The sequence below is a fragment of the Zalophus californianus genome, chromosome 5 (genome assembly GCF_009762305.2).
Source record: "Zalophus californianus isolate mZalCal1 chromosome 5, mZalCal1.pri.v2, whole genome shotgun sequence".
Lineage (NCBI taxonomy): Eukaryota > Metazoa > Chordata > Mammalia > Carnivora > Otariidae > Zalophus > Zalophus californianus.
This window is the reverse complement of record NC_045599.1, coordinates 7,887,862-7,959,950: the sequence shown is the minus strand read 5'-3', so window position 1 is coordinate 7,959,950 and position 72,089 is coordinate 7,887,862. Positions and strand designations below refer to the sequence as shown.

Below are 72,089 nucleotides of genomic sequence, written 5' to 3'. Positions count from 1 at the left end.
ACACTGAGGAGCAGGGCCCTGAGTTCTCAGCTCCTCCAGGTGGAGATTAGGAAGCCACCATTTTCACCCTTGTCCTCTAAAGCTGTACCAGAGCTTGCAGGGAACAAAAGCTCCTGAGAGCAGAACAGAGCAGCTTGCTTAGCCCGGACGACAAGGGTGGGGCAATTCCTCCTCAGGCAAAGACATTTGGGAACCACGGCAACAGGCCCCTCCCCCAGAAGATCAGCACGATCAACCAGCAAGCCAAGACCAAGTTTACCCATCAAGGAGAACAGGAGAACTCCAGCACTAGGGGAATACTGCACATAGAATTCATGGCTTTTTTTACCGTGATTCATCAGCTTTTCAAAGTTAATTTTTTTAAACGTTTTTTTTAATTTTTCTTTTTCCCTTTTTCAACCAACATCTTATCAATCCCTTTAAAAAAAAACATTTTTTATTTTTCATTTTTAGAGTCATATTTTATCCCTTCATAGTAGTTACCCTTATTTTTGGCATATATATATAAGTTGTTCTCTCTTTAAAATTTTGAGATACAGTTTCTTCTAACAGATCAAAATATACCCTAAATCACTAGTGTATGGCTTTGTTCTAGTCTCCTGCCTGATCACATTCTCTCCCTTTCTTTATTTTCTTTTTCTTTCTTTCATTTTCTTTTTAAATCTTCTTCTTTCTTTTTTCAAACAACTTCTTATTGTATCAATTCCTTTTATAAAACCTTTTATAATTTTCATCTTTAAACTCATCTTCAATCCCTTCATTGTATCAACCCATATTTGTACATATATAAGTCTTTCTTCCTTTAAAATTTTAGGAGGCACTTTTTTCTAACACACCAAAATATGCCCAAAATGTAGTGTGTGGCACTGATCTATGCACTAGCCTGATCATATTTGATCATATTCGTTTTTTTCGTATTGTTCTGTTTTTGTATTTATCGTTTCTTCTTTTTTCCTTTTCTTTCTTTTCTCTTTCTTTTTTCTTTCTTTCCCTTTCTTTTCCCCTGGTTTAAGGTCTTTTCTGATTTGTATAGAGTATATTTGCTGGGGACGTTGTTACCCTGTTAGCATTTTGTTCTCTCATTCATCTATTCTCCTCTGGACAAAATGACAAGATGAAAAAATTCACCTCAGCAAAAAGAACAAGAGGTAGTACCGTCAGCCAGGGACCTACTCAATACAGACATTAGTACAATGTCGGACCTAGAGTTCAGAATCATGACTTTAAAGATACTAGTTGGGCTTGAAAAAAGTGTGGAAGTTATTAGAGAAACCCTTTCTGGAGAAATAAAAGAACTAAAATCTAACCAAGTCAAAATCAAAAAGGCTATTAATGAGGTGCAATCAAAAATGGGGGTACTAACTGCTACGATAGTGCAGAAGAGAGAATCAGCGATATAGAAGACCAAATGATGGAAAATAAAGAGGCTGAGAAAAAGAGAAAAAACTACAGGGTCACGAGGGCAGAATTCGAGAGATAAGCGGATACGATAAGATGAAACAACATTAGAATAATTGGGATCCCAGAAGAAGAAAGAGAGAGGGGGGCAGAAGGTATATTGGAGCAAATAATAGAGAACTTCCATAATGTGAGGAAGGAAATAGGCATCAAAATCCAGGAGGCAGAGAGAACCCCTCTCAAAATCAATAGAAATAGGTCAACACCCCGACATCTAATAGTAAAACTTATGAGTCTCAGAGACAAAGAGAAAATCCTGAAAGCAGCTCGGGAGAAGAGATATGTAACCTACAATGGTAGAAACATTAGATTGGCAACAAACCTATCCACAGAGACCTGGCAGGCCGGAAAGGACTGGCATGATATCTTCAGAGCACTAAACAGGAAAAATATGCAGCCAAGAATACTATATCCTGCTACGCTCTCATTGAAAATTGAAGGAGAGATAAAAAGCTCCCAGGAAAAACAAAAACCAAAGGAATTTGCAAACACGAAACCAGCCCTCCAAGAAATATTGAAAGGAGTCCTCTAAGCAAAAAGAGAGCCTAAAAGCAGCATAGATCAGAAAGGAACACAGACACTATACAGTAACAGTCACCTTACTGGCAATACAATGGCACTAAATTCATACCTTTCAATAGTTACCCTGAATGTAAATGGGCTCAATGCCCCAATCAAAAGACACAGGCTATCAGATTGGATTAAAAAACAAGACCCATCCATATGCTGTCTGCAAGAGACCCATTTTAGACCCAAAGACACCCCCAGATTGAAAGTGAGGGTGTGAAAAACCATTTACCATGCTAATGGACACAAAAGGAAAGCTGGGGTGGCAATCCTTATATCAAACAAATTAGATTTTAAAACAAAGACTGTAATAAGAGATGAGGAAGGACACTATATCCTACTTAAAGGGTCTATCCAACAAGAAGATCTAACAAATGTAAATATCAATGCCCCTAACATGGAAGCAGCCAATTATATAAGGCAATTAATAACAAGAGTGAAGAAACAGATTGACAACAATACAATAATAGTGGGGGACTTTAACACTCCCTGACTGAAATGGACAGATCATCTAAGCAAAAGATCAACAAGGAAATAAAGACTTTAAATGACACACTGGACCAAATGGACTTCACAGACATATTCAGAACATTCCATCCCAAAGCAACGGAATACACATTCTTCTCTAGTGCCCATGGAACATTCTCCAGAATAGATCACATCCTACGTCACAAATCAGGTCTCAACTGGTACCAAAAGTTTGGGATTATTCCCTGCATATTTTCAGACCACAATGCTTTGAAACTAGAACTCAATCACAAGAGGAAAGTCGGGAAGAACTCAAATACATGGAGGCTAAAGAGCATCCTACTAAAGAATGAATGGGTCAACCAGGAAATTAAAGAAGAATTTTAAAAATTCATGGAAACCAATGAAAATGAAAACACAACTGTTCAAAATCATTGGGATACAGCTAAGGCAGTCCTGCGAGGAAAGTATATAGCAATACAAGCCTTTCTAAAGAAACAAGAAAGGTCTCAAATACAAAACTAACCCTACACATAAAGGAGCTAGAGAAAGAACAGCAAATAAAGCCTAAACCCAGCAGGAGAAGAGAAATAATGAAGATCGGAGCAGAAATCAATGAAATAGAAACTAAAAGAACAGTAGAACAGGTCAACGAACCTAGGAGCTGGTTCTTTGAAAGAATTTACAAGACTGATAAACCCCTGGCCAGACTTATCAAAAAGAAAAGAGAAATGACCCAAATCAACAAAATCATGAATGAAAGAGGAGAGATCACAACGAACACCAAAGAAATACAAACAATTATAAGAACATATTATGAGCAACTCTATGCCAGCAAATTAGATAACCTGGAAGAAATGGGTGCATTCCTAGAGATGTATCAACTACCAAAATTGAATCAGGAAGAAATAGAAAAGCTGAACCAACCTATAACCACTAAGGAAATTGAAGCAGTCATCCAAAATCTCCCAACAAACAAAAGCCTAGGGCCAGATGGCTTCCCAGGGGAATTCTATCAGACATTTAAAGAAGAATTCATATCTATTCTCCTGAAACTCTTCCAAAAAATAAAAATGGAAGGAAAACTTCCAAACTCATTTTATGAGGCCAGCATTACTTTGATCCCAAAACCAGACAAAGACCCCATTAAAAAGGAGAATTACAGACCAAAATCCTTGATGAACATGGATGCAAAATTCTCACCAAAATACTAGCCAATAGGATCCAACAGTACATTAAAAGGATTATTCACCATGACCAAGTGGGATTTATCCCTGGACTGCAAGGCTGGTTCAACATCCGCAAATCAATCAACGTGATACAATACATTAACAAAAGAAAGAACAAGAATCATATGATCCTCTCAATAGATGCAGAAAAAGCATTTGACAAAGTACAGCATCCTTTCTTGATCTAAACTCTTCAGAGTATAGGGATAGAGAGCACATACCTCAACATCATAAAATCCATCTATGAAAAACCTACAGCGAATATCATTCTCAATGGGGAAAAGCTGAGAGCTTTTCCCCTAAGGTTAGGAACGTGGCAGGGATGTCCACTCTCACCACTGCTATTCAACATAGTATTAGAAGTCCTAGCCACAGCAATCAGACAACAAAAAGAAATCAAAGGCATCCAAATCGGCAAAGACGAAGTCAAACTCTCACTGTTTGCAGAAGATATGTTACTGTATGTGGAAAACCCAAAATACTCCACCCCAAAACTGCTAGAACTCATACAGGAATTCAGTAAAGTAGCAGAATATAAAATCAATGCACAGAAATCAGTGTCATTCCAACAAGACAGAAGAGAGACAAATCAAGGAGTCGATCACATTTACAATTGCACCCAAAACCATAAGATACCTAGGAATAAATTTAACCAAAGAGGCAAAGGATCTGTTCTCAGAAAACTATAAAACACTCATGAAAGAAATTGAAGAAGACACAAAGAAATGGAAAAACGTTCCATGCTCATGGATTGGAAGAGCAAACATTGTGAAGATGTCAATGCTACCTAGAGCAATCTACACATTCAAAGCAATCCCCATCAAAATACCATCCACTTTTTTCAAAGAAAGGGAACAAATAATCCTAAAATTTGTATGGAACCAGAAGAGACTCCGAATAGCCAGAGGAATGTTGAAAAAGAAAAGCAGAGCTGGCGGCATCACAATTCCGGACTTCCAGCTCCATTACAAAGCTGTCATCATCAAGACAGTATGGTACTGGCACAAAAACAGACACATCGATCAATGGAACAGAATCGAGAGCCCAGAAATGGACCCTCAACTCTATGGTCAACTCATCTTTGACAAAGCAGGAAAGAATGTCCAATGGAAAAAAAGACAGTCTCTTCAACAAATGGTGTTGGGAAAATTGGACAGCCACATGCAGAAGAATGAAACTGGACCATTTCCTTACACCACACACAAAAATAGACTCCAAATGGTTGAAAGACCTAAATGTGAGACAGGAGTCCATCAAAATCCTAAAAGAGAACACACGCAGCAACCTCTTAGACCTCATCCCCAGCAACTTCTTCCTAGAAACATCACCAAAGGCAAGGGAAACAGGGCAAAAATGAACTTTTGGGACTTCACCGAGATAAAAACCTTTTGCACTGCACAAAAACAGTCAGCAAAACCAAAAGACAACCAACAGAATGGGAGAAGCTATTTGCAAATGACAAATCAGATAAAGGGCTAGTATCCAATATCTATTAAGAACTTCTTAAACTCAACTCCTAAGGAGAAATGATCCAATCAAGAAATGGGCAGAAGACATAAACAGACATTTTTCCAAAGAAGACCTCCAAATGGCCAACAGACACATGAAAAATTGCTCAACATCGCTCAGCATCAGGGAAATCCAAATCAAAACGTCAATGAGATATCACCTCATACCACTCAGAATGGCTAAAATTATCAAGTCAGGAAACTACAGATGTTGGTGGGGATGCGGAGAAAGAGGAACCCTCCTACACTATTGGTGAGACTGCAAGCTGGTGCAGCCACTCTGGAATACAGTATGGAGGTTCCTCAAAAAGTTGAATATAGAGCTCCCATATGATCCAGCAATTGCACTACTGGGTATTTGCTCCAAAGATACAAATGTAGGGATCCGAAGGGGTACGTGCACCCCCATATTTATAGCAGCAATGTGCACAATAGCCAAACTGTGGAAAGAGCCAAGATGTCCATTGACAGATGAATGGATACAGAAGATTTGTATCCAAATCTGTATTCCATTGTATATATATACAATGGAATATTATGCAGCCATCAAAAGGAATGAAACCTTGCCATTTGAAACAACGTGGATGGAACTGGAGGGTATTATGCTGAGCGAAATAAGTCAGTCAGAGAGACATGTATCATATGACCTCACTGATATGAGGAATTCTTAATCTCTGGAAACCAATTGAGGGTTGCTGGAGTGGTGGGGAGTGGGAGGGATGGGGTGGCTGGGAGATGTACATTGGGGAGGGTGTTGCTACGGTGAATTCTGTGAAATATGCAGGACTGTTGAATCACAGATCTTTACCTCTGAAGCAAATAATACATTATATGTTAAAAAAAAAGATGATAGCATGAGGGGAAGAATGAAGGTGGGGGGAAATCAGAGGGGGAGACGAACCGTGGGAGACTGTGTACTCTGAAAAGCAGACTGGGGATCCTGGAGGGGAGGGGCGTGGGAGGATGTGTCGCCTTGTTGATGGGTGTTGACTAGGGCACGTTCTGCATGGAGCACTGGATGTTATATGCAAACAATGATTTGTGGAACACTACATCAAAAACTAATGATGTAATGTATGTTGATTAACATAACATAATAAAAAAAATCTTTGGAAAAAAACTGATATAGTGTCCTTAGGTATCTCTAACTATAATCTTTAGCTTACAGTCTAAGTTGTCTAATATGAGAATTGCTATCCCAGCCAAGTCCGCTGGCATGGAAGATTGATCCTCAACCCTTCACTTTCAGTCTAGATGTATCTTTAGGTTCAAAATGAGTCTCTGTTAGACAGCATATGGATGGGTCCTGTCTTTTTATCCAATCCTCAACCCTGTGCCGTTTTACAGAGCATTTAGGCCATTCACGTTGAGAGCGATTATTGAAAGATATGGATGTATTTTCATAAGGTTGTCTGTGAAGTCCCTTTTCTATAGATTGTCTCTGTAAATTTCTGTTCTATATCACTCTTGGGGTCTTTCTCCTTTTACAGAGCCCCCCCTTAATATTTCTTGCAGTGCCGATATAATGGTCACATATTTTTTCAGTTTCTGCCAGTCTTGGAAGCTGTGCATCTCTCCCTCCATTCTAAATGACAGCCTTTCTGGATAAAGTATTCTTGGATGCATGTTCTTTTTATTTAGTACCCTGAATTTGTCTTGTCAGGCCTTTCTGGCTTGCCAGGTCTCTACGCATAGGTCTGACTTTGTTCTGATGTTCCTCCCTCTGTATGTAAGGAATGTCTTCCCCCTAACTGTCTTTAGGATGTTTTCCTTGGTTCTAAGATTTGCAAGTTTTACTATTACATGCTGGAGCATTGGTCTGTTCTTGATCTTGGGAGGGGTCCTCTCTGCCTCTAGGACATGAATGTTTGTTTCATTCCCAGATTCAGGAAGTTCTCATCTATGACTTGTTCAAAAATATCTTCTGGTCTCCACTCCCTCCAGGATTCCAATAATTCTGACATTGGAACATTTTATGGTGTCATTTATTTCTCTATTTCTGTTTTCATGGATATTAAGCTGTTTCTCCCAGGCCTCCTCGTTTTCCTTCTTTTCTATCAGTTTGTCTTCTAGATCAGTAATGAGTTCTTCTGCCTCACTTACCCTCGCTGTTAGAATACCTAGATTATATTGGATCTCATTTATAGCATTTTTAAGTTCTGCCAGTTCAACTGTCATTTCTGCCCTTACAGACTCTATGTTGCTATTAATTGATTTCTCCATTCTAGCTATAGTTTTCATAACTGTTACCTTGAAGTCTATTTCTGACATCTTGCTTATACCTATATCCATTTGTAAATCTGTGGCAAAAGTCACAGTCTCTGAGTCTTTCCTATTTTGGGGGTTCCCCCTTCTAGTCATTCTGTTGAGGGGTGGCTGAGGCAATGTACAGAGTCCAAATTTTTGACCACAACCCAAGCAGGATACATCTGTTTTGTAGGGACCTTAGGGTTACTGACCTCTTGTTTTCCCAGCCTGTCTTCTGGGGGAAGGGCCTGCCACACTGTTATTCAGGCAACCCTGTTTGGGCAGAGTTGCCCTTCCCCTTGTGGGGGGGGGGGTGGGCTCAGTGAAAACTGTTTTTTAGGAGCTTTTATTCTCTGATAGTGTTTCCTGAGTGCTTTCCTCATCTCTTCTGAGAGTCAGAGAAGAAGAGACCATTTCCCACCCTCTACCTCAGAACAGAGAGATTACAGTCTGTTCTTCAGTGAGCTCTCCAGGCCACACTTTCTCCGTTTTTGTCTGTGCTGCTACTACCACAGTGTCCTGGGTTGTGTGCCCCATAATAGCACTCCCAGCCCTCACTTCCAGGCCCAGTCACATCTCTGCCGTTTGTGCTTCTAAAACTGCCAGCTGTCCCCAATTTGCATGCATACCCCACAGCTCCTGTTTTCCATCTGGGTAGCTGCCCTAAAGTCCTTTTCCCACTGCTATGGGCCTGCGAGTCTGTGCCCTGTTCCCAGCATGAGACGCTATTATGAACCGGTGGTGCAGGATCCCCATGGCTCCCTCCCCCTTCCATTTATCTTCCAATATCTGCCCACAGAATTGCAGCTCCCCTCTTCATACCTCAAAACCAACTGCTTGTGATATTCTGTTTGTAGAGATTCAGATCTATCTTCTTACATCTGATATCTTCCTGTGGAATCATGGCTCCCCGCTTCATACCTAGAAACCAACTGTTTATGATATTCTGTTTTTAGAGATCCAGATCTTCTTACATCTCAGGCTGATTTTGTGGATGTTCAAAATGGTCTGGTAGATATCCAGCTCAATTCAGGGGACTGGTTGGAATAGGGTCCCCTACTCCTCTGCCATCTTTGCCCCATATGTGCATACATCTTACCTAACATTCCTCAGGATTTCTATATCAAACGTTTTTCAAAATAAATATTTTTCAGGAAGAAATTATTTGTTGTTTTTGTCTTTCATTTGTCTATATTCAAACTTTAATGTAAAAACATAGCATAGAGCATATAAATAATTGGATAAATGTGTAGTCTTATGAATATTATTGAACATTTTCTATTTATTTATTTTTATTTTTAAAGATTTTATTTATTTATTAGGGAGAGAGACCTCATATTAACAAAACCACAAATGAGAGAGTACAAACAACATCCAACACCACAGAAATATGAATAATTGTAAGAGAATGTTATGAAGAAAATGTATGCCAACAAATTAAACAACCTAGAGAATATTATGAAGAGTTTTATGCCAACATTGGACAACCTAGAAGAAATGGATAAATTAATAAAAACATATGACCTACCCTAATTGAAACAGGAAGAAACAGAAAATTTGAACAGAGCAATTACAAGCAATGAAATAGAAACTGTAATCAAAAAACTCCCAATAAACAAAGGTCTGGAATCAGACAGCTTCACATGTTAATTCTCCAAGCATCTAAAGAAGAATTAATACATTATCTTCTGAAACTATTCCAAATGATAGAAGACAAAGGAAAACTTCCAAATTCATTCTATGAGGTTAGCATTATCCTGATACCAAAACCAAATAAAGATATCACAAAAATGAGAACCACAGCCCCATATCACTGATGAACATACATGTAAAAATCCTTAACAAAATATTAGCAAACGACATCCAACAATACATTAAAAAATCATTCACAGGGGTGCCTAGGTGGCTCAGTTGGTTAAGTGACTGCCTTCAGCTCCAGTCATGATCCTGGAGTCCTGAGATTGAGCCCCGCATCAGGCTCCTTGCTCAGCGGGGGGGTCTGCTTCTCCCACTGACCCTCTCCCCTCTCGTGCTCACTGTCTCTCATTCTCTCTCTCTCAAATAAATAAATAAAATCTTTTAAAAAAATAAAAATATAAAAAATCATTCACAATGATCAAGTGAGGTTTATTACCAGGATACATGGTTCAATACTCACAGATAATTTAATGTGATACACCGCATCAGTAAGAGAAAGGATAAAAAAAAACATGGTCATTTCAATAGATGCAGAAAAATCATTTGACAAATTACATCAATTCATGATAAAAGCCCTCAACAAGTAGGTTTAGAGGGAACATACCTCAACATAAGAAGGCCACATATAAAAAACCCACAGTGAAAATCATACTGAATTGGAAATAACTGAGATTTTCCCCTATGGTCAGGAGCAAGACAAGGATGCCCACTCCCACCACTTTTATTCAAAACAGTACTAGAAATCCACAGCAATCAGACAACAAAAGATAAATAAAATGCATTCAAATTGCTAAGGAAGAAATAAAGCTTTCACTATTTGCAGATGACAAGATACTATATACAAAATACCTGAAAGACTCCACACAAAGAAAAAGAAGAAAGAAAGAAAGAAAGAAAGAAAGAAAGAAAGAAAGAAAGAAAGAAAGAAAGAAAGAAAGAAAGAAAGAAAGAAAGAAAGAAAGAAAGAAAGAAAGAAAGAAAAAGAAAAAGAAAGGAAAAATACTAGAACTGATAAATGGCTTCAGTAAATTTGTAGGATACAAAATCAAAGTACAGAAGTCTATTGCATCTCTATATAGTAATAACAAAGCAACACAAAGTTAAATTAAAAGACCAATCCCATTTATAATGGCACCAATAATAATAAAATACCTAGGAATAAACTTAATCAAAGAGGTTAAAGATATGTACTCTTAAAATTATAAAACACTGATGAAAGAAATTGAAAAGCACACAAAGAAATGGAAAGGACATTACCTGCTCAAGGATTGGAAGAACAAATATTGTTAAAATGTTTGTACTACCAAAAGCAATCTACATACTTAATGCAATCCCTATCAAAATACCCACAGCGTTTTTTCACAGAACTAGAACAAACAATCCTAAAATTTGTATGGAACTTCAAAGGAACGCAAATAGCTAAAGTCATCCCCCCAAAAAAGAAAAAGAAAACTGGAGGTATCACAATTCTAGTCTTCAAGTTATATTACAAAGCTATAGTAATCAAAAAACAAAAATAGATACATGGACCAATAGAACAGGATGAAAAACTCAGAAATAGACAACTATATGGGTAATTAACCTCCATCAACTAGGAAACGATATCCAATGGGGGGGAAAAAAACAGTCTTTTCAACAAATGGTGTTGGGTAAACTGGACAGCTACATTCAAAAGAATGAAACTGGACCACTTTTTTTTGTTTACTTTTTTTATTTTTTTTATTTTTTATTGTTATATTAATCACCATACATTACATCATTAGTTCTTGATGTACTGTTCCATGATTCATTGTTTGTGCATAACACCCAGTGCTCCACGCAGAATGTGCCCTCTTTAATACCCATCACCAGGCTAACCCATCCCCCCACCCTCCTCCCCTCTAGAACCCTCAGTTTGTTTTTCAGAGTCCATCGTCTCTCATGGTTCGTCTCCCCCTCCGACTTACTTCCCTTCATTCTTCCCTTCCAGCTATCTTCTTCTTTTTCTTTTTTCTTAACATATGTTACATTATTTGTTTCAGAAGTACAGATTTGTGATTCAACAGTCTTGCACAATTCACAGGGCTCACCATAGCACATACCCTACCCAATGTCTATCACCCAGCCACCCCATCCCTCCCACCCCCCACCACTCTAGCAACCCTCAGTTTGTTTCCTGAGATTAAGAGTTCCTCATATCAGTGAGGTCATATGATACCTGTCTTTCTCTGATTGACTTATTTCGCTCAGTATAACACCCTCCAGTTCCATCAACGTCGTTGCAAATGGCAAGATCTTATTCCTTTTGATGGCTGCATAATATTCCATTGTGTATATATACCACATCTTCTTTATCCATTCATCTGAAACTGGACCACTTTCTTACACCATATCCAAAAATAAGCTAAAAATATATTAAAGACCTAAATGTGAGACCTGAAAACATAAAAATCCTAGTTGAGAACACAGACAGTAATCTCTCTGACATCAGCCATAGCAACATTTTTCTACATATGTTTCCTGAGGCAAAGAAATAAAAAGAAAACAAAATATTGGGACAATAAAAAAAATGTTTCTGCACATTGAAGGAAACAGTCAATAAAACCAAGAGGCAATCTATGGAATGGGAGAAGATATTTGCAAATTACATATCCAATAAAGGATTAGTATCCAAAATATATAAAGAAATTATAAAGTTCAACACCCAGAAAACAGATAATCCAGTTTAAAAGTGGGCAGACAATATGAACAGGCATTTCTCTAAAGAAGAAACCCAGGTGGCGAATAGACACATAAGAAGATGCTGAAAATCACTCATTGTCAGAGACTTGCAAACGAAAATTACACTGACATATCACCTTGCTCCTGTCAGAATCACTACAATCAAAAACACAAGAAAAGCGTTGGTCAGGATGTGGATAAAAGAAACTTTTGTGCATTGTTGGTGGGAATGCAAACTGGTGCAGCCACTGTGGAAAACAGTATGGAGGTTCCTCAAAAAGTTAAAAATAGAACTATGTTATGATCCAGTAATTCACATTACTGGGTACACCCAAAGAATACAAAAACACTAATTCAAAGGAATATATGAACCCCTATGTTTATTACAGCATTATTTACAATAGCCAAGATATGGAAGCAGCCCAAGTGTCTACTGACAGAGGAATAGATAAAGAAGAGTGGTATATAAATACAATAGAATATTATACAGCCATAGGAAAGAATGAAATCTTTCCATTTGCAAGGACATGGATGGAGCTAAGAAGTATAATGTTAAGGGAAATAAGTCAATCAGGGGAAGACAAATACCATATGATTTCACTCATATGTGGATTTTGAGATCAAGGCAAATTATTAAAGGAAGAAAAAAAGAGAGAGAAACTGAGAAACAGACTCTTAAATATAGAAAACAAACTGATTGTTACCAGAGGGGAGATAAATGGGGGGATGGGTGAAACGTGTTAGAGATTAAGAGTACACTAATTATGATGAGCACTGAATAATATACAGAGTTGTTGAATAACTATACTGTATACATGGAACTAATATAACACTGTATGTTAACTCTACTGGAATAAAAATTTTTAAAAATGCAATGAAAAAGTAGTATAAAATTATAGAAAATTAAGGGGATTTAAGTAATGATATTATCAATACACTGAATGAAATCATATGTGATAACTGGAACACCAAAAAGCAATAGTTTATTATTATACAAAGTTAAACTGAGTGTTTTAATTTTTCACAAAAGAAATAAATTTTAACTTATTTTATAAGTCAAATAATGAGATTATATGCTGCTGTTGCTGGTGGTAGTAATATACACCCATTCCAACACATTTGTACTCAATATAAAGTTATACTTAAAGGTACCTAGATAAAATATTGATTTACCTTGCAGGGCATGACATTATAACAAAGATAAAATAGATGTGTCCTATAAATAACAGGCATATTTATTTTGAAAAACTTCAAATATCTATTACCTATTTATATTCCATGAAGTTTATGTATATCTCTATAATTGCTTGTATTAAATATTTATTCTCTTTAAGTAAAAAAATGTATGGGGTGTCTAGGATATTTATGTACTTAGATTTGGACCTTTTTGATGATAGTATAAAGGAACATGGATATATTTTTAAATTGTGTCTTCAGTAATTGTTTACTACATTATAATTAAAGATCCTATTATTCTGGGTGAATCATAGTTGGCACAATATTTCAAATTGTCTTTACTGACTTTTTATCAGTGTTTTTGAAATGATCCAACTAAGTGATTTTTCAATAACTTTCCTATACAGCTTCCATTAACCTATTTGCACAATGAAATTGTTTAAATTTTATTTAATACTGTTTAGTCACACCTCATTTCTCAAAAAAGTTTCAGTTGATATGTAACAAAATTACAAGTAACTGTGTTGAGACTTGTAGCATATCACATTATATCATGTTTTACCTAAATCATATTAAAGTCCTGGCATTCTTCTTTTTCCCCTGGGAAACAGGAGAGTGTTGAGGGACTTGGTAATATTTCACAGTTGTTCCAATTAGGCATTCCTTTTACCTGACTCATTTCTCTATGATGAAAATTCCCCTGGAGATGATTCAGAAGGACCAATGATCAGAAGGGAATAAAATCCCTATGTTACACATCCTCAGGTTTAAATTACTTTATTTAATGTTTATTTCTGGTGCCATATGAAAACAAATACACAGAACATATTTAGTTAAAAGTCTTTCTATTTATTTAGCTTAAATATTCAACCTGTGACCCAGTAACAGGTATAAGATTGAATTTGTTTAGTTTCCTAGTCTTTGTGAACAAACCATTAATCACCAAGAAGGTAAGTAGCTATAAAAATGGATATTTCTGCACACATGATTTCAAATTCATAACTATGGACATCTCAATGCTTACATTTTAGGCATATATCCTTAACTAAAATGTAAGAGGATCTTCTGCTACTTTACAAATCTTTTGTTACATGGGCAACATATCTTCCTAACTTGGCTCCATATACATAAGCCTTTGCCTACAGGGTGTTTTACCTGAATTAAAAGATAAGCTGGAAATAATAAATCAGTTAGAAAGTACAGACTAAGGTTAAAATGGAGGTAAAGTCATTTTTCACTAATATTTTTTTATTTACATTTACAGTAGTCAACTATTTATGCTTATAAGTGAAAACATTCCTGAAGAGTACAGAACATATATTATATTTCTATGATGAAAATGCTGGGGTATTTAAAATAGTGATAAACTCTACAAACTCTGCTCTTTAGAGTAAATAATATGAAATGAACAGGCTTTGGTCCCAAGAAGTAAGAAGTATTAGAAAGAAAAAGAAATATTCAGATCTATTAGTCAGCTAATCGTTTGCAAAGTGCAACCATTCACTCTTGATAATCTAGTAAATTGGCATCATAGTAGCTTTTCAGAAGGAGGAAGTACAACTACAGGGCGCCTGGATGGCTCTGTCGATTAAGTGTCTGCCTTCAGCTCAGGTCATGATGTCAGGGTCCTGGAATCAAGCCCCACATTGGGCTCCCCGCTTTATACGGAGTCTGCTTCTCCCTCTGCCTTTCACTTTCCCTGTTTGTGCTCTCTCTCTCTATTTATCTCAAAAAAAAAAAAAATCTTAAAAAAAGGTACAACTCTAGAACTTGCAAAATGTGGAGAAACCTTTCAAAGCAATTTAATTTCCCCAGTTAGATATGGAACTGATCCATTTACCTGAACATTCTAAGAAAAATTGGAATTTTAAACACGGTTTGATCAATTTAATATTTAAAAATTTTAAGAGTATTTATGATCGTTAATATTTTGTGTGAAAAAATGAGATAGATCAATTAGAATCCCAATTTTGCAAACAATGAAAGTGAAATTTAGAGTGAATTAAATATTTAATCCCAGGACATGCAGCTAATAAATATAGGAAATAAAATCTAGGTACTGAGTCATGACTCCAAATTCTGTTCTCTCTGCACAAGCACAACTACCAATATGTTTAATCATGTCAATTTACGTAAAAAGTAATATATTTTATAAGATTCTTATTTAATCATACTTTTTAAGAGAAGGAATGAAATAATGACTTGAAGGAATGTTCTTGTGAGATTAAATAATTTGGAATTTAGTAGAGGTGAGGAGCAGCTGCATAGTTGAACAAAGCCTTTCCTGTATTGATATAAAGGTGCACATGACTATGTGAGCCTTTATCAGGCAGGAGATTTCTAAAGTGATCATTTCCCATTGGAACCTGGTGCATAATTTCTTCATCAAAGGATTAAATAGCCACATGGATATTTTTTATATCCCTATTTATTCTTGAAAGTTGGATGGAAGAATGGTTCATAGAAGGAATAATAACATTTGTAGGAAAACTACATGTGAATTGCTCATTATATCTAGAAAACTCTAGGTTTCTGAAGTGAGAAAAACATCTACAAAATACCAAATATGAGATACTACCTCACATGAGTCAGAATGGCTAAATTTGCAACTCAGGAAACAAATTGGCAAGGATATAGAGAAAAGGGAACTCTCTTACATTGTTGGTGGGAATGCAAACTGGTGCAGCCACTCTGGAAAACAGTATGGAAGTTCCTTAAAAGGTGAAGAATAGAACTATCCTATGACCCAGGAACTGCACTCCTAGGTATTTATACAAAGGATACAAAATGATTTGAAGGGGTACATGCAACCCAATGTTTATAGTAGTAATGTCCACAATAGCCAAAATATGGAAAGACCCTATCAACAGATAAATGAATAAAGAAGTTATGATATATATATCACATATTATATATATTATATATATAATATATATTATATATATATCCACCCATAGATATATACACAGCCAACAAAATAATGAAATCTTGCCATTTGCAAGGATGTAGATGGAACTCAAGTGTATTATGCTAAGTCAGCCAGAGAAAGACAAATACCATGTGATTCCACTCATATGTGGAATTTAAGAAACAAAACAGATGAACATAGGGTAAGGGAAGGAAAAATGAAATAAGATGAAAATATAGAGGGAGGCAAACCATAAGATGCTTAACTCTTGGAAACGAACTGAAGGTTGCTGAGGGGAGGTGGGTGGGGCAATGGGTTAATTGGGTAGTGGGCATTAAGGAGGGCATTTGATGTAATGAACACTAGGTTTTCTATGCAACTAATGAATCACTAATCTCTAACTAATATGTTAACTAAATTGAATTTAAATAATTTTAAATAAGGAATTTTTTTAAATTTAAAAAATCAAAATAAAAGAAATTAAAAGATACCAAATATGTTTAGGAGAATTAGATTTTACTAACCAACTCAGAATCTGTATGTACTTAGTCTATTACATTTTATGCCTCTACCTGCAATGCTTATGTTTAACAGACTAGCTCACAGAACTTTGCTTTGTTCTAGGGATCCATTTTGAAACCAAGAGGAACTCCCAGAAGTGAGCAAAATCAATCTGATTAGTTGTATTCCACCAGAAATCATCAATAAAGTTGCTTGTAAACTACTAATCAAACAAACTTTTTATTCAACCTATTTTGGACTGAAAGAACCTGTATCCAAAATATGTTAAAAGGGGGAAATACCCACATAACTAACTTTTTCACATCATGTAGTGTAACTGAACCAACATGAGTTCACTTTTTGGTGAGTCACAGATAGAAACTACACCAGGTGAATTGTCACACAAAGTAAATCTTATTTGTACCAAAAGAGAACATTATTGGGGATAACTTCCAAAGCTTCAATTACCCAAACAAGTGTGAATGGGTTTCTTTTATTTAGGGTTAGGATAAATATTTAGATAGGTAAGTAGTGTCATTGTATATATGTGCAGACATAAGGCCATACATGCACACATGTCTATACATACATCGTATGCTAGGCAAATGAGGCCTGTGCTCCTCCTTGGGTGGAGATTTTAGTATTATAATGAGTTTAAGGTAGTTGTTGGTCATTCTACAGATCATTCCATGGTCTATCTGTGCACATGCAATTTGGGGGTTACACTCAAAGTGGTTTGGGTGGTCCGTTGGCTAGAGGTCTTCTCAGGGCAGTTGCTAGAGCTTGAAGGATAGTTTTGGTTTCCAGTTGCCTGAGTTAAGAGGAAAGCTTGAAAAAAGAGAGATTAAGGAAAAATGTGGGAAAAGATCAGTGGATACAAGTGGGTTAGCAAGTAAGATCTGGTCTTGGGATCTAGCTGACAGTAGCACAAATCAAATCAGACAAATATTTGAGCAATTTACATCTACTGGATTCACTATTTTTTCCAGAATTCATTAGGTAATGCAAACATTTTCTCATTGGTTAACTTGTATGTAGTACACTATTAATACTGAAATGTTTTTCCTACTATATGCTTTTCCTTTTATCTCTACAGAGATTTCAAGAATGAAACATTTGGAGAATGACAGTTTCACTGAATTTATTCTTCTGGGTCTGCTGCAATATAACCCAACTCACTTCTGCATATTTGTGCTTATCACCATGATGTTCCTTTTCACACTAACTGGAAACAGCCTCCTAATTCTGCTGATCTTGGTAGATTGTCATCTCCATACTTCTATGTATTTCTTCCTTTGGCAGCTCTCTCTCATTGACATCCTTTTCACACTTACCAGCGTCCCCAAGATGATGACAAACTACCTTCTACATAAGGAAGTCATCTCCACATCTGACTGTGGTTTCCAGATCTTCCTGGGGTTGGCCCTGGGTGGGACTGAGTGTATCCTCTTGGGACTCATGTCCTATGACCGATATGTTGCCATCTGCAAACCTTTACACTATCCACTTCTCATGAACTGGCCCCTCTGTAGGCAGATGGCTGTTAGCTCATGGACCAGTGGTATTTTCAATGCCTTGATACATACTGTCTGCACCATGAGATTGCCGTTTTGTGGATCCAAAGAAATCAATCATTTCTACTGTGAACTTCCTGTTGTCTTGCATCTCTCCTGTGAGGATACCTTGACCTATGAAACTGGGATTTTGATCAGCACCACCATTCTGCTTCTGATTCCATTTTCAGTCATCCTTGCCTCCTACACACTCATCCTGGTCACTGTCATTCAAATGTCTTCTGCTGAGGGCCGAAAAAAAGCATTCTCAACCTGCTCATCTCACCTGACAGTGGTCAGTTTATATTATGGTGCCATCATTTTCATGTATATGCGACCAATCTCTTCCCATACTTCAGGCCAAGATAAAGTTGCATCTGTCTTCTACACTATTCTGACACCCATGCTCAACCCCATGATTTATAGTCTTCGGAATAAAGATGTGATGCGAGCCCTGGAAAAAATTCTATGCAAGTGTTTACTATATTTTAAAATGTGAATATAAAGGCTCAGTGGATATTGTTTTATTGAGTATAAACATTGTTTACACTATATGATGCACTTAGGTGCATCTGATAAACAATCATGTATTAGTCTAGGAGATGAAGTGTTTCATTCAATTTCTTAACATCAACAAAAATTATTATCAAAAAAATCTAATATAAAGACATGGTATAAAATAGCTATGTCTTGCTAATTGCACTGAAAATATAACTCAAAATAATAAATTGTAAAATTAGAACAATAATTAGGGGAGAAATCTGGAAGCCATATTAACTCACCAGCCAATGATCAGAAGTATAAATCCTGGACTGTTGTGTGAAGGGGCAGAAGACAAGGTAGATAGGATAGAAGGCTAAGCCCACTGCTTTAAGCTCCAGTTTGGTATCATCTAGAATCATATTATGCCATTAAAAATGAACACTTTGGGGATTCTACATTAGAAATCAGGTGCTTCTCAGCAATTTCCCTTTGGCGGCTTAGAAATCAGCCTTTGAGTATCTAATAACAAGAATAGAATCCATAAGACTTGATGTTTCTTCCTTAAGTGAATTAGAGCCCTGTGTAACTTTCCCATTGTTGGTATCATTGATTATTGTTGTTTTCTTCCTTGTTATCAAGAGGATGAATTAATAGTATGAATTGAAAAATGGCCACCAGTTGACCTAATAATTGCTTGATTGAAAACTTTAGGAAAACCCAACACTCATCAGCTTTCTGTCCTAGTTTAATGTCATTTTAGTATGTAAAAGTAAATAAATGCTGAAGAGCCATGGTATTTAAGGGAATGAATAAACTGATATAGAATACCACATTAATTCTTTGAGCTACAAGCTGGGAATGCAAGACCTAAAATATGTATTAACTAGTCTCAGTGATTTTTTGACTGTAAAGCAGTCAGCTATTTAAATAGAAAGACTATCCTGATAGCCATGTCTTTAACCGTGCATTCCTTATCTGAGACTTTACAGTTCGTGACACGAAGCCTTCACCATAGCAAGTCAAATGGGCTAGAATACTAATGTCAATATTCTTAAATCTCTGCTGTCACTGATTATAACATCCGCTAGAGGTTCTTTTGAAATATATGGGCTATGAAGTAGCAAGTTCAAAGACTAATATGTTAGTAGTGTAAAACTTTCTGACTGGGTCATAATGGTATTAGCAAGAGTTGGTAATCAATAAAGCTGTCTATCTATGATCTATCTAGATTTGCTTAGTGATAAAGTATGCCAAGGATCAACTTGTTATTTTATCACTGTCTAATCCAATTAGATTGGACAATTTGTTTAATCTTAGTATGTTATTTTCCCTGTTTGTAGTTTGTTACAAAACAATGCTATTCTCATAGTTATGAGTATTTAAAAACAGCTTCTTCTAAAAGTGGTCATTTGTAACTTTTCTCTATCTCGTGACTCTTTTTGTGTACACAGGTTCATCTGTTCTATCACATTTATAGATATATTTTAAAATCTCACTTGGAGACAAATTATTCTATACCTATAAAAAGGAACAAAATTGAATAAAAGATATACCTAGATTTATCACCTCCATCATTTAATGAGATATAAGATCATTCTTCATTAATAGAAACTCTGTTCAGTTAATTAATTTATGTTACATTATATGCAGCAAATGTACCAAAAACAGTGCTTAACAAATATCAAGATGATCTTCCATATTTCCCAGTTTCTGTGAAATTTAAGTCATAGGCATGTGATTGCCTCTGTACAAAAGATGTTGGGCATGAGTAAAATGTATCATTTCCAGCCATCCATCTCTGACTTCTCCATGGAGACACTGGCGATCACATGATCCAGAAGGACACAGCTGTAAAAGAGAACAATCTCATTCATGTCAAAATGTCTCATTGTGACAAGAAAACTTTGCTATCTTAAAACACTGAAGTTGCTTATTGTAATAGCTAACATTGAATGCCTTAATACAGAATAACATACTATCAGGATTTCTCCTAATATTTTGCTAACTTGTGATAGGAATGATTCACTGTAATGTCAAGTTTTGTGATATGCTTAAGGAAAATACATGGGGATGTTGTTAATGATTGACATTTTTTGTCCTTGTAAAAATTATATGTGCAGCATCCTCTGTATATTTTAGAAGAATGTGAAAAAGTAGATCGAATCAAGTTATTTCAAAAATATATATAAATTATTGAGTAATAATATTTTTCATAATTAATATTTTGAGATTATTTGTCCAGATGGTCCTAAAGCAATATAAACTGGAATTTAGAGATTATATAATAATGGCTAAAATCACCCATATGTGAAGAAATACAGGATTTTTATATTTAAGTCTACTATTTGGAAATAACACAGGTAATTATAGTTTTAGTGGATGTGTTAAGATTACCCAGGTGTCAGTTTCCATTTTGATCATCCTGATTTCATCTATATCTTGCTTCCTGTATTTTACCATTCTCATATACTGAAATACTAGTTTACTTCACTGAATTGAATCCGTCTTATTTTATGAGACTCTACTTTTATTCACAGAAGTAAAACCTAAAACAATAAAATTGTCCCTTCAAGGAACTGAAGCATGCCTGTACTTACAATTTGTCAGTCCAAGGTTTATATTCTGTTAAATCAAGAATCTTCTGCTTTCCTTTTCCTCCTTTCTTCCTGGAACTCAGTAAAGATAGAAGAGTGGTTATGTGAAGGGTCTTGATTATAACTGCAATTGGAGAATTTTCTGGTTTGAGATAGTTAGTTCCCTGGTTCTCACCAGCGTCCTTGGGTGCATTGATCCTAACTGTGATCATGAGTCTAACTTATATGCATCCCTGTCTTGTCCTCCTCACTGTTGGCTCTCCAAGTACAGGCCATGCACTGTGGAGAATAAGGAGGAGGGTCTTTGCATTTCTTCCCACATGCTGGCTTAACCTCCATCTTGCCCTTCATTGACACAAGTGCCCTCCAAGCTCTGCCTTATCCTCCATCCACTGGCTACTCCAGTTTCCAGTCAGGCCTGTGCCATAGTCCCATGCTGTTCTCTAGGTTGTACCAATATCTGGGAACACACAGCCATCCTGACCTGTCCACTTTCCTATAGCAACTGTGGTTCCCTGGGGATGATTCCGCTCTCAGATGCAGACCACAAACATCCCAAGTTTAGCATTCTCAATTCATCCAAATCGTGCTGCTTATTAGATCTCCCATATGTATGCTTATGACAACCAGGGGTCATACTTAAGCTGAGTATAAAATATCTTACTTTCTGTAGAATTTTTTTCTAACTTCCTTCCATAGGTCAAATGAAACTTTTTGAAAACTGTCATCACAGATATCTTTTTGTTCTCTAAAGAAGAGAAAATAAACACTGTCTTTGGGGCACTGTGATGTCTTAGTCGGTTAAGTGTATGACTTGGGTCAAGACCTGTGTCGTTGGGCTCTATGCTCAGCAAGGAGTCTGCTAGTCTCTCTCCCTCTACACCTCCCCCCAGTAGTTCTCTCTCTCTCTGTCTCAAATAAATAAATAAATAAATAAATAAATAAATAAATAAATAAAAGAAACACTGTCTTCAAAACTTTGTGGCTTTTTCATTTTTTAATGTGAAAAATAAACTGTTTAAACTTCACAAAGTAATTCATTGTCCAAGTAGCTTGGATTGCAAATTGAATGCACTTTGACTTTGAGATAATTTTCTTTGCCAAAAAAATTTAAACATTTTCTTTTTTAAACTTTTGCACTGGATCAGCATTATAATTAATGTTATTATTGGAAACATATAAGTAATAAGAACAAGTAGGTATCATCTGGAGTAAAAACTGTATTAAAATATAGTTTCAGGAATGCCTGGGTGGCTCAGTTGTTTAAGCATCTGCCTTTGGCTCAGGTCATGATCTTGGGTCCTGGAATTGAGTCCTGCATCAGGCTCCTTGCTCAGCAGGGAGCCTGCCTCTCCCCCTGCTTGCTGGCCTCCCTGCTTGTGCTTTCTTTCTGACAAATAAATAAATAAAGTCTTTAAAAATATATATAGTTTCAAAATATAACAAACCAAGTGAACAACTCTTCCTCTGTGGTAATAATACACATAATTTTACATTATCAGACATTTATAACAGAATGAAAAAAACTTTAATAATATATAATCCTTTTACATATAACTAGAAGTTTATACTTTTTGACCACACTTTTAGCTATTTTTTAATAATGCAAATTTTGTAAAAGATTAAAAATTAAAATATGTAATATAAGTAAATTTGATAAATTTAATAAACAGGTAAATAAATATACATTTATAAATATTTAGGTATATATATCTATATATTTAGGTATATAATTATATATTATATGAATAATATATATACAAATTATATATAATACATATACATATATAATAATATAATCACATGTAATTATATAAAAATAAATATATATAAATTATATATAATACATATAATTAATATGTAATACACATACAAATATAGTACTTATAATTATATATAATTATGCATATATACATATAATTATGTACTTATAATATAAAGTATAATACATGTATAATGTATAATGTATTATGTACTTATAAAGTATAATACATGTATAATGTATAATGTATTATAATGTAATTATAATGTAATATAAAATATGTATTATATAAAAATATAATTTATATATAAATTATTATATATTATTAAATAAATATATATGTCAAATTATCCCATTTTAATTTATTAGATGTGCTTGTCAATTTAATAAAAACTAACAAATTAATTAGTATGTGTAAGTATAGTATAACTATATACTTACTGGATATTAGTATGTAAAATAGAGAAATGCAGAACACCTGAATAAAATTATTTTTTTCAATAATAAGAAATATTAAAAATAAACAACATTTGGATTTTATCCAAGGAGCTGGCAGAAACAAAAATCTGTGAAAACATCTGGGAAGTTTTCATTACCCCTCCCCACCAGGCTGGCCTGAGGCCATCCTGCATTATTAGTGACTCTGTCTCCATCCTGCTCTCAGGGGGTATTGCTACATGAACACAACCAAAACAACAAATAGTAAGATTAACCTCCAAGTATAGAGGCCTACAGTCATGGTTGTAGATGTGTCTGCATGGATGTATGTGAAATGTCAAGTACAGAATTGAGAGGTAAGTTTTATCTTTTTACAGAAAGTACTCTAGGAAGTTTACACAGGAAATGCACATGGAACTACCCAGAAGTGAGAAAGACAGTGACCTATAGGTTCTAATTTGTGTTTTTATGGAGAAACATGAAAATGCTATAGGAACACTTTGAATACAATTAATAAAGAATTTTTCTTTGGTAAGCACTGGGATAAGTCACCTAAGTCCACAACTCATTAAGTAGAGGACTTCAAAAAGAAAATTATGTTTGGATTGTAATGTGTATAAAATTACTATAAACAGATCTTTAAAAAATAAAGTAAATTCAAAGAATAAGATGGATACTTGTGAACTTCTTAAAGAAAAAATTATATTTATGCCTAAAACTTATATTGTCTTCAATTCTGGGAAGAACTTTTGTGATCACAAATAATCTATCATAGAAGGAAGGTGAAAATAGTGAAGTGGTTGATATTATGTATGACCTTCTTACCTGAATCATGGGGAATAAGACACAGCCTTACCCTCAAGGGGGCCACATTCATGAAATAGAGACAAATCTGATGATATGGGTGACAGATGCTAAAATAAATGTATAGGTGAACTAGAATAGAATGACAAATGACAGAAAAATGTATTTATCCTGAGCTGACCAAATAAATTTATATAACAGGATTTGTTTAAGAGATAGTTAAAATATAAGTAAAATATAACACATTGGGCAACTCAGGGAACGGTACTCCCAGTATTTTTTTTAAAGATTTTATTTATTTATTTGACAGAGACAGACACAGCGAGAGAGGGAACACAAGCAGGGGGAGTGGGAGAGGGAGAAGCACGCTTCCCACAGAGCAGGAAACCCGACATGGGGCTCAATCCCAGGACCCTGGGATCATGACCTGAGCCAAAGGCAGACGCTTAACGACTGAGCCACCCAGGCGCCTCTCCCAGTATTTTTAAATAGTGTGATGTGGCTAGAGCCTTCTGCAGAATGTCTGACAAGGAGCAGAAGAAGATGACAGCAAAAGTGAGAATGTCTGTATTGTGACATTTTCATATGGATTTTATATTCTAGGTAGTGGTCACATGTAGGCACCTCAAAGGATTATATACATTTTAGTTCCATTTTCAATTACACTTTTGCCAATGTGGTTGAATGTCTGGAAGGGGATAATGCTGCCATTTAAGGGGTCAGTTAAGAGACAGACAGAGTTCAGAATAAGGTTCCAGGGGGTGTCAGCACTGATGGCTTTTTATACAACAACGTTAAGCAGATTGCCTGGAGAACAAGCACAGACATCAGTATTGTGTTTGTTTTCTTTGTCTTCAGAGCCAATTTACAGACACAATACCCAAATTGGAAAAAAGATCAGGGTCATACTGAGACTTACTGAAATAGGTTTATACAGTGTCCATTTGTATGAGAACTGAATTTAACTGGGATGCACAGATGACCCCGGGAATCAAGATAGCACCTAGAGTCAAGTCCTCAACAAATGTACTAGAGTGTGTTGCTTCCTCCATGTAATTTTGTCAGTGACAGGGAAGTGGTTACATGATGCCTTGTGCACTCACCTTTAGTAAAATTAGCATAACAGGAATAGTACGGACAACCTGGCTTTGTGTTTGTGAGAATCAAATAAGAGTTTAAAGAAAAAAATGAAAAAATATCATTGTATAAACTTAGATGATGAGTGTGCAAATGAAGAAAAGAAGGAAAGGAAGATCAAAGCTACCACTAATTTAGAGTTTCTCAGCCTCAGGAAATGTGATATGTTGTGCTAGATAATTCTTTGTTCTGTGAGTGTCCTGTGCATTGTATTTTGTAGCATCCACTAGATGACAGGAGCACCAGTACACCAACATCTCTAGATATAGCAGGATGTCCCTGGGCAGAGGGCAGTTCCAACTCCATTAGGAACCAGCACGTTAACTGATAATTTAATGTCACATGTGCTAAGCAGTAACTATATACCCCTGTTTAATTTTTATTCCTGTTTAATTTGCAGGCTACAAGTTGACAGAAGTAAATTCACCAGATCAATGTCACATTTCTAATAAAATGGCAATACTATAAGTAAACTGAAGGTTTAACATCAAATTCTGAGCAATTTGTGAAATTTAGCAGTATCAAATCAACCTGAAACACACACACAAAAACATACATTTTAGTATCTGTGTGCATGTGTGCATGTATGTGTATAACTTTGATTCTAATTGATTTGAATTTATGAAATTTTATGGAAACACATACACAGATATAAATTAACAATATGTATACTGGTTATTGAAAAAATAATTTGTGTAAATATTAAATGAGATATTTAAATGTTTAAAACATTCAAGGAATACACAGTATTAAAGCATTAAGTTCTCTTTGCATCTCCTATCTTGGGATTGGTTGAGTTAGGCTTTAGTGGAAAGGGAGCTCATACAGGATTCCATATATGGATCCAGAATTAGATATTTTAACAAAGGTAGGATATTTGCCATCTATACATGAACTTTGCCCAGTTGGTTCCTTAAAGGATTTCCTAAACCAAAAATTATTTCTATAGTAAAATGTATCTTTCTATAGCAGGCTAACTTCAGCTAAGAATTATTGCTGGTCTGCAAAGTCACTGCAGAAAAGAAGGAAAACAGAATTTTGAAATAGTTTTTACTTGGGGATAAATCTCTGAATAGAAAATCAGAAAACACAAATCTTAGACCTAGCTCTACATTGGTTGGTGTGTTCTTAAAAAAATGATTGTGAATATTTGTGTCTTAGTTTTCTATTCTGTGTAAAATGAGAGCACATTTTAAGTATCTGTACCAATAATAAATACATGAATTATAAAAATGAGTCAGATTTTCTCAACATTTTACTTCCAAACTTCTGAAGAAAAGGATAAGGGGGAAAAAAAAAACTAATGCAAGTAGAGTAGTTACAGAAATGTAGTATGTGAATCACTTGCAAACTTGCAAAGCAACTGGAGGATAGATTGTGTGTATCTGCAACCCGACTTACAGAGATAATATGAATGCTTTTTGATAAAACATATCATTCTAGATAGTGATAACTTTTGACTGAAAGCAACTATGATTTAGGTTTCATTTAGAGGTCCTGTTGGTAAATGATATTGCCAGGCCTCCCTTCTTCCATTTACTAGAGACCAGTTGTGAATTATCAGGTCATTGTAGGGAGCCAGTGAGAATACAGGAAGAGCAGAACAGAGGAAACATGTCTCTAAGGAGAAGATGTAAAATATGTAACTTTAATCTCTAAACAATCTAAATAGGGAGGAGAAAAGATGGCGGAGGAGTAGGGGACCCTATTCCAACTGGTCCCTGCAATTGAGCTGGATATCTACCAGACCACTCTGAGCACCCATGAAATCAGCCTGAGATATCAGAAGATCTAGATCTCTACAAACAGAATATCACAGACGGTTGGTTTCAAGGTATGAAGCATGGAGCCGTGATTCCATGGGCAGATATTGGAAGATAAACGGCAGTGGGAGGGAGCCTGGCTGTGGGGATCCTACACCGCCAGTGAGCGACAGCCTCGCGTGTTGGGGACAGGGCACAGATTCCCAGACTGGTAGTGGAAAAGGACTTTAGGGCAGCTCTTGGGATAGAAACCCGGAGTGGCGGGGTCATGCGTGCAAACTGGGAGAGGCTGGTGGTTTTAGAAGCACAAAGGGCAGAGACGTGTCCCGACCTGGAGGCAAGACTGGGGGCACTGCAGAGGGGCACACAATCCAGGACACTGCGGTTTATAGCAACACAGACAGAAACGGAGATAGTGTGGCCTGGAGAGCTCGCTAAAGAAGAGACTGCGATCTCTTTGCTCTGAGGCAGAGGGTTGGAAACTGTCTCTTCTCCTCTGACTCTTGGAAGAGACACAGAAAGCTGCAAGGGAAAGCCGCCAGAGAAAAAAAGGCCCCCAAAATTTTTCCCACTGAGCCCATCCCCCGCCAGAGGGGGGCAGGACAACTCTGCCCAAACAGGGTTGCCTGAGTAACAGCACGGCAGGCCCCTCCCCCAGAAGACAGGCTGGAAGAACAAGAGGCCAGCAATCCTAAGGTCCATAGAAAACAGGTGCATCTTGCTTGGGTTCTGTTCAATAATTTGGACTCTATACATTCCCTCAACCACCCCTCAACAGAATGACTAGGAGGAGGAACTCCCAAAATAAGAAAGACTCAGAGATTGTGACTTATGCCACAAATTTACAAATGGATGTAGATATAACCAAGATGTCAGAGATGGAATTCAGGCTATCAATTGTGAAGACAATAGCTACAATGGAGAAATCAATTAATGGCAACATAGAGTCACTAAGGGCAGAAATGAAAGCTGAATTGGCAGAACTTAAAACGCTGCCAATGAGATCCAATCTAATCTAGATAATCTAACAGCTAGGGTAATTGAGACAGAAGAACGAATCAGTGACCTGGAAGACAATTTAATAGATAAAAAGTGAAAAGAGGAGGACAGGGAAAAACAACTCAGAATCCATGAAAACAGAATCGGAGAAAAAAGTGACACCATAAAGTGTTCCAATGTCAGAATTATTGGAATCCCTGAGGGAGTGGAGAGAGAGAAAGGACTAGAAGATATATTTGAGCAAATTGTAGCTGAGAGCTTCCCTAATCTGGGGAATGAAACCAACATTCGTGTCCTAGAGGCAGAGAGGACACCTCCTAAGGTCAAGGAAAACAGGCCAGCACCCTGGCGTGTAATAGTAAAAGTCACGATCCTTAGAACCAAGGAAACCATCTCAAAGACAGTTAAGGGGAAGAGATTCCTTAAATACAGAGAGATGAACATCAGAACAATGTCACACCTATGCACAGAGACCTGACAAGCCAGAAAGGCCTGGCAAGACATATTCAGGGTACTAAAAAAAAAGAACATGCAGGCAAAATACTTTATCCGGCAAGGCTGTCATTTAGAATGGGTGGAGAGACGCAGAGCTTCCAAGACCAGCAGAAAATGAAAGAATATTGACTATTAAGTGGGCCCTGCAAGAAATTTTTTTAATATTTTATTTATTTATTTATTTGAGAGAAAGAATGAGAGAGAGAGAGCATGAGAGGGGGGAGGGTCAGAAGGAGAAGTAAACTCCCCGCTGAGCAAGGAGCCCGATGCGGCACTCGATCCTGGGACTCCAGGATCATGACCTGAGCCAAAGGCAGTCGCTTAACCAACTGAGCCACCCAGGCACCCCCTGCAAGAAATATTAAGGGGGGTTCTATAGAAGGAGAAAGACCCCAAGAGTGATATACAACAGAAATTTACAGGGACGATCTATAGAAACAACGTATTCATAGGCAACATGATGACAATTAATTCATAGCATTCAATAATCACTCTCAACGTGAATGGCATAAATGCTCCCATAAAAAGGCACAGGGGTGTAGATTGGATAAAAAGACAGGACCCATCCATATGTTATCTACAAGAAACTCATTTTTAACCTAAAGATACATCCAGACTGAAAGTGAAGGGATGGAGATCCATCTTCCATGCCAGTGAACCTCGAAAGAAAGCTGGAGTAGCAATTATAATATCCGACAAATTAGATTTTAAACTAAAGTCTGTTGTTAGAGACACAGAAGGACACTATATCATTCTTAAAGCGTCTATCCAACAAGAAGATCTACAAACTGTAAATATCTATGCCCCCAACATGGGAGCAGCCATCTACATAAGCCAACTATTAGCCAAAACAAAGACTCATATTGATAACAATATGTTAATTGTAGGAAACCTCAATATTCCACTCTCAGCAATGGGCAGATCAACTAAGCAGAAAATCAGCAAGGAAATAAGAGCTTTGAATGATACAGTGGACCAGATGGACCTCATAGATATTTACAGAACATTCCAACCTAAAACAACAGAATACTCATTCTTCTCAAGCGCACATGGAACTTTCTCCAGAATAGACCACATACTGGGTCACAAATCATTTCTCAACTGATACCAAAAGATAGAGATTATTCCCTGCATATTCTCAGACCACAATGCTTTAAAACTGGAACTCAATCACAAGAAAAAAAATTGGCAGAAATTCAAACACTTGGAAGCTAAAGACAACTCTGCTCAGGAATGTCTGGGTCAACCAGGAAATCAAAGAACTTGAACAATTCATGGAAATCAATGAGAATGAAAACACATTGGTCCAAAACCTATGGGATACAGCAAAGTCGGTCCTAAGGGGGAAATACATAGTCATCCATGCCTCACTCAAAAAAATAGAAAAATCCCGAATTCACCAACTAACTCTACACCTTAAAGAAATAGAGAAAAAGCAACAAATGATGCCTTAGCCACACATTAGAAGAGAAATAATTAAGATTAGAGCAGAGATCAATGAATAAGAAACCAGAAACACAGCAAATCAGATCAGTGAAACTAGAAGTTGGTTCTTTGAAAGAATTAATAAGATAATAAACCACTAGCCAGACTTATCCAAAAGAAAAGACAAAGGACCCAAATTAATAAAATTATGAATGAAAGGGGAGAGATGATGGTTAACACCAAGGAAATAGAAACAATTATTAGAAATTATTATCGACAACTATATGCCAATAAACTAAGCAATCTGGATGAAATTGACGCCTTCCTGTAAACTATAAACTCCCAAGACTGAAACAGGAAGAAATTGACAACCTGAATAGGCCAAAAATCAGTAACGAGATTGAAACAGTGATCAAAAACCTCCCAGAAAACAAGAGTCCATGGCCTGATGGATTCCCTGAGGAATTCTATCAAACATTCAAAGAAGAAACAATACCTGTTCTACTGAAGCTGTTTCAAAAAATAGAAACAGAAGGAAATCTTCCAGACTCATTCTATGAGGCCAGCATTACCTTAATCCCCAAACCAGGCAAAGACCCCACCAAAAAGGAGAATTTCAGACCGATATCCCTGATGAATATGGATTCCAAAATCCTCAAAGAAATCCTAACTAACAGGATCCAACAATACATTAAAAGGATCATCCACCATGACCAAATGGGACTTATCCCCGGGATGCAAGTGTGGTTCCACATTCACAAATCAATGTGATAGAACACATTAATAAGATTAGAGAGAAGAGGGGTGCCTGGGTGGCTCAGTCGTTAAGCGTCTGCCTTCGGCTCAGGTCATGATCCCAGGGTTCTGGGATCGAGCCCCGTATCAGGCTCCCTGCTCAGCGGGAAGCCTGCTTCTCCCTCTCCCACTCCCCCTGCTTGTGTACCCTCTCTTGCTGTGTCTCTCTGTCAAAGAAATAAATAAAATCTTAAAAAAACAAAGATTAGAGAGAAGAACCATATGGTCCTTTCAACTGATGCAGAAAAAGCATTTGACAAAATACAGCCTCCTTTCCTGATTAAAAGTTTTCAGAGTATAGGGAAAGAGGGAACATCCCTCAAGTTCATAAATTCCATCTATGAAAAACCCACGGTGAATATCATTCTCAATGGGGAAAAGCTGAGAGCCTTTCACTTAAGATCACAAACACATCAAGGATGCCCACTTTCATGACTATTGTCCAACATAGTACTAGAAGTCCTAGCAATACCAATCAGAGAACAAAAAGAAATAAAAGTTATTCAAATTGGCAAAGAAGTCAAACTCTCTCATTTCGCAGGTGACATGACACTTTATGTGGAAAACCCAAAAGACTCCACCCCCAAATTGCTAGAACTCATACAGCAATTCAGTAATGTGGCAGGATATATATCAATGCACAGAAATCAGCTGCTTTCTTATACACTAACAATGCAACTGTAGAAAGAGAAATTAGAGAAAAGATTCCATTTGCAATAGCATGAAAAACCATAAGATACTTTGGAATAAACCTAACCAAAGAGGTAAAGGATCTATACTCTAGGAACTACAGAACACTCTTGAAAGAAATTGAAGAAGAAAGAAAAAGTTGGAAAAATATTCCATGCTCATGGATCGGAAGAATACACATTGTTAAAATATCTATGCTACCCAGAGCAATCTATACACTCAATGCCATCCCACTGAAAATTCCAATGACATTTTTCAAAGTGCTGGAACAAACAATCCTAAAATTTGTATGGAATCAGAACAGACCCCAAATTACCAAAGAAATGTTGAAAAAGAAAAACAAAGCAGGGGCATCACGTTGCCCGATTTCAAGCTATATTACAAAGCTGTGATCACCAAGACAGCATGGTACTGGCACAAAAACAGACATATAGACCAATGAAACAAATAAAGAACCCAGATATGGAGCCTCAACTCTATGGTCAAATAATCTTCAACAAAGCAGGAAAAAATATGCAATGGAAAAAAGACAGTCTCTTCAATAAATGGTGCTGGGAAAATTGGACAGCCACATGCAGAAGAATGAAACTTGATCATTCTCTAACTCCATACACAAAGATAAACTCAAAATGGATGAGAGACCGCAATGTGAGACAGGAATCCATCAAAATCCTAGAGAAGAACATTGGCAGTAACTTCTTCAACATCGGCCACAACATTTTCTTTCAAGATACATCTCCAAAAGCTAGTGAAACAAAAGCAAAAATGAACTTTTGGGACTTCATCAAGATAAAAACTTCTGCACAGCAAAGGAAACAGTCAACAAAACAAAGAGGCAACCCACAGAATGGGAGAAGATATTTGCAAATGACACTACAGATAAAGGGCTGGTATCCAAGATCTACAAAGAACTTCTCAAACTCAACACTCAAAAAATGAATAATCAAGTCAAAAATTGGGCAGAAGACATGAAAATGTACTTCTCTGAAGAAGACATGCAAATGGCTGAGAGACACATGAAAAAGTGTTCATCATCATTAGCCATCAGGGAAATTCAAATCAAAACTACATTGAGATACCACCTTACACGAGTTAGAATGGCAAAAATGGACAAGGCAAGAAACAACAAATGTTGGAGAGATTGTGGAGAAAGGGGAACCCTCTTACACTGTTGGTGGGAATGCAAGTTGGTAAAGTCACTTTGGAAAACCGTGTGGAGATTCCTCAAAAATTTCAAAATAGAGCTACCCTATGACCCAGCAATTGCACTCCTGGGTATTTACCACAAAGACATAGATGTAGTGAAAAGGAGGGCCATATGCACCCCAATGTTCATAGCAGCAATGTCCACAATAGCTAAACTGTGGAAAGAACAGAGATGCCCTTCAACAGATGAATGGATAAAGAAGATGTGGTCCATATATACAATGGAATATTACTCAGCCATCAGAAAGGATGAATACCCAACTTTTACATCAAAATTGATGGGACTGGAGGAGATTATGATAAGTGAAATAATCAAGCCATGAAAGTCAATTATCATATGGTTTCACTTATTTGTGTAACATAAGGAATAGCATGGAGGACATTAGGAGAAGGAAGGGAAAATTGAAATGGGGAGGAATCAGAGGGGGGAATGAACCATGAGAGACTATGGACCCTGAGAAACAAACAGCGTTTTAGAGGGGAGGGGGGAGGGGGTGTTGGTTAGCCCAGTGATGGGTATTAAGGAGGGCACATACTGCATGGAGCACTGAGTGTTATATAAAAACAGTGGATCGTGGATTGGTACCTCAAAAACTAATGATGTACTGTATGGTGACTAACATAACACAATAAAATTTAAAAATTAAAAAAAAAACAATTTAAATAAATTCAATACTAAAATTAAACTTATGTAAATAAAATTATTTAAATTATTTACTTAAATTATTTTAGAGCATAAAATAAGTTATAAAATGCAGTTGCCACCACCAACTGTCTTGTAGGAACAGAGAGTTCATGTATAAACAGATACTTTAATGAAAATGTGGGTGGCTAATATGTGAGCTCTTCTGATTTCTGACTCATTGCTCCTCATAAGGTAAAGGATAAATGTATTTTTTCAGCTCAGGATAAGTTACTTAAGTTCTATGACTGTCCTTTATGTTATGAGTGTGGATGGGGATACCAACCTCAGAAGCTTGTTGTCAACTTAGCATAATTTCTGACCCTCGTCCAGGATGCTGGTGAGATTGTCAACAAACTTCATTTCTGTGTCTTCCGTTCCTCATATGGGAAAGGCCCAGGAGCAAAACATGCTCTGTCTTTCATCCTGTATGTCAATTCGGACAGATGCTATCAATTCCCCTCTGTGTGCAGTGAAATTAATGCTAATGCTTAAATGTCAAAGTTTTCAGGGGGTTGAAAGTAATCAATACAGGTGAGAGTTTTTGTAAATAGACCATGTATAGGCTAGTTATTTTTATTTCAGTGTCTAGAAGCAGAACAAATAACGCAACATATTTTAAGAAAAAAGAAAAAGAAGAAGATAACAGGAGAGGAAGAAAAGGGGAGTATGTCAGAGGGGGAGACGAACCATGAGAGATGATAGACTCTGAAAAACAAACTGAGGGTTCTGGAGGGGAGGGGGGTGGGGGGATGGGTTAGCCTGGTGATGGGTATTGAGGAGGGCACGTTCTGCATGGAGCACTGGGTGTTATGAACAAACAATGAATCATGGAACACTGCACCAAAAACTAATGATGTAATATATGGTGATTAACATAACAATAAAAAATTAAAAAAAAAGAAATGGGTAAAAATAATCTAGTAGAAGTTTATTTATGCGTTTGGAAATTAATGTATAAATGAAATAAACATTTAGTGGGTGTGATTGAAAAATCACTAGGAAGATCTTTTATTTTAAAAAAGTCGTAGTCTAAATGGTAAAAAAAATACACATTGGGATCAAGTACAAGGTTTGATGGGCCATCTAAATGTTTCCTCTTCAAATACCTTTACCCTCTTCTTTTTAGTTATCTATAAAACTAGGCAAAATCACTTTTAGAAAAGAAATAAGAGGTAGTAAGAATCAAGGTGATTTCAAATACTACCAAATTATATATTTTGGTATCAACTTAATATGCTGTGTCTTAGACTGAAAACCAAAGGACATTATAAGAAGAAACACAATGTGTTTTTTTCTCAATTAGCATATCAGAAGTTATCAGATTGGTTCTCATTCATTTTGCTGGACTCTGAATTCTGCCTTGATGGTGGCTCATGTTGTTCAGTTCTGAGAAACATTCCAACAATTTTATCTCATTTAATTTTTCTATACATTTGCATAGAAATCATACATAACTATTCTTGCATAGATTTTTAAATTTCCTTTTTTTTATTCCTTACTCTCTCTTTTCCCTTTATTTATACTTTTTATTGTTTATTCACCTTTGGGCTAAGATGGAATTTATTATATTTACTGTAAGATTTTCTGATATTTGTCTTTCAAAATTTTGAATATGTCAGTTAATTGGCTAAATTTTATTTTAATTTTTAAGAACACTTCCTAGTTTTATGGATTTAATATGTTGTAGAATTTTCAGGTATCCTTATTAAAATATTTTCTGCCATAATTTTTTTATCTTCTCAGTTTGCTGTATATATTTTTTAATCTTCTCCTCTTCCATGGTGACATCCTCAAAAATGCAGTAATCTCTAGATCTATAATTTTATATAAGTCATAGTGTAACTAGCTGGTGCAAGTTTGCCCAGGACTTTTCTCATGTTAAAAGTGAAAGCCCCATGTTCCAAGAATCTCCTTATTTTAAGCAAAGTAGAATGGCTGACAGCCCAGTCATATCACATGGTGTCAAAGTTTGTCAACTAACACTTTCCTTTGGAATACAATTTTTCCTACTCCAATGGTTTCTTGGGTTGTCAAATGTTTTCTTCATTAATTGAATAATCACTTATCTATTCAAATCTTATCATAAAATGTCCTGAAATTCTCCCTCTGATATGCCTGATTTTATGTATTTTTTAAATGTATGTAATTTTAAAAAAATCTTGTGATAACTAATATTTTTAATTCATTCCCATTAGTTTAGCTGTATTTCAGAGGGAGAGGTGATAAATATTTGTGATCAAAATATCATTTTTACTTCTGCTAAAACAAGTTTTAAATATAAGATATTATTTGATGAAAATGGGCAGGAGATGATCAAGAGAATAATCTTTCTGACATTTTATTTTATTTTTTATTAAGTTTTTAATTTTAATTCCAGTAGAGTTAACATACAGAGTTATATGTTTTGGGTATATAATACAGTGATTCAACTATTCTATACATTACTAAATGTTCATCATGGTAAGTGTTCTCTTTAAACCCCATCACCTAATTCACCCATTATCCCACCCACTTCCCCCACTGGTAACCATCACTTTATTCTCTATAGTTAAGAATCCTTTTCTTGATCTCTCTCCTTTTCTTTTCTTCAGCTGTTTTGTTTCTTAAATTCTGTGCATGAGTGAAATCATATAGTATTTATCTTTCCCTGACTGACTTATTTTGCTTAACATTTGCAAATGGCAGGATTTCATTCTCTTTTATGGCTGAATAATATATACATATACACACGCGTATATATATAATATTCATATATATATAATATTCTTCATCCATTCATCAGTCAGTGGACAATTGGGTTACATTCATAATTTGGCCATTGCAAATAACACTAAAATAAACACAGGGGTGCATGTATCCCTTTGAATTAGTGGTTTTGTATTTTTGGGGTAAATAACCCAGTAGCATGATTACTGGATCATATGCTATTTCTATTTTGAACTTTTTGAGGAATGTCCATACTGTTATCCAGAGTGGCTGCACTGGTTTGCATTCCTACTAAGAGTGCAAGAGTTTTCCTCTTTCTTTTTTTCTTTAAGATTTTATTTATTTATTTGACAGAGAGACACAGCAAAAGAGGGAACACAGGAAGGGGAGTGGGAGAGGGAGAAGCAGGCTTCCCACCGAGCAGGTTGCCCAGTGCAGGGCTCGATCCCAGGACCCCGGGATCATGACCTGAGCCGAAGGCAGACGCTTAACGACTGAGCCACCCAGGCGCCCCAAGAGGTTCCCTTTTTCTCCACATTCTCTCCAACACGTTGTTTGTGTGTGTGTGTGGGGGGGGGGGTTTAGCCATTCTGACAAGTGTGAGAAGATACCTTATTGTAGTTTCAATCTGCATTTCCCTGATGACGAGTGATGTTGCATGTTTTCATGTGTCTGTTGGCAATCTGGATATTTTATTTGGAGAAATGTCTGTTCATGCTTTCTGCCCATTTTTAATTGCATTATTTGTTTTCTGGGTGTTGAGTTTTATAAGTTCTTTATATGTTTTAGATAAATACTAGACTTTTAAAAATTATGTTAATCACCATACAGTACATCATTAGTTTTTGATGTAGTGTTCCATGATTCATTGTTTGAATATAACACCCAGTGCTCCATGCAATACGTGCCCTCCTTAATACCCATCACTGGGCTAACCCATCCCCCCACTCCCCTCCCCTCTAGAACCCTCAGTTTATGGGAGTCCATAGTCTCTCATGGTTCATTTTTCCCTCTGAATTCCACCCTTCAGTTTTCCCTTCCTTCTCCTAATGTCCTCCATGTTATTCCTTATGTTCCACAAATAAGTGAAACCATATGATAATTGATTTTCTCTGCTTCACTTATTTCACTTAGCATAATCTCCTCCACTTCCATCCATGTGGATGTAAAAGTTGGGTATTCATCCTTCCTGATGGCTGAGTAATATTTCATTGTATGTATGGACCACATCTTCTTTACCCATTCATCTGTTGAAGGGCATCTTGGTTCTTTCCACAGGTTTGGCTATTGTGGACATTGCTGCTATGAACATTGGGGTGCATATGGCCCTTCTTTTCACTACATCTGTGTCTTTGGGGTAAATACTCAGTAGTACAATTGCTGGATCATAGGGTAGATCTATTTTTAATATCTTGAAGAACCTGCACACTGTTTTCCAAAGTGGCTGTAACAACTTGCATTCCCACCAACAGTGTAAGAGGGTTCCCCTTTCTCCACAATCTCTCCAGCATTTGTTGTTTCTTGCCCTGTCCATTTTTGCCATTCTAACTGGTGTAAGGTGGTATCTCAATGTGGTTTTGATTTGAATTTCCCTGATGGCTAATGATGATGAACATTGTTTCATGTGTTGGTGAGTCATTTGTATGTCTTCTTCAGAGAAGTGTCTTTTCATGTCTTCTGCCCATTTTTTGACTAGATTGTTTGTTTTTTGGGTGTTGAGTTTGAGAAGTTCTTTATAAATCTTGGATATCAGCCCTTTGTCTGTAGTGTCATTTGCAAAAATCTTCTCACATTCCGTGGGTTGCCTCTTAGTTTTGTTGACTGTTTCCTGTGCTGTGCAGAAGCTTTTTATCTTGATGAAGTCCCAAAAGTTCATTTTTGCTTTTGTTTCCCTTGCCTTTATAAATGTATCCTGAAAGAAAATGCTGTGGCCAAAGTTCAAGGAGTTACTGCCTATGTTCTCCTCCAGGATTTTGATGGATTCCTGTCTCACATTGAGGTCTTTCATCCATTTTGAGTTTATCTTTGTGTATGGTGTGAGAGAATGGTCGAGTTTCATTCTTCTGCATGTGGCTGTCCAATTTTCCCAGCAGCATTTATTGAAGAGACTGTCTTTTTTCCATTGCATGTTTTTTCCTGCTTTGTTGAAGATTATTTGACCATAGAGTTGAGGGTCCATCTCTGGGCTCTCTATTCTGTTCCATTTGTCTGTGTGTCTGTTTTTGTGCCAGGACCAGGCATCTTGGTGATCACAGCTTTGTAATATAGCTTGAAATCAGGCAACATGATGCCCCCAGCTTTGTTTTTCTTTTTCAACATTTCCTTGGCGATTCGGAGTCTTTTTTGATTCCATACAAATTTTAGGATTGTTTGTTCCAGGGCTTTGAGAAATAGCATTGGTATTTTGATTGGGATGGCGTTGAAAGTATAGATACTAAGCGTTTATCAGATATCTCATTTCCAATTATCTTCACCCATTCAGTACTTTGGCTTTTGGTTTTGTTGATCACTTCCTTTGCTTTGCAGAAGCTTTAATTTTGATGTAGTCCCAATAGTTTATTTTTGGTTTTATTGCCCTTGCCTCAGGAGAAATATTTAGAAAAATGTGGCTATGGCTAATGTCTGATAAATCAATGCCTATGCTGTCTTACACGATTTTTATGGTTTCAGGTCTCACATATAGGTCTTTAATCTATTTTGAGGTTTTTTTGTTTTTCTTTTTTGTGTTTATTTTATGTATGGTGCTAAAAAGTGGTCCAATGCCATGATTTTGAATGTTGCTATCAGTTTTCCCACCACCATTTTTTGGAGAGACTTTTTTCTCATTGTATATCCTTTCCTCCTTTGTAGAAGATTAATTGACCATATAATTGTAGATTTCTGGGTTTTCTATTCTGTTCCATTCATTTATGTGTCCATTTTTGTGCCAGCACCATACTCTGATTACTACAGCTTTGTAATATAACTTAAGTCTAAAATTGTGATACCTAGTTTCTTTCTTTCTCTCTCTCTCTCTCTCTTTTTTTAAGATTTCTATGCCTATTCCAAGTCTTTTGTCGTTCCAAGCAAATTTTAATCTGATTTTTGTATAAGGTCATATTGACCTCATAAAATGAATTTGGAATATCTTCTTCCTCTTCTTTTGTTTGGAATAGTTAGAGAATAGGTATTAACTTTTATTTAAATGTTTGGTAGAATTCACCTGTGAAGATGTCTGGTCCTGGTCTTTGTTGGGACTTTTCCGATCCTGTTTCAGTTTCATTGTTGGTAATCACTCTGTTCAGATTTTCTATGTCTTCCTGCTTCAATTTTGCTAGATATTATGTTCCTAGAAATATATGAGTTTCCTCTAGGTTGTCTAATTTCTTGGCATATAATTTTTCATAATATTCTCTTAAAAGTGTTTGTATTTCAATAATGCTGGCTGTTATTTCTTGTCTTTCAGTTGTAATTTTGTTTATTTAGACTCTGTCTCTGTCTCCCCGTCTCTATCTCTTTTTTAATGAGCCTGGACAGAAGTTTATCAATTTTATTGATCTTTTCAAAAAACTCCAGTTTGCTTGGATCTGTTTTATTATTATTTTTTGTATTTTTTTAGATTATATATCATTTATTTCTGTACTAATCTTTATTATTTATTTTATTCTCCTGGTTTAAGGTTTTGTTTATTGTTCTTTTTCTAACTCATTTAGGTGCAATGTTAAGGTGTTTATTTGAGATTATTCTTGCTTCTTAAATTAAACCCACATTACTGTAAAATTCCATCTTAGAACTTTTTTTGCTGCATCCCAAAGATTTTAGGATTGTTGTGTTCATTTTCATTTCTTCCTTGTAATTTTTTATTTCTTCTTTGATTTCTTGGTTGCTGCATTCATTGTTTAGTACCCTATTATTTAACCTCCATGTATTTGTGATCTTTCCATATTATTTTTTTTCTTTTGGTTAACTTCTTTTTTCTAATTTTGTGGTCAGAAAAGAGGAAGGGTATGACTTAGATCTTTTTAGTTTGTTGAGACTTGTTTCATGGCCTAATATATTATGTAATCTGGAGAATGTGACTTGAAAAGAATGTGTATTCTGCTATTTTAGGGAGGGCTGTTCTGAATATATATTAAGTCCATTTGGTCCAGGGTGTCACTCAAAGCCAATGTTTCCTTCTTGATTTTCTATATGGATGATCTGTCCATTGATGTAAGTCAGAAATTAAAGTTCCCTACTATTATTTTCTTATTAGGAATTAATTCCTTTATGCTTTTTAATTAACTGTTGTATGTATTCGGATGCTCTGATAGTGGATGCATAAACATTTACAATTGTTATATCATCTTGTTGGATTGTTCCTTTTATGGTTATATAGTGTACTTCTTTGTCTCCTGTTATAGACTTTGTTTTACAGGAAATTTTGTTCAATATAGGGGCACCTGGGTGACTCAGTTGGTTGAGTGACCTACTCTTGATTTCAGCTCAGGTCACAATCTCAGGGTCTTAAAATCAAGCCCTGTGTCAGGCTCTGTGCTCAGTAAGGAGTCTCCTTGTCCCTCTCCCTTTACCCCTCCACAACACTGTGTGTGCACATGCATGCATGCTCTCTCTCTCGCTCTCAAATAAATAAATAAATAAAATCTTAAAAAAAACGTTTTGTTCAATATGAGTATTGTTACACTGGCTTTCTTTTGACACATATTTGCAAGGTAAATGTTTCTCCATTCCCTCACATTTATTCTGCAAGTAAATTTGAGTGTGACATGTATCTCTTGTATGCAGCATATAGATGTGTCTTTTTTTTTTTTAATCCACTCTGTCACCCTATGTCTTTTGATTGGAGCATTTCATCCATTTATATTGAAAGTAATTATTGATAGATATGTATTTATTCCCATTTGTTACTTGTTTTGTGGATGTATTTATAGTTTTCTCTGATTCTTATCTTTCCGGTTTTCATGGTTTTTTTTTTTTTTTTTGTAATGATATACTTGGATGGCTTTCCTTTCTCTTTGTTCTTTGAATATCTATTGCTGGCTTTTTATTTGTGGTTACCGTTAGGCTTGTATATAGAATTTTCTGTATGTAGCATTCTATATTAAGTTGATGATCACTTAAGTTTGAACACATTCTTTACTCCTATCTTTGGCATATTTAGGTATATGTTGTCATATTTTACAACATTTTGTTTTCTGAAACCCTTAACTGATTTTTACAGATTTTTTTTTTTTTTTTACTATTTTTGTGTTTCCTAATTTCATACTGTCATGTATGGTCTTTTCTTTCCACTCAAAGAGTTCCCTTTAATATTTGAGTTGGGTTGGTTTAGTGGTCATGAACTCTTTTAATATTCATTTGTCTGGGAAACTCTTTATCTCTCCTTCTATTCTGAATTTTGGCTTTGCTGGACAGAGTATACCTGGCTGCAGATTTTTCCATATTAGCACTTTGAATATATTGTGGCACTCTCTCTGACTTGGAAAGTTTCTGTTGAAAAATCCCGACAGCCTTTTGGGATTTACCTTGTATGTAATAGTATTATTTTCTCTTGTTGCTTTATTTATTTATTTATTTATTTTGTTTTCTTTATCACTCCTTTTTTTTTTCCATTTTAATTACTATGTGTTTTGGTGTGGATATCTTTAGGTTGATTTTTTGGGGGATCTCTTTGCCTTCTGGATCTGGATATCTGTTTCCTTCATCACCAGATTAGGAATTATTTCTTCAGACAAATTTTCTGCTCTCTTTTCTTCTTCTGGGGTTCCTATCATGTGAATGTTACTACACTTGATAGAGTCACAGAGTTCCCTTCGTCTAGTCTCATTTTGCATAATTGTTATCTCTTATTTGCTCAACCTGATTATTTTCCATTAGTCTGTCTTCCAGGTCATTATTTCATTCCTATGATTTCTCTAGTCTTATATTTTTCTCCATCAAGTATATTTTTAATTCCATTTGTTGTGTTCCTCATTTCTGATGGGTTCCTTTTTATCTCTTTATTAAGGGTCTCACTGATGCCCTCCCCTCTTTTCTCAAATCCAGTGAGTGTCTTTATAATCATTACTTTAAATTATCTAATCGTCATTTTACTTATATCCATTTTGCTTTGGTGTTTTGCTGTGGTTTTGTATTTTTCTTTCATTTGGGACATAGTCCTGTTTCTCTTCATTTTATCTAACTCTCAGAGTCTATTTCTTTGTTAGACAAGTCAGCTATATCTCCTGCTGTCATAGGTAATGGCCTTATTAATAAGAGTTCCTGTAGTACCCTGTAGTGCAGTGTCACCTATTCTCCAGGGTCTGGCATTCAGAAAGTGTCGTTTATGAGTGTTGTGTGTGGTTTGCCATCGTGTCCTGGCCATTTTTTCTTTCAGTCCACTTGTCTGTAGAAGCTCTCTTTTCCTGTTGTGGGCTGTGTTTTGTCCCTGTTCAGGGTAGAGTTTACTTTTATCACGTGTGCCCTAGTCTGCTTGCAAAATGAGACCTGCCACCACTGCCACTGGAAGTGAGGCCCTGCAAAACTCATAGGTCTAGAGATTCAGTATAAGCAGGAGTTTGTACTGGTCTTCTGGAGGGTACCAGTAAATGAAAGACTGAAGGAAGCGTCACTGGAAAAGGTGGAAACACAAAATTGTAGGAAGGGGTGAGGTTTGATATAATCAGGTAGTGTCTACACAGTTCTCATTCCTGCAGGTGGCCTTATGTTTATGCTAGGGAGGGGCAGGAGAGGGAAATGTTACCTATCAGTTCCTTTGTTCATGGAGGATACAAATAGTCTTAATTATCACATTCCTCCATTATCATTACTTTCAACCTTCCATTTTCATTTCTTAGTATAGAGCAGACCCTTCTTCAGATCTTTTATAAACCATGTGTACTGCAACCCTGCCTCTCTGGGAAATACTCTAAGATGAGTAAATAATTCACTCCTATATGTCCAGGTATTTTTCAAACTTCTGCTTCTGTGCTGTATTGCATGGGTTATTTGTCATGTTGTCTCTTTAAGGGAACGGACTCAGCTTACTAATGGCCTTGGGGTTCTCACAGAGCTGATTTTTAAAATTCCAGGCTTTGATTTCTGCTAGTAGTAAGAACTCATGAAAGATGGCCCCTCTTTCTTTTAAAGTCAAATGTTGTGGAAAGTTGTCTTCCCCATGTGGGACCTCCTGTGTGATAGTCTGTTAATCATTCTTCCCCATGATTGTGGATCCCTCCCTATTATGTGTGGTCATGGTCTGTTTTGCTCATCAAACACCTCCCTGGCCTTGCTACATTCTTCAAAGTGACTTCTCTACCTTTATTTGTGGAGTTCCCTCTGCCAGTCTTTGGGTCATTCTCTCGGTTATTTATGCTGTCATGAGTGTTATCTAGTTGTATCTAGGGATGAAGTGAGTTAATGACCCTTTTACTTTGCCATCTCCCCAGCCTCCCTAAGACATTTTAAAATTTTATTCCTCTATTTGGGGATGCTTGAGCAAAATAGTGAGGGCTGCAGTACACATGGTTTATAAAAGATCTGAAGAAGGGTCTGCCCTATACTAAGAAACGAAAATGGAAGGTTGAAAGTAATGATAATGGAGGAATATAATAATTAAGACTATCTATTTGTACCTGATGTTATTAGGAAATAAACACTTGTGATTTTCTGAGTCCACACGATGAACTGATACCTGATTTTCCAGAAGGTTTATTAAGCAAGGTGGGTCAGAGTGACAAGAAGCAAATCTTGCTTATCAATATAAGACAAAAAAACTACAGTTATTCATATATGCCTGAAAGTTTGAGTAATATAACCTTGAATAAAAACATAAACACATTTCATGTATCACTAAATTTATTCATATTATGAGCCAAATGAATATTTGAACTGATACAAACTTGTGTTCAGTCTTGGCACAAGAATTATATTTATATTTAATTAAAATATTTGATATTTTTGATATGTGAATTTATGAAGGGTATAGAATTATTCATATCTTATTCAGGTAGATATAGATATTTTCTTTTTATTATTTCATTAATTCTTTACAGAAAATTTTGAATGTAAATGCTTACCACCTTAACCTGTAACTTTGTGAAACAACATAGAAGTTTTTTCTCAAAATAGGAAACTTTATTTATTTAAGGAACTGGGTATTTAATGAAAATTTCACAATTAGATTAAAAATTTTTTAAAAGTTGGGTGCATGGGTGGCTCAGTCGTTGGGTGTCTGCCTTTGGCTCAGGTCATGATTCCAGGGTCCTGGGATCGAGCCCGCATTGGGCACCCTGCTTGGCAGGAAGCCTGCTTCTCCCTCCCCCACTCCCCCTGCTTGTGTTCCTGCTCTCGCTGTGTTTCTCTCTGTCAAATAAATAAATAAAATCTTTAAAAAAATAAAAAAATAAATAAAAATTTTAAAAAAGTAAAAAACACATATTTCTTTATGTATTATATGTGTTTTTCTCTTCTTTCAGGGGAACCAAAGAATAGAATATGGAAAATTACAACCAAACATTAACTGATTTCCTTTTATTGGGGTTATTTCCACCATCAAGTATTGGCCTCTTTCTTTTCATTCTCATTGCACTTATTTTCTTAATGGCTCTTTTTGGCAATCTGTCCATGATCATCCTTATCCTCTTGGATACCCATCTCCACACACCCATGTATTTTCTACTTAGTCAGCTCTCCCTCATGGACCTGAACTACATTTCCACCATTGTCCCCAAGATGGCTTCCAATTATCTCTTTGGAAACAAGTCTATCTCACTTATTGGATGTGGGGTTCAGAGCTTTTTGTTCTTGACTTTAGCAGTTGCAGAAGCACTACTCTTGACATCTATGGCCTATGATCGTTATGTGGCTATTTGTTTTCCTCTTCACTATTCCATTCACATGAACAAAAAAGTGTGTGTGCTAATGATAATGGGATCATGGACAATAGGGTCTATCAACTCCTGTGCCCACACTGTATATGCCCTCCACATCCCTTATTGCCAATCCAGAGCCATCAACCATTTCTTCTGTGATGTCCCTGCCATGTTGACTCTTGCCTGCATGGACACCTGGGTCTATGAGTATACAGTCTTTGTAAGCACCACACTCTTGATTGTGTTTCCTTTCATTGGCATTGCATGTTCCTATGGCCACGTTCTCTTTGCCATCTGCCACATGCAGTCAACAGAGGGAAGGAAGAAGGCCTATTCAACCTGCAGCACCCACCTCACTGTGGTGACTTTCTACTATGCACCCTTTGCTTACACTTATCTACGCCCAAGATCCCTCCGATCTCCAACAGAGGACAAGGCTCTGGCTGTCTTCTACACCATCCTGACCCCAATGCTCAACCCCATCATCTACAGCCTGAGAAACAAAGAGGTGATAGAGGCCCTGAGAAGAGTGATTCAGAAGCTGTGCTCTGTAAAAATGTAGAGGAAGTTCTCATTAGTCCCGCAGCCTCAGAAGTAGATTACTTTCACCTTTTATACTCCTTAAGAACACTATTATTCCAGGATTGAAGACAAGGACTAAAATAATCTAGAAGAAAAAATAATTGAGATTTGACAAAATAGTTGTATATTTCTAAACACTTTTTCTGTTTTCGTTGTGGTAATTTTTAGTAATTAGAAAGGACATAGTATTTCCTCAATCTTATTTGCAGAAGGTTTTACTAATATGCAGAAATTATAATGGAAATAGCCCAACTTAATAGTATCATTCAATGTAATAGTTCTACCATACTTAATATATATCCAAAAATGACTAAAATAATACAAAGAACAATAAATATCATAACCTCAGTCATTCTATTGATAAGCAAAACAATTATTTCTTTTATTTCTATTACAGTGTATTCTTAACTGGTGCATATTGGTTCTTCTATTTCCCAGTTTTCAGGATAAGTGATAGATATTGAGGTTTGTCATAGAGTTCTGCATGAATTCGAATTTCTTACAGCACTAGAAAGGAAATATAAAAGGTTTGCTTCTTTCTGGGGCACCTGGGTGGCTCAGTAATTTAAGTGTCTGCCTTCAGCTCAGGTCATGATGCCAGGGTCCAAGGAAGACATGATATGAATTGTTATGTTTTTATACTAAAACCAATTTGGCATTTAGAAAGTTCTTGACTGATTAAAAGCCTTTTTTGGAATGGCGTGAGCACTATCTTCCACTATATCATAGAAAATTTCCTCATTGCAAGGAATTGCATGATATTATAGTGATACCTTTAAAAAGAAACAGTTTTGTGCTTTTGAAATGATTGTCTCATACCACAAAATTTGTCTCAAATTCTTTTCTCTAAAGGAAGGCATTTACTACTTAGTACCAATAACCAAATACTTCTAAGCATTTAATATTTTCCAAGTTTTTCCAACTTGCTTAAAATATGATTCAAAATATGATTAGCTAAAGTTCTAAACTGGAGTATATTTATTTATTAACAAAAATTAATTAAAAACTATTATGATTAAAAAAGAGTGAGAGATCTGTAGATTCTTCAGAATTGCTGGCCAATCAGATCTTAAGAGCCCACAATTACAAGTAATTTCCAACGTTTGCCTGACAATGATTCATGTGAAAACCTCATTGTTGCCCCTCCTGGGGACCATTCACAGCCCCATAACCATATGATGATCTTTTCTAGGAACTTGGTGAATGTACTGCTGTTGCACATTCTTTAACTGTAAGTCACACCAAGTTAAAGTTTGTAATAAAATAATCTAATGCAGAGTATTTGACCTGGACAAAAGTTAAGAGTTAGACAAAGGAGAAAGTACTTAGGTCCTAACACAGATATCAGAAATTTTACTCTCTAAAATATGTCAAGAGAAAAGTCAGAAATAAAACCAAACCAAACCAAACAAAAAACTCTAGACTCTAGACTTCTGCTAAAACATTGGTTCTATGACTCCTCTTCAGTTATCTTCTTACATGGCCCATTATGTGTGAGAACTATGTGAAATTCATAATTTTCAAAATATGATTATTCATTTAAAAACATGTCATTTGATATAAAATTTTACTTAGAACACACAACATTTTAAAAAGTACATAATGAGCTCATTGTTATTATTTAGGTTCCTTACTCTCACCTCTTCCTTTGGGTTACACTAAATGCTAAATGTCATTGTCCCATGCCAAGAAAAATAATTTTTAAAAATTATTTTAAAAACTCCATAATATCCAAGAATTGCATAACAGTACAAAAAGCGTAAAAAAGCAGAATGGGAACATTCAGAAATAAAAGAAAGGACTAGAAGAAATATTTGAGACCAAATCACAAATCTAGGAAGTTCAAAGGACACTGAGCAGCTTAAATGCCAAAGACAAAGAAACAAACACTATACCTAGGCATAACATTTTCTAATTTCAGAAAATCAAGGTAAAGAAAAAATCCTGAAGAAGCCAGAAAAAAGTAACACTTAACCTATAGAGAATCAAAGTTAAGAATTATATCTGACTTCTCAGAAACCATGTAAGTAAGAAGAGAGTTGAATGAAACACGTAAAGTGCTGAGAGAGAGAAAAAAATCATTATAGAATACTGTACCCTGTGAAATTATTCTTCAAAAGTGAAGGAGAAAGAAAAACTTTCACAGGAAAAGAAATAATAGAAGGAATGTGTCACTATTAGACTTGTTTTGAAAAAAATATGAAAAGAAGTTCTTTAAAGGGAATGAAACTTAGATCTACAAAAAGAAAGATATCGAACCGGGAATAAGGGAAGGTAAAATTTTTTTAAATGTATTTTTCTTATTTTTCCTTGATCCAACAAATAACAATTTGCTCAAAATAATACCACCAATATGTCTAATTGTGTATAATTATATATACAATACATATGCATATACATGTTGTATATAAAATAAAATTAATGACAGCAAAAGTACAAAGGATGGGAGAAAGGAATTATAATTACTTTTTTATAAGGTTTCTCACACTATATTGAAATGATATTGTTTATTCAAAAGTAGAGTAGGATTAGTTAAAAATATATATTGCAAACTGTAGGACAATGGAAATTTAAAAAAAAAGAAGTATAACATATGGTAAAAAAAGAAGAGAAAAAAACTTCAGTTAAAATCACCTAAAGATGGGCGCCTGGGTGGCTCAGTTGGTTAAGCGACTGCCTTCGGCTCAGGTCATGATCTTGGAGTCCCGGGATCGAGTCCCGCATTGGGCTCCCTGCTCAGCAGGGAGTCTGCTTCTCCCTCTGACCCTCTTCCCTCTCGTGCTCTTTATCTCTCATTCTCTCTCTCTCGAATAAATAAATAAAATCTTTTAAAAAAGAAAATAAAATCACCTAAAGGCAGAGAAAATGTGGAATACAAATACAGGTACAATTAACAAGGGCAGAAAATGGAAAACAAATGAATATGGTAAATATTACATCAAAAATTAGTTTGAAACTCAATGATCTAAAGCCTCAGTTAAAAATATGAAAAAAGAAAAACATCACTCAAATATATGTTGTCTTCAATAAGCCCAGTTTAAATACAAAGACAAACACTACAATGTTCTTCAAAAATTAATTACCATATGATCCAATAATTCCCCTACTGGTCATTTACACAGAGAAAATGAAAACACTTATTTAAAAAGTTATATGCATCCCTATTATTATTTACAATAATCAAGATATGGAAGCACCCCAAGTATTCACTGATAGATGAATGAATAAAGAAGATGTGGTATATATGTACAATATAATATTATGTGGACATAAAAAAAGGATTGAACCTTGCCATTTGTGATAACATGGATTCATCTATAAAGTATTATGCTAAATAAAATAAGTCAGACTGAGAAAGACAAACACAATATGACTTCATTTATATGTAAACTCTAAAAAATGAATAAAAAGAATAATGAAAAAGAATTAAAAAAATGAATAAAGAAGCAAAAGAAAGTGGAATCAAACCTATAAATGGAGAGAAAAAAAACTTATGATTGCCAGAGGGTGGTAGGATGAGCAAAATGAGTGAAAGGACATGGCAGATACAAGGTTCCAGTTATGGAATAAACCAGTGACAGCAATAAAATATACAGCATAGGGAATATAGACAATAGTATTTTAATATTAACATAGAGTAACTGCAATTGTTATGAATATAGCATAATGTATACAGATGATGAATCACTATGTTGTACACGTGAAACAAATGTAACGTGTGGCAATTGTACTTTAGGAAGCATATTTAAAAAATTAAAAAAATAATGGAAAAACACATAGATTAAACATGGATGGAACTGAAGGGGATTATGCTAAGTAAAATGAGTCAAGCAGAGAAAAGACAATTATATGGTTTCCTCATATGCAGAATATAAGGAATAGCGCAAAAGACCACAGGGGATGGGAGGGAAAACTGGGAAGAAATCAGAGAGGAAGACAAACCATGAGAGACTCTGGACTCTGGGAAACAAACTGAGGGTTACAGAAGGGAGGGGGGTGGAAGGATGGGGTAACCAGGTAATGGGTATTAAGGAGGGCACGTGTTGTGATGAGCTCTGGGTGTTATACACAACTAATGAATTGTTGAACACTGCATCAAACACTAATGATGTACTAATTGAACATAATAATAATAATAATAAAGTAAATGGAAAGATAATATATCAATCAAAATCTAATTGAAGGAAAGAAGAGTAGCTATATTAATTTCAGACAACATACACCTCAAATGAGGATATTTATAAGTGAAAAAGAAGGATATTATATAAGGATAAAATGGCTGTTTCTCCAAGCACATATAATAATTGGTAACATGCATGTGCCTAATGTAGTATCAAATTACATGATACAAAAACTAAAAGAAATACAAGGGAAATAGATGAATTCACACTCAAAACTGGAGAGACTCCAACAATGTCCATATTATGAATGGGCAGATGAAGGAGGCAGAAAATCTGTAAAGACATAGTTGAACTCTACAACACCATCAATCAATAGTACATAACCAGCATGCATAGACTTATTCCAGCAGTGGCATACACATGCTGGAAAAACTGGACATCCTCAAATAAAAAATAAAAATAAAAATAAATAAATAAATAAATAATAAATCTACACACAAACGTTACATTCTTCACCAAAATTAACTTAAAATGGATCATAAATGTACATGTAAAATGCAAAACTACGAGGTTGCTAGAAGATAACAGAAGAAACCTAGATAATCTTGGGTATGACAATGACTTTTTAGATACATTGCCAAGGCATAATTAATTTTAAAAAATGATAAGCTGGACTTTATTAAAATAAAAACTCTGGTCTGTGAAAGAAGAACTCAAGAGAATGAGAACAGAGGCCCCAGACTCATAGAAAATCTTTACAAAAGACACGTCAGATAAATAATTGTTTTCTAAATATAAAATGAACTAAAAATCAACACTGAAGAAAATAACCTAATTAAGAAAATCGACCAAGAACCAAAGAAGTTAAGCAGATGGCAAACAAGCATATAAAATGATGCTTCACATCATATGTCATTTGGGAAATGCAAATTAAAACAGTAATAAGATATCACTACATACTTACTTGAATTGTCGAAATCCAGAACACTGAAAAGACCAAATGTCGGTGAGGATGTGATACAACAGAAATTATTTTTTGCTGTGAACAGGATTGACAGTTTCTTACAAAACTAAGCTTATCTTACCACACAATCAAGCAGTCATTAATTTGAAATCATGTCTACACAAAAATCTACACATGGATGTTTATCACAGTTGCACTTATAACTCCAAAATTTGGAAGCAAACAAATGTTCTTCATTTGGTAAACTGATAAACTTCCAAACAATGGAATATTAGCCAGTGATAAAAACATATAAGCTGTCAAGTCATTAAAAGACAGAGAACACCCTTAAATGCATATTTTAAGTGAAAGAAACCAATCTGAAATGAACATATACTATTTAATTCCAACTATATAATATCCTGGAAACATCAAAGCTATGGAGAATTTAAAAGTTCAATAGGTGGCAGGGTCATGAGTGGGGGGAGGAATGAATTGGAAGAGGACAGAAAAATTTAAAAGTAATAAAACTATTTGCATGGTACTATAATGATTTATTTAAGAGCTAGTTTGTATAGCCTGGGAGAGATACCTGTTTTCTTTCAAATGTCTCATTTTCAACAATAAGAACAAAAAATCACAAGGTTTACAAAGAATAGGAAAACATGGTCTGTACATAAAAACAACATATATTGATAGAAACTCTCTATGAGGAAACAGAAATCGGAATTACTAGACAAAAATTTAAACTTCCTTTAATATACTCATATAGTTAAATAAAACACAAATACCTAAAGATTTTTTAAAAAATGATGTCAAAATAGAATGATAGGGCCCCTGGGTGGCTCAGTTGGTTAAGCGACTGCCTTCAGCTCAGGTCATGATCCTGGAGTCCCTGGATCGAGTCCCACATCAGGCTCCCTGCTCAGTTGAGGAGTCTGTTTCTCCCTCTGACCTTCCTCCCTCTCATGCTTTCTCTCTACCATTCTCTCTTTCTCTCTCAATAAATAAATAAAAATCTTTAAAAAAAATAGAATGATAATACAAAAAAGAGATGTAAATTCTAAAAAGAAATCAACCAGAAATTCTAAAGCTGAAAAGTACAAAAAAAAAAAAAAAAAGAAAAGAAAAGAAAAAGAAAAGAAAGATTCACTAGAGAGATACAACAGAAGTTTTCAACAGTCAGGAAAAAATACATCAAAGAAAGTGAAGGCAGGGCTATTTTAATTATAGATTCTGAGGAGCAGAAAGACAAAAGGATGAAGAAATATGAATATAAGCAAAAGTATAGGTGGGAAATCATTAAGGGGACCAATATACGCATTATGGGAGTCCCAGAGGTGGTTACAGTCAAAGGGACAGAGAGATTATTTGAATAAAAAAATGATGGAAACCTCTCAAATTTGATGAGACATGAATATACAATTCAAGAATCTCAACAAATTCCAAGTAGGATAACCTCAAAAAGACCCACAATAAGACACAATTAATCAAACTGTCAAAAGACAGAGACTATATTGAAAGCAGGAAGAAATAAGTAATTTGCACAAGACGGTTCAAGGGAGTTTCAATAAGATTATCTGCTCAGTTCTTTTTCTTTAATTTAATTTAATTTTATTATGTTATGTTATTCTCTGAGCAGAAATCAAGAACTGATCACAATGAGATAATATATTCAAAGTGATAATAGAAAAAAAACCGTGTCTACTGAAAATTTTATATCTGGATATTTTTTCTTCAAAAAAGAGAAAGAAACTAAGACAGTTTCTTGATACACAAAAGCAGTAAAGATTTATTACTTCTAGACCTGTCCTACAAGAAATGTCAGGGGGAATCCTTCAGATTGGAAATGAAATGATTCTGGACTACGCAACATAATGCATCAATATGTTAAAAAAATTAAACAATATACCAGGTTGGATTTAATCCTGGAATGCAGGAATTGTTCAATATATGAAAGTAAATATATGTAATGCAAGACATTAACAGAATGAAGGAATCTTCATGTACCAAAACAATTTTGAAAATGAACAAATTAGGAAGTCACATATTTCCTGATTTGAAAATTAAATGTAAAGGTACAGTAATCAAAACAGTGTGGTACCCAAACATTCAAGGTCACCTTGAGAGAAAGGAATACAACTGAAGGTATCATAGTCCCATAAGTTCAGCTACTACAAAGCTGTAGTTGGGTGCCTGGGTGACTCAGTTGTTTAAACACCTGCCTTTGGCTCAGGTCCTGATCCCAGGGTCTTGGGATCAAGTCCTGCATTGGGCTCCTTGCTCAGCAGGGACCCTGCTTCTCCCTCTGCCTGCTGCTCCTCCTGCCTGTGGTCTCTCTCTCTCTCTCTGACAAATAAAAGCCTTAAAAATATTTTTTAAAAAAGCTGAGGTGATAAAAATATATGGTACTGGCACAAATATAGGCACATAGATCAATAGAACAAAATAGAAATCCCAGAAATAAACCTACACTTATATGGTCAATTAATCTATGGCAAAGGTGGAAAGAATATAGAATGGGGGAAAAGAACCATCTTTTTAATAAATGGTGCTGGGAAAACTGGATAACTACATGGCAAAAGAATGAACCTGGACCACTTTCTTACACAATACATAAATATAAACTCAAAATGGCTTAAAGACCTAAATGTGCAATCTGAAACCATAAATCTCTTAAAGAAAACACAGACAGTAATTCCTTTGGCATCAGCCAGAGAAATATTTTTTCTAGATAAGTCTCTTCTAGCAAGGGAAACAATCAAAATTAAACTACTGAGAGTATATGAAAGAAATAAGAAAGAAAAGAAAGAAAGAAAGAAAGAAAGAAAGAAAGAAAGAAAGAAAGAAAGAAAGAAAGGAAGGAAGGAAGGAAGAAAAGAGAAAGAAAGGGAGAGAGAAAGAAAAAGAAAGAAAGAAAGAGAACGAAAGAGAGAAAGAGAGAAAGAAAGAGAGAAAGAAGGAAGGAAGGAAGGAAGGAAGGAAAGAAGGAAGGAAGGAGGGAAGGAAGGAAGGAAGGAAGGAAGGAAGGAAGGAAGAAAAGAGAAAGAAAGGGAGAGAGAAAGAAAAAGAAAGAAAGAAAGAAAGAGAAAGAAAGAGAGAAAGAGAGAGAAAGAAAGAGAGAAAGAAGGAAGGAAGGAAGGAAGGAAGGAAGGAAGGAAGGAAGGAAGGAAGGAAGGAAGGAAGGAAGGAAGGATGGAAGGAAGGAAGGAAGGAAGGAAGGAAGGAAGGAAGGAAGGAAGGAAGGAAGGAAGGAAGGAAGAAGAAACCATCAACAAAACAAAAAGGCAACCTGCTAGGTGGCTCAGTCAGTTAAGCATCCAACTCTTGGTTTCAGCTCAGGTCATGATCTCAGGGTTGTGGGATCAAGCTCCACATTGGGTTTCACTTTCAGTAGGGAGTTTGCTTGAGAGTCTCTCTCTCCCTCTCCCTCTGCCATCCCCCCTTTAAAATAAATAAATCTAAAAAAACCCCACAACTTATACAACTCAACACCAAAAAAGCCAATAATCTAATTAAAAAATCAGCAGAGTACCTGAATAGGTAGTTTTCCAGAATGTACAAACGGCCAACAGACAGATAAAAAAAATGATCAACATCATTAATCATCAGGGAAATGCAAATCAAAGCTACAATGAGATATTACCTTACACTTGTCAGAATGGCAAAACTGAAAAAATAATAAATAACAAGTGTTGGCAAGGACATAAAGAAAAAGGTACTTTTGTTTACCACTGGTGGGGATACAAATTAACACAGCCACTGTGAAAAACATACGGAGTTTCCTCAAAACATTAAAAATAGAATTACCACATGTTCCAAAAATTCCATGATGAATCGAAGAAAACAAAACCCTAAATCAAACAGATATATTCATCCATATGTTTATTACAGTGTTATTTACAATAACCAATATGTGGAAATTACCCGTGTCCATCCACAGATGAATGAATTCAGATATGGTGTGTGTGTATATATGCATGGATGGATGCATATGTATGTGTATATGTTTATGTCTATATCTGTGTATATATATATATGTATATATATATACACACACAATGGAATATCACTCATCAATAACAAAAAAGATGAGATCTTGCTATTAACAACAACATGGGTGAATTCTAGGGGATATGATGTTAAGTGAAATAAGGTAGTCAGAGAAAGATAAATACCATATGATTTCACTCATATGTGGAATTTAAGGAAAAAAATGATCAAACAAAAGAAAAAAAAAGACAAGCAAAAAATAGACTTTTATTTATTTATTTTTACTTGCATTTCCCTGATGATTAGTGACATTGAGCATCATGTCACATACCTGTTGCTTATCTGTATGCCTTTTTTTTTATTATGTTATGTTAGTCACCATACATTACATCATTAGTTTTTTATGTAGTGTTCCATGATTCATTGTTTGCATATAACACCCAGTGCTCTAGAACCCTCAGTTTGTTTTTCAGAGTCCATCATCTCTCATGGTTCTTCTCCCCCTCCGATTTCCCCCCTTCTTTCTTCCCCTCCTGCTATCTTCTTCTTTTTTGTTGAATGGATTTAATTACATATTCAATTTCATTACAAGTTATGAGTCTACTCAAATTTATTTATTATGTTATGTTAATCACCATACATTACATCATTAGTTTTTGATGTAGTGATCCACAATTCATTGTTTGTGCATAACACCCAGTGCTCCACGCAGAACGTGCCCTCTTTAATACCCATCACTAGGCTAACCCATTCCCCACACCCTCCCCTCTAGAACCCTTAGTTTGTTTTTCAGAGTCCATCGTCTCACATGGTTCACCTCACCCTCCGAAAAAATAGACTTTTAAATACAGAGAATGCACTGATGGTTGCCAGAGGGGTGGTGGGTAAGACGATGGCTGAAACAGACAAAAGAGATTAATAGAAAACTCATCTTGATGAGCACTGAATTATGTGTACATTTTTGAATTATTATATTGTATACCTGAAAGTGATATAACACCATACATTAATTACACTCCAATTTAAAAAATTAAAATAAAATAAAAATGTAAATGTGGTAATTACAAAAAGAAAGAGACTAAATGAATGGAATGGAAAAGCGAGAATCAAACACTCACATGGATGATTAAATGATTTTCAACAAGGATGCCCATGCCATTCAGTGAGGAAAGGAAGACAAATTGTACTGAGAAGAGTGAATAACCACAGCAAAAGGATAAAGGTGAACCATTACTTATGTAATATACAAATAAGCAGAAATGGATAAAACACCTAAAATAAGAGCTAAAACTTGAAGACTGTTTGAAGACACATGGTGGAAAGTCTTCATTACATCGAGTTCAGCAATGATTTCTTAGATATAACATGAAAAGCATAGGCAACAAAAGAAAAAGTGGAAAAAAATAGACTTTATTAAAACAAAAACGATTTTTATGCATCAAAGGACAATAAATAGAATGAAAAGAAGCTCACAAGATTGCAGAAAATATATAAAGACTAAGTATGTATTCTATATACTAATACATAAATAACACCTAAAACTCAATAACTACAATAGCAAGCAGCCAAGTTAAAACATAGGTAAAGAATTTAATACACATTTCTCCAAGGAAGATATACTAATGGCCAACAAGCAAATGATAAGATGGTTAACATCACTAGTTATGACAGAAATGAAAATCAAAACCACCTGAAATAAACTTTAAAATCCATTAGGAAAGCTATTATTAAAATTAAAAAAAAAAAACAAGAAAGGAAAGAAAGAAAAAATATCAACCATTAGAAATTGAAATTACTGTGCATTCTTGCTAGGAAAGTAAAATGGTGAGATTCTGTAAAAAATAGTATGGAAATTCCTCTAAATGTTTAACATAGAATTACCATATGATCCAGCAATTTCACTTCTAGGTATATACATACAAGAATTGAAATCAGGAATTTGAACAGATATCTGTACACCAATGTTCATAGCAGCATTATTCACAATAACCAAAAAATGGAACCCACACAAATGCTCATAGAAGTATGAATGGATAAACACAATGTGATATACATGTACAATATAATATTATTTGGTCTTAAAAAAAGAATGAAATATTTCCATTTGCAATAACATGGATGAAGCTAGAATGTATTATGCTAAGTGAAATAAGTCAGAGAAAGAAAAATACCATAAGATTTCATTCATATGTGGAATTTAAGAAACAAAACAAATAAATATAGGGGAAGGGGAAAAAAATAAGAGAGGGAAGCAAACCATAAGAGACTCTTAACTGTAGAGAACACACTGAGGATTGATTGAGGGAGTTGGGTGGGGGATGGGTTGGATGGGTGATAGGTATTAAGGAGGGCACTCCTTGTGATGAGCACTGGGTGTTACATGTAAGTGATGAATCACTAAACTCTACATCTGAAATCAATATTACACTATATGTAAACTAACTGGAATTTAAATACAAAATTGAAAAATTAAAAAAAGAATGACATTTTTATACATGCTACACATTGATAAACCTTGACAATATTTTTCTTTTTTTTAGATTTTATTTATTTTATTCGACAGAGAGAAAGACAGTGAGAGAGGGAACACAAGCAGGGGTAGTGGGAGAGGGAGAAGCAGGTTCCCCTCTGAGCAGGGAGCCCGATGGGGGACTCAATCCCAGGCCCCTGGGATCATGGCCTGAATCAAAGGCAGACACTTAATGACTGAGCCACCCAGGTGCCCTAATTTTTCTAGGTTAAATAAAACACACAGAAAATGACAAATTTTGTGATTCTATTTTTATGAGTTACTTAGAATAAGCAAGTTCATTGAGACAGAAAGTAGAATCATGATTAGTAGGACTGTGAAGAAGGGGAGAACTGGAATTTATTGTTTATAGGATGAAAAGGTACAGTTTGTAATGACGAAAATCTCCTAGAGATGGATGTTGTTGATGGTTCCACAAAATTGTGAATGTACTTAATATGCAGAATTGTACAGTGGAAAATAGTAAATTTGATGTTACATATATTTTTATCACAGGAAAAAATTTTTAAAAAAGCATTTAAACTAGACTGAGAGTACACTGTCAATCAAAAAACCCCATAAAGTCAAAGCAAATATTGGAGAGTATAGGAAATCTAAAAATATTTAAGCATTATCTGAATAAAGACATCATTATTGAATATTATCTAAATAGTATGCCAACAAAGAGAGTACTAATATAATAACAATATCAATAACAATAATAATGCATATTTAAAATTTAAATATATATTTTATAATTTGATAGTAATTTCTAGCATAGTGGCAATAATTAAAAATAAATAATATTAAAACAAATTAAAGATCAAATGCAAATTGTGTGATTTTTTAAGACTTTTTTTTATTTATTCCTTTGACACAGAGAGAGCACACAAGCAGGGGGAGAGGCAGGAGAAAAGGGAAAAACAGGCTTTCCACTGAGCAGAGAGCCTGATGTGGGGCTTGATCCCAGGACCTAGAGATCATGACCCGAGCTGAAGGCAGTTGCTTAATGACTGAGCCATCCAGGCGCCCAGCAAATTGTGTGATATTATATATTTTTTTAAGATTTTATTTATTTATTTGAGAGAAAGAGGATGAGAGATAGAGAGCACGAGAGGGAAGAGGGTCAGAGGGAGAAGCACACTCCCTGCTGAGCAGGGAGCCGGATGTGGGACTCAATCCCGGGACTCCAGGATCTTGACCTGAGCCGAAGGCAGTCGCTTAACAAACTGAGCCACCCAGGGGCCCCAAATTGTGTGATATTATAAAAATTTCTTTTTATGTGTTTATATTGCATATATGATATCCCATTTCAGTGTATGAAATTTTATAGCAATATACTCCAAACTTCAAAATAAATTAATATGAGACTCATTACTTTTATGTACTTACTGAATAACCATATATTAAATGTATGACTCCATAAAACTTTAGAGATATAATATTCAAAAAGTTTGAACAAATATATTTGTTTCCCCACTGAATTGACCTTTAAAACGTCTGTGAAAACATCTAAGAAATTATAATAATTCATTTCCCAACTTTGGCCTAAGGCCATGCTGAAATCACCAATAGGTGATTTAACCTACATTATTCAAGTCTCAGTGGGCATTCCCAAGTGAACACACACAAAAAACACCAAGCATTATCCTTAATCTCCAAAGATGTCCTGAAATCATGATTGCTGCTTAGTCTTTATGGAATTATCTAAACTGTCAAAAGCAGGGATGAGAGAGGAGTATATACATTGGTTTGAAAAATACTGAAAGAAATCTACTCAGAAAAATGACTCTGTTCATATGATGACTATAGGACCACTGTCAGCTATCCAAACCAGTAAGTTTGTAAAAGTGGGAGATAATAAAAGATATATGTCCTAATTGTATTTTATTTCTCGTTTAAGAGTGGAGACACTTCTTCATGTGTTTTAAGATAATTTTGTTTAGAATTAATTAAGAACTACCTTTTATAAACTAGTAGAATAAGCAATTGCTATACCCAGGCATCTCGTTAATGATGGAACTTGGAAACAAAATTGTATGTTACAAAAGTGGGTTTAAAAGATAATATATATAAAATAAAAAATATTATATTATATATCTATATATAATTAAAATAAAAAATAATAGATTGCTTAAACACTGGTATACTTAAAAAATAAAGTTCTCTTGAAACCTAGAATATTAATCATTAAACAATTCTGGAAAGAAATGGTGTTATTCCTAATAATATATTTTGAAATAGCAGTGAAACTAGGTGACTTTGAGAATATACAATGGCTGATATTATCTGTGAGCATCTATGAACTTCTTTCCCAGATTTCTGCTGAATAAAACTAAGATCTACACTAAATGGTACTATACTCATGACAACACGGTCACTTTAAAAATAATAATTCTGTGTGGAAAAAATATATATTAAATATTTATATGAATGCAAATGGAACTTAAAATGTGAAAATTTATTTGTCCGAATCAAGCCATTTTAGAAAAATAACTGAATTTGAGAGATATATAATTATCAATTGAGAAAGGGAAAATAGTACATAGTTTCCAGAGCTTGCAGTGGATCCTCTACAGGTGGGGGAGATTGTAGCTAAATAAGGAATGCTTTAGTATGGCATGTGTAGCATATGTTTTACTCAGCAAGAGTACAGCTGTTTTTTATGCAAACATGTGATCTGATCACATAGCTGTTGATCTTATTGGGCTAATTATTTTGGCATTGTAGAATATTGACTGGATTGAAATCATTCCTAATTTAAGATGAGCTGTTTAGGAAATGAGTGACATAATCTATATAAGAACTGGTCAAGTTCAGAATCAGAAGATTTTAAGTGGAGTTTGAGTGGGAATAACTACATTTTTTACAACAAAAAAAAAGTGATTTTGAAGCTACTTCATAACTGTGCTCTCTGGATGGGAAAGAAATGATAATTTTTATGAGACAAGGTTGAGTCATTTTAGGATAGGCTTTAGATGGTCTCACATGAAATTCAACGAATAAAGCTAGCAGGGTAAACTTACTGCTTATTCACACTTCATATGAATCTGCTCTTTCTAATGAAAGGATTTCTTGCCTAGATTTTATTCAAAAGTATAAAAGGGAATTTATAATAAATGTCAAATAATAATGACTAAATTTTTCTGCCTATGGAGGGAGTAATATATTTTCTTAATGTAAATGACACCTTCCGGAAATAATTCAAGGATTATAGAAATAGTGGATATGTTATGGTTATTTTTTCAACATAAATTTCACCCAATTGTACTACATTCTGTGTTTAACTTTTATATTGTATTTTTAACGTTTTCTGTGCATACCACTATTCTTCTAGTGAAATAATAATTACATCTGTGTTACCAACCCAGGACGCTTTGTGAAAATCAAATAGTGCATTGAAACAATTTGGGAACAATGTCACTGAAAAACCTAAGGATGACAGGTGTGTGGATAAAAATGATATAATGTTAAATATGTTGATTTTAGTGGCAATGATGATGATGAAGATGGTAAGAAAATGTCCCAGTTACTGTTCACTGGTCACTCATATATCTCACATCTGAAATATCCAGTATAAATTATACTATTCAATCTTGTAATAACTTTTGTTTTTTTTTTCAGATTTATTGAGGTATAATTGACAAAAGTCATATATATTTAAGTTGTACAACTTGATGATTTAATATACTTACACATTAAAATAATCACTGCTAGCTAATATATCCACCAACTCACATAGTTACTTTTTGTTTTTTGCCTGTGAGAATACCACCAAATTGTGAGATCCCCACTCTCCTAGTAAATGTCAAATACACAGTGTTAACTATGTTTACATTACTGTACATTGTTAGAGCTACAGAAATTATTTATCTTATATAATGAAAACTCTGGCTTTTTTTTCTCCAAATTTTTATTTAAATTCTAGTTAGTTAACATATAGTGCAATATTGGTTTCAGGAGTAGAATTTAGTGATTCATCACTTATATATAATACTCAGTACTCATCATAACAAGTGCCCTCCTTTTTTTTCATTATGTTATTTTAATCACCATACATTACGTCATTAGTTCTTGATGTAGTGTTCCATGATTCATTGTTTGCATATAACATCCAGTGCTCCATGCAGAACGTGCCCCCCCAATACCCATCACCAGGCCAACCCATCCTCCCACGCCCCTCCCTTCTAGAACCCTCAGTTTATTTTCAGAGTCCATCATCTCTCATGGTTCGTCTCCCCCTCCGATTTCCCCCCTTCATTCTTCCCCTCCTGCTATCCTTTTTTTTTAACATATAATGTATTATTTGCTTCAGAGGTACAGATCTGTGATTCAGCAGTCTTGCACACTTCACAGCACTCACCATAGCACATACCCTCCCCAATGTCTATCACCCAGACACCCCATCCCTCCCACCCCCCCCACCACTCCAGCAACCCTCTGTGTCAGAGCAGAGAGATTGCAGTCTGTTCTTCAGTGAGCTCTCCAGGCCACACTGTCTCCATTTCTGTCCATGCTGCTATAAACTGCAGCGTTCTGTGTTGTGTGCCCCTCCACAGCGCTCCCATCCACCCTCCAGGTCAGGGCACCTCTCTGCCCTTTATGCTTCTAAAACCACCAGCCACTCCCAGTTCGCACTCATGACCCCACCACTCTGGCTTTCTGCCCTGTGGGCTGCCCTAAAGTCCTTTCCCTGCCACTACTGGTCTGTGAGTCTGTGCCCCATCCCCAGTGAGCAAGGCTGTTGCTCACCAGCGGTGTAGGATCCCCATGGACAGGTTCCCTCCCACTGCTGTTTATCCTCTGATATCTGCCCATGGAATCATGACTCCCTGCTCCATACCTCAAAACCAACCACCTGCGATATTCTGTTTGTAGAGATCCAGATCTTCTAACATCTCAGGCTGATTTTGTGGGTGCTCAGAGTGGTCTGGTAGATATCCAGCTCAATTCTGGGGACCAGTTGAAATAGGGTCCCCCTACTCCCTGCCATCTTTCCTCAAAATAGTTTTATAAAAGGATGTTAAGATAAGATGGACTTTAGATATAATTGTTTTTTTTTCTTTGTTAGAACATTTTTTTAAATTTTATTTTATTATGTTATGTTAGTCACCATACAATACATCATTAGTTTTGGATGTAGTGATCCACGATTCATTGTTTGCGTATAACACCCAGTGCTCCATGCAATATGTGCCCTCCTTAATACCCATCACCGGGCTAATCAACCCCCCCGCCCCCCTCCCCTCTAACACCCTCAGTTTGTTTCTCAGAGTCCATAGTCTTGTAACTGTAATGGTAAAGATAAAGGAAGAAAAGAGTAAGCAAACTTATAAGCACCACATTTGCATTCTTATTTTGTTTAATTACTTCATATCCCACTAATATTTTACACATCACAAATATATTTCATATACCATATAATTTTTATTTATTTTATTTTATTATTTTACATTAATCACCATACATTACATCATTAGTTTTTGATGTAGTGTTCCATGATTCATTGTTTGCATATAACTTCCAGTGCTCCATGCAATACATGCCCTCCTTAATACCCATATATATTTTTAAAAACATTTTATTAGATATCTACATTTGTGCTAACACAGTAACAAATAGCCCCATCTGGCTATTGGGCATTTGAAATGTGTATAGTCAAAATTACAATGGGCTCTAAGTGTAAATTACACACAAGATTATGAAGACATAGGGTGAAAAAAACAAAAGATCACATTAATAATCTTTTGTTGATTAAATATAAAAATGATAATATAACAATATGAGTAGAAATATTAATTTGTATCAACATTGTATTTAATATACTATAGTGATATATTAACATCAGTGCCAATGTCAGTATTAGTTATAATGTTTTGAATTAAATTGATATATTATTTAAGTCAATTTCATTTTTTTAATATGGCTACTAGAAAATTTTAAATTACATGTGGTTTGCATGAGATTTCTATTAGACAGTGCTGCTCTAGGGTGTTCTAATTAATATGAGAAAGGAAAATGAAGGAGAGTTAAGCACAGCCATGATTATTGTTTCTTTTCAGAGAATACCCCAAACTCTTGTCATGACCCCCAGGTGTAGATAATGGGATTGAGCATGGGGGCGAAGGTGGTGTAGAAGACTTCCAGAATCTAATCTTCTGGTTAATGGAGATTCCTGGACCAAAGGTAAGTGTACACAAAAGATGCATTGTAAAAGGTCACTACAGTTAAATGTATTGAACAGGTAGTAAAGGCCTTTTTTCTACTCTCTTTAGAGCAAACAACAACAACAACAACAAAACCTAACCAGAGGAAACAGTAATTCCAAGCAAAGGGAAGGGGGGAAAGAGACTTGTATTCACAAAAACAAAACAAAACAAAAAACATGTTCTCATTGCCCCAGGTATCTATACAGGTCAACGGCAACATGGCTGGCACATCACAGAAGTGACCAGTGGCCCTGGACCAGCAGTAAAGAATATAAAAGGCATAGACTGTGTACCAAGGAGTTGATAGACCCCCAAATCCAAGATCCTACGATCACTTTCACACACATCATTTTACTCATGCAGCTAGGATAATTGAAGGGATGGCAAATGGCCACATAATGGTCATAGGCCATGGAGGACAGGAATAAACATATAGAACATGCCATGGTCAAGAAGAAGCTTTGCGCCCCACATCCCAGGAAGGAGATACCTTTCTGGCCAGAGAGGAAGTTGAATGCCATCTTTGGAACAGTGGTGGAGAGAGGGAGAGCAGGTTAAGGAGAAAGTATATTGGTGTGTGGAGCCAGGGATCTAAGCATACAAGGTGAATTGTGGCTGAGTTACCCACTGAGGTGAGAAAGAATGTGAAAATGATATGGAAAGAGAAGCAGGCCAGTTTGATTTGAGGGAAACAACCCCAATAAAGTGAAATCAGTTGAAATGTGATTCCATTTCCCCATGAAATCTTATTGTTTCAACTTCCTTGGAAGAAAAATAAAGACATACTCAAAGCATAGAATGAGAACTAAAATAAAACAGGACAATGAAAATGAACTCTTACTTTACTAATGTGTTAATTACTTAAAAAAATCTAGAAAAACTTCCTTTCTGAAAAATTTTCTATCTTTTTAATCTCCACAGCTTTCCAAGGGAATTCTAATGTGTATCTCAATTAAAAAAATATTTAAATTCTAGTTAGTTGGGATGCCTGGGTCGCTTGACTGCCTTCAGGTCAGGTCATTATCTTGGAGTCTCAGGATTGAGTCCCACACAGGCTCCTTGCTCAGCAGGAAACCTGCTTCTCCCTTTCCCACTCCCCCTGCTTGTGCTCATTCTCTCTCTCACTCTCTGTCTGTCCAATAAATAATAAAATATAAAAAAATAAATTCCAGTTATTTAGCACAGAATAATATTACTTTCAGGTGTTGAATTTAGTGATTCATCACTTACATACAACACCCAGTGCTCATCACAACCAGTACCCTCCTTGATACCCAACACCTATTTAACCCATTTCCTTGACTACCTCCCCTCCAGGGTTCCTCGGTTTTTTCTCTATAGTTAAGAGTCTGTTTTCTGGTTTGTCTCTTTTTTTTTTCCTCTCCTATGTTCATCTGATTTGTTTCTTAAATTCCATACGAGTGATTCCATATGACTCCATACCATATGAGTGAAATCGTATGGTATTTGTCTTTCTCTGGCTGACTTATTTTGCTTAGCATAATAATCTCTAGCTCCATCCATATTGTTGCACATGTAGTGAAAAGAAGGGGCACTTTCACCCCAATGTTCATAGCAGCAATGTTCACAATAGCCTAACTATGGAAGGAGCCAAGATGTCCTTCACCAGATGAATGGATAAAGATGTGGTTCATATATACAATAGAATATTACTCATCCATCAGAAAGGATGAATACCTTTGCATCGATATGGATAGAACTGGAGGGGATTATGCTAAGTGAAAAGTCTGGCAGACAAAGAGAATTATATGGTTTCACTCATATATGGAATATAAGGAATGTCATAGAGAACCACAGGGGAAGGAAGGGAACACGGAATGGGAAGAAATCAGAGAAGGAGACAAACCATGAGAAACTCTGGATTCCAGGAAACTTATTGAGGGTTAGAGAAAGGAGAGGGGTGGGGGGATGAGGTAACTGTGTGATGGGTATTAAGGAAGATACGTGTTGTGATGAGCACTGGGTGTTATATGCAAGTAATGAACCATTGAACACTACATCAAAAACTAAAGATGTACTCTATGTTGGCTAATTGAACATAATAAAAAATAATCCAGTAGTTAATTAAAGGTAAGAAACCAGTCAAATATATACGAAAATATGAAGACCCAAAATAATACTTGGATAAGAGTAATATGAAAAAAATCCAAACCAAGATTTTTTTTAATTTGAAGTTTTAATTTTGATTCAAGTCAGTTTACATACAGTGTTATATTCATTTCAGATGGACAATATAGTAAGGCAACACTTCCATACTTCATCCTGTGCTAATTACCACAAGTGCAGTCCTTAATCTCCTTCACCTATGTAACCCATCCTCCCCCCTCTCTGGTAATCATCAGTTTGTTCTCTATTATTAAGAGTCTGTTTCTTGATTTGTCTCTCTCTCTCTCTCTATTTGTTTACCTTTGCTTCAAAACCAAGAATGTTAACATAGCACACACACATAAAAAGGGTTTCACAATCAATTGACATTCATCAAATAAATATATATTGCATTTTCATGAGGTCACTATCACTCACTAATGTAATAAATAAAATAAAAACCCACATGTGCTGCATTTTTTTACATTATTTGCTGTGTATAAATGTACATGATTCATCAACTTGATAAGAAAATAAATAAAAAGAAAAATAATCATTTCCTTGGACCATTATTTTTCTTCTGAAACTATATCAATAAAAACATTTCATAGAAATGGGTAAACCGGAGCAAGATGGCGGAGGAGTAGGAGACCTGGATTTCCTCTGGTCTCAGGAATTCAGCTGAATAGGGATCAAACCATTCTGAACACCTACGAACTCAACAGGAGATCGAAGATGAGAATAGCAACAACTCTCTGAACAGAGAGGCGACCACTTTCTGGAAGGTAGGGACGTGCGGAGAAGTGAATCTGAGGAGATATTCGGGAGGATAGACGGCGGGGGAGGGGGCCTCCGTGGCCGCTTCTGACAAGTGATAGAGCCCCAGAGCACAAAATCAGAATTTTAGAAGTCAGCTCCGCGGAGGGACGTCGCTCCAGTGGCTAAGCGGGAGGTGGAACCCTTGCGGGACAGTGTGGTCTCAGGACCCTTGGGGTCACAGAAAGACCGGGGGTGCCTGAGTGCGGCAGAGCTCCCAGGTATCGGAGCGGGGAAGCCGGCTGCAGAGATGGAGCCGAGGCGCGGGCTCTCAGCTCGGGGTTGCCATAAACTGTGATCCGCGGCCCAGTCGGGCCACTTCTCCTCCAGCAGGACCCAATGAGCGGCAGATCCAGGGGCACTCCCCTCCCTCCCCCAGGAGGAGTGGCATGGGAGTGCACCGCGGGGATCTGCTGTGTTTGGAGACTCCACACGGGGTCGGGAGCCAGAGATAGAAACGCTTGGTCACAGGTCAGTGAGCACGGAGTGCGCCGGAGACCGGGGACACGGGAGTGATTGACTGCTTTTCTCTGGAGGCGCACTGAGGAGTGGAGCCCTGAGTTCTTGACTCCTCTGGGGCAGAGATTGGGAGGCCGCCATTTTCACTGTCGTCCTCCAAAGCCGATCAGAAAGCTTGCAGGGAATAATAGCTCCTGAGAGCAAACCCGAGCAGCTTGCTTAGCTGGGACTGACAAGGGCGGGGCAATTCCGCCTCCGGCAAAGACATTTGGGGACCATGGCAACAGACCCCTCCCCCAGAAGATCAGCACGAACAGCCAGCAAGCCAAGACCAAGTTTACCGATCAGGGAGAACGGGAGAACTCCAGCGCTAGGGGAATACTGTACATAGAATTCATGGCTTTTGTACAATGATTCATTAGTTTTTCAAAGTTAATTTTTTAACTGTTTTTTTAATTTCCCTTTTTCAACCAACATCTTATGAATCTCTTTTTTTAAAAAAAACATTTTTTATTTTTCATTTTTAGAGTCATATTTTATCCCTTCATAGTAGTTACCCTTATTTTTGGCATATATATATAAGTTGTGCTCTCTTTAAAATTTTGAGATACAGTTTCTTCTAACAGATCAAAATATACCCTAAATCACTAGTGTATGGCTTTGTTCTAGTCTCCTGCCTGATCAGATTCTCTCCCATTTTTTCCTTTAATCCTCTTCTTTCTTTTTTCAAACAACTTCTTATCGTATCAATTCCTTTTATAAAATCTTTTATCATTTTCATCTTTACAGTCATCTTCCATCCCTTCATTGTATCAACCCTTAATTTGTACATATATGTCTTTCTTCCTTTAAAATTTTAGGAGACACTTTTTTCTAACACACCAAAATACACCCAAAATCTACTGTGCGGAACTGATCTATGCACTAGCCTGATCATATTTGATCATATTCGTTTTTTTTTTTTGTATTGTTCTGTTTTTGTTTTTAATCCTTTTCTCTTTTTTCTTTCTTTCTTTTCTCTTTCTTTTTTCTTTCTTTCCCTTTCTTTTCCCCTGGTTTCAGGTCTTTTCTGATTTGTATAGAGTATATTTGCTGGGGACGTTGTTAACCTGTTAGCATTTTGTTCTCTCATTCATCTATTCTCCTCTGGACAAAATGATAAGACAAAAAAATCACCTCAGCAAAAAGAACAAGAGATAGTACCGTCAGCCAGGGACTTACTCAATACGGACATTAGTACAATGTCGGACCTAGAGTTCAGAATCATGACTTTAAAGATCCTAGCTGGGCTTGAAAAAAGCATGGAAGTTATTAGAGAAACCCTTTCTGGAGAAATTAAAGAACTAAAATCTAACGAAGTCGAAATCAAAAAGGCTATTGATGAGGTGCAATAAAAAATGGCGGCACTAACTGCTAGGATAAATGAGACAGAAGAGAGAATCAGCGATATAGAAGACCAAATGATGGAAAATAAAGAGGCTGAGAAAAAGAGAGAGAAACCAACTACAGGGTCACGAGGGCAGAATTTGAGAGATAAGCGATACTATAAGATGAAACAGCATTAGAATAATTGGGATCCCAGAAGAAGAAGAAAGAGAGAGAGGGGCAGAAGGTATATTGGAGCAAATAATAGCAGAGAACTTCCCTAATGTGAGGAATGAAACAGGCATCAAAATCCAGGAGGCACAGAGAACCCCTCTCAAATCAATAAAAAATAGGTCAACACGCCGACATCTAATAGTAAAACTTACGAGTCTCAGAGACAAAGAGAAAATCCAGAAAGCAGCTCAGGAGAAGAGATATGTAACCTATAATGGTAGAAATATTAGATTGGCAACAGACCTATCCACAGAGACCTGGCAGGCCAGAAAGGACTGGCATGGTAATCTTCAGAGCACACTAAACGAGAAAAATATGCAGCCAAGAATACTATATCTGTTAGGCTCTTATTGAAAAATGAAGGAGATAAAAAGCTTCCAGGACAAACAAAAACTAAAGGAATTTGCAAACATGAAACCAGCCCTCCAAAAAATATTGAATGGGGTCCTCTAAGCAAAGATGAGAGACAAAAAGCAGCACAGATCAGAAAGGAACAGAGACAATATACAGTAACAGTCACCTTACAGGCACTACAATGGCACTAAATTCATACCTTTCAATAGTTACCCTGATGTAAATGGGCTCAATGTCCCAATCAAAAGACACAGGCTATCAGATTAAGATTAAAAAACAAGACCCATCAATATGCTGTCTGCGAAAGACCCATTTTAGACCCAAAGACACCCCCAGATTGAAAGTGAGGGGGTGAAAAACCATTAACCATGCTAACGGACACCAAAAGAAATCTGGTGGTGGCAATCCTTATATCAGACAAATTAGATTTTTAAACCAAAGGACTGTATTAAGAGATGAGGAAGGACAGTATATCCTACTTAAAGGGTCTATCCAACAAGGAGATCTAACAATTGTAAATATTATATGCCCCGAACATGGGAGCAGCCAATTATATAATGCAATTAATAACAAAAGCGAAGAAACACATTGACAGCAATACAATAATAGTGGGGGACTTTAACACCCCCTGACTGAAATGGACAGATCATCTAAGCAAAAGATCAACAAGGAAATAAACTCTTTAAAGGACACACTGGACCAAATGGACTTCACAGACATATTCAGAACATTCCATCCCAAAGCACCGGAATACACATTCTTCTCTAGTGCCCATGGAACATTCTCCAGAATAGATCACATCCTAGGTCACAAATCAGGTCTCAACCAGTACCAAAAGATTGGGATTATTGTCTGCATATTTTCAGACCACAATGCTTTGAAACTAAAACTCAATCACAAGAGGAAAGTCGGAAAGAACTCAAATACATGGAGGCTAAAGAGCATCCTACTAAGGAATGAATGGGGTCAAACAGGAAATTAGAGAAGAATTAAAAAAATTCATGGAAACCAATGAAAATGAAAACACAACTGTTCAAAATCTTTGGATACAGCAAAGGCAGTCCTGAGAGGAAAGTATATAGCAATACAAGCATTTCTCAAGAAACAAGAAAGCTCTCAAATACACAACCTAACCCTACACCTAAAGGAGCTGCAGAAAGAACAGCAAAGAAAGCCTAAACCCAGCAGGAGAAGAGAAATAATAAAGATCAGAGCAGAAATCAATGAAATAGAAACCAAAAGAAAAATAGAACAGATCAACGAAACTAGGAGCTGGTTTCTTTGAGAGAATTACCAAGATTGATAAACTCCTGGCCAGACTTATCAAAAAGAAAAGAGAAAGGACCAAATCAACAAAATCATGAATGAAAGAGGAGAGATCACAACCAACACCAAAGACATACAACCAATTATAAGAACATATTATGAGCAACTCTATGCCAACAAATTAGATAACCTGGAAGAAATGGTGCATTCCTAGAGATGTATCAACTACGAAAATTGAACCAGGAAGAAATAGAAAATCTGAACAGACCTATAACCACTAAGGAAATTGAAGCAGTCATCAAAAATCTCCCAACCAAGAAAAGCCCAGGGCCAGATGTCTTCCCCAGGGGAAATCTATCAGACATTTAAAGAAGAATTAATACCTATTCTCCTGAAACTGTTCCAAAAAATAGAAATGGAAGGAAAACTTCCAAACTCATTTTATGAGGCCGCCATTACCTGATCCCAAAACCAGACAAAGACCCCATCAAAAAGGAGAACTATAGACCAATATCCTTGATGAACATGGGTGCAAAAATTCTCACCAAAATACTAGCCAATAGGGTCCAACAGTACTTTAAAAGGATTATTCACCATGACCAAGTGGGATTTATCTCTGGCTGCAAGGCTGGTTCAACATCCGCAAATCAATCAATGTGATACAATACATTAACAAAAGAAAGAACAAGAATCATATGATCCTCTCAATAGATGCGGAAAAAGCATTTGACAAAGTACAGCAACCTTTCTTGATCTAAACTCTTCAGAGTATAGGAGAGAGGGTACATACCTCAATATCATAAAAGCCATCTTTGAAAAACCTACAGCCAATATCATTCTCAATGGGGAAAAGCTGAGAGCTTTTCCCCTAATGTCAGGAACACGGCAGGGATGTCTACTATCACCACTGCTATTCAACATAGTATTAGAAGTCCTAGCCACAGCAATCAGACAACAAAAAGAAATCAAGGGCATCCAAATCGGCAAAGAGGAAGTCAAACTCTCACTCTTTGCAGATGAATTGATACTGTATGTGGAAAACCGAAATGACTCCACCCCAAAAACTGCTAGAACTCATACAGGAATTCAGTAAAGTAGCAGGATATAAAATCAATGCAAAGAAATCAGTTGCATTCCTATACACCACCACCACCAAGAGAGAAGAAAGAGAAATTAAGGAGTCGATCCCATTTACAATTGCACCCAAAACCATAAGATACCTAGGAATAAATTTAACCAAAGAGGCAAGAATCTGTTCTCAGAGAACTATAAAGTACTCATGAAAGAAATTGAAGAAGACAAAAAGAAATGGAAAAACGTTCCATGCTCATGGATTGGAAGAACAAACATTGTGAAGATGTCAATGCTACCTAGAAGCAATCTCCACATTCAATGCAATCCCCATCAAAATACCATCCACTTTTTTCAAAGAAAGGGAACAAATAATCCTAAAATTTGTATGGAACAAGAAGAGACCCCGAATAGCCAGAGGAATATTGAAAAAGAAAAGCAAAGCTGGCAGCATCACAATTCCGGACTTCCAGCTCTATTACAAAGGTGTCATCATCAAAACAGTATGGTACTGGCACAAAAACAGACACATAGATCAATGGAACAGAATAGAGAGCCCAGAAATGGACCCTCAACTCTGTGGTCAACTCATCTTTGACAAAGCAGGAAAGAATATCCAATGGAAAATGACAGTCTCTTCAACAAATGGTGTTGGGAAAATTGGACAGCCACATGCAGAAGACTGAAACTGGGCCATTTCCTTTCACCACACACAAAAATAGACTCCCCAAATGGTTGAAAGACCTAAACGTGAGACAGGAGTCCATCAAAATCCTAAAGGAGAACACAGGTAGCAACCTCTTCGACCTCAGCCGCAGCAACTTCTTCCTAGAAACATCGCCAAAGGCAAGGGAAGCAAGGGCAAAAATGAACTATTAGGATTTCATCAAGATAAAAAGCTTTTCCACAGTCAAAGAAACAGTCCACAAAACCAAAAGACAACCGACAGAATGGGAGAAAATATTTGCAAATGACGTATCAGATAAAGGGCTAGTATCCAAAATCTATAAAGAACTTCTCAAACTCAACACCCAAAGAACAAATAATCCAATCAAGAACTGAGCAGAAGACATGAACAGACATTTTTCCAAAGAAGACATCCAAATGGCCAACAGACACATGAAAAAGTGCTCAACATCACTCGGCATCAGGGAAATCCAAATCATAACCTCCATGAGATACCACCTCACACCAGTCAGAATGGCTAAAATTAACAAGTCAGGTAATGACAGATG

General features: G+C 35.9%; 2 protein-coding genes and 1 pseudogene across 2 annotated transcripts; 2 read left to right on the top strand and 1 right to left on the bottom strand.

Annotated features, from left to right (window-relative positions):
* Positions 1 to 17,567: 17,567 nt before the first annotated feature.
* Positions 17,568 to 18,512, top strand: LOC113928626 (olfactory receptor 2AJ1-like). Its single transcript, XM_035727705.1, has one exon. It carries the CDS (start codon positions 17,568 to 17,570, stop codon positions 18,510 to 18,512), a length of 945 nt encoding a protein of 314 aa, XP_035583598.1.
* A 25,884-nt stretch (positions 18,513 to 44,396) lies between these two features.
* Positions 44,397 to 45,425, top strand: LOC113929561 (olfactory receptor 2L8-like). Its single transcript, XM_027606539.1, has one exon. The coding sequence runs from the start codon at positions 44,450 to 44,452 to the stop codon at positions 45,386 to 45,388; it is 939 nt and encodes a 312-aa protein (XP_027462340.1). The 5' UTR covers positions 44,397 to 44,449; the 3' UTR covers positions 45,389 to 45,425.
* A 17,711-nt stretch (positions 45,426 to 63,136) lies between these two features.
* Positions 63,137 to 63,722, bottom strand: LOC113928627 (annotated as a pseudogene).
* Positions 63,723 to 72,089: the final 8,367 nt, after the last annotated feature.

Coding starts and splice junctions, on each gene's coding strand:
- LOC113928626 (XM_035727705.1), top strand. CDS start 17,568: ATGAAACATTTGGAGAATGACAGTTTCACTGAATTTATTCTTCTGGGT.
- LOC113929561 (XM_027606539.1), top strand. CDS start 44,450: ATGGAAAATTACAACCAAACATTAACTGATTTCCTTTTATTGGGGTTA.